This window comes from Ambystoma mexicanum, chromosome 13 (genome assembly GCF_040938575.1).
Source record: "Ambystoma mexicanum isolate Mex_15411 chromosome 13, UKY_AmexF1_1, whole genome shotgun sequence".
In the NCBI taxonomy this organism is placed as follows: domain Eukaryota; kingdom Metazoa; phylum Chordata; class Amphibia; order Caudata; family Ambystomatidae; genus Ambystoma; species Ambystoma mexicanum.
Genome location: NC_090938.1, coordinates 794,095,939 through 794,167,863, shown reverse-complemented (window position 1 = coordinate 794,167,863; position 71,925 = coordinate 794,095,939). Strand labels below are relative to the sequence as shown.

Sequence of the window (71,925 nt, the reverse complement as noted above, 5' to 3'; positions counted from 1 at the left end):
TCCCTGGCTCTCCCAGCTCCACCTACGACATCCCTGGCTCTCCCAGCTCCACCTACGACATCCCTGGCTCTTCCAGCTCCACCTACGACATCCCTGGCTCTTCCAGCTCCACCTACGACATCCCTGGCTCTGCCAGCTCCACCTAAGACATCACTGGCTCTCCCAGCTCCACCTTAGACATCTCTGGCTCTCCCAGCTTCACCTAAGACATCCCTGGCTCTCCCAGCTCCACCTACCACATCCCTGGCTCTTCCAGCTCCACCTAAGACATCCCTGGCTCTCCCAGCTCCACCTAAGACACCCCTGGCTCTCCCAGCTCCACCTAAGACATCACTGGCTCTCCCCGCTCCACCTAAGACATCAGTGGCTCTCCCAGCTCCACCGAAGACATCCGTGGCTCTCCCAGCTCCACCGAAGACACCCCTGGCTCTCCCAGCTCCACCTAAGACATCACTGGCTCTTTCAGCTCCACCTAAGACATATCTGGCTCTCTCAGCTCCACCTTAGACATTCCTGACTCTCCCAGCTTCACCTAAGACATCCCTGGTTCTCCCGGCTCCACCTAAGACATCCCTGGTTCTCCCGGCTCCACCTAAGACATCCCTGGCTCTCCCGGCTCCACCTAAGACATCCCTGGCTCTCCTAGCTCCACCTACCACATCCCTGGCTCTTCCAGCTCCACCTAAGACATCCCTGGCTCTCCCAGCTCCACCTAAGACACCCCTGGCTCTCCCAGCTCCACCTAAGACATCCCTGGCTCTGCCAGCTCCACCTTAGACATATCTGGCTCTCCCAGCTCCACCTTAGACATATCTGGCTCTCCCAGCTCCACCTTAGACATACATGGCTCTCCCAGCTTCACCTAAGACACCCCTGGCTCTCCCAGCTCCACCTAAGACACCCCTGGCTCTCCCAGCTCCACCTAAGACATCACTGGCTCTCCCAGATCCACCTTAGACATATCTGGCTCTCCCAGCTTCACCTAAGACATCCCTGGGTCTCCCAGCTCCACCTAAGACTTCCCTGGCTCTCCTAACTCCACCTACCACATCCCTGGCTCTTTCAGCTCCACCTAAGACACCCCTGGCTCTCCCAGCTCCACCTAAGACATCAATGGCTCTCCCAGCTCCGCCTAAGACATCACTGGCTCTCCCAGCTCCACCTAAGACACCCCTGGCTCTCCCAGCTCCACCTAAGATACCCCTGGCTCTCCCAGCTTCACCTAAGACATATTTGGCTCTCCCACCTCCACCTAAGACACCCCTGGCTCTCCCAGCTCCACCTAAGACACCCCTGGCTCTACCAGCTCCACCTAATACATCACTGGCTCTCCCAGCTCCACCTTAGACATATCTGGCTCTCCCAGCTTCACCTAAGACATACATGGCTCTCCCACCTCCAACTAAGACATCCCTGGCTCTCCCAGCTCCACCTAAGACATCCCTGGCTCTCCCAGCTCCACCTAAGACATCCCTGGCTCTCCCAGCTCCACCTTAGACATCCCTGGCTCTCCCAGCTCCACCTTAGACATATCTGGCTCTCCCAGCTTCACCGAAGACATACATGGCTCTCCCACCTCCACCTAAGACACCCCTGGCTCTCCCAGCTTCACCTAAGACACCCATGGCTCTTCCAGCTCCACCTAAGACATCACTGGCTCTCCCAGCTCCACCTAAGACATCCCTGGCTCTCCCAGCTCCACCTATGAGATCCCTGGCTCTCCCACCTCCACCTAAGACATCCCTGGCTCTCCCAGCTCCACCTACGACATCCCTGGCTCTCCCACCTCCACCTAAGACATCCCTGGCTCTTCCAGCTCTACCTAAGACATACATGGGTCTCCCAGCTCCACCTACGACATCCCTGGCTCTCCCAGCTCCACCTAAGACATCCCTGGCTCTTCCAGCTCTACCTAAGACATACATGGCTCTCCCACCTCCACCTAAAACATCTGTGGCTCTCCCAGCTCCACCTACGACATCCCTGGCTCTCCCAGCTCCACCTAAGACATCCCTGGCTCTCCCAGCTTCACCTACGACATCCCTGGCTCTCCCAGCTCCACCTTAGACATCACTGGCTCTCCCAGCTCCGCCTAAAACATCACTGGCTCTCCCAGCTCCACCTAAGACACCACTGGCTCACCCAGCTCCACCTGAGACACCCCTGGCTCTCCCAGCTCCACCTAAGACATCCATGGCTCTCCCAGCTCCACCTAAGACACCCCTGGCTCTCCCAGCTCCACCTAAAACATCACTGGCTCTCCCAGCTCCACCTTAGACATCACTGGCTCTCCCAGCTCCACCTAAGACATCCCTGGCTCTCCCAGCTCCACCTAAGACATCCCTGGCTCTCCCAGCTCCACCTTAGACATCCCTGGCTCTCCCAGCTCCACCTTAGACATATCTGGCTCTCCCAGCTCCACCTTAGACATACATGGCTCTCCCACCTTCACCTAAGACATCCCTGGCTCTTCCAGCTCTACCTAAGACATACATGGCTCTCCCACCTCCACCTAAGACATCTGTGGCTCTCCCAGCTCCACCTACGACATCCCTGGCTCTCCCAGCTCCACCTAAGACATCCCTGGCTCTCCCAGCTTCACCTACGACATCCCTGGCTCTCCCAGCTCCACCTAAGACATCCCTGGCTCGCCCAGCTCCACCTACGACATCCCTGGCTCTCCCAGCTCCACCCACGACATCCCTGGCTCTCCCAGCTCCACCTACGACATCCCTGGCTCTCCCACCTCCACCTAAGACATCCCTGGCTCTTCCAGCTCCACCTAAGACATCCCTGGCTCTCCCAGCTCCACCTACCACATCCCTGGCTCTTACAGCTCCACCTACGACACCCCTGGCTCTGCCAGCTCCACCTATGACATCCCTGGCTCTCCCAGCTCCACCTAAGACATCCCTGGCTCTCCCAGCTTCACCTAAGACATCCCTGGCTCTCCCAGCTCCACCTACGACATCCCTGGCTCTCCCAGCTCCACCTACGACATCCCTGGCTCTTCCAGCTCCACCTACGACATCCCTGGCTCTTCCAGCTCCACCTACGACATCCCTGGCTCTGCCAGCTCCACCTAAGACATCACTGGCTCTCCCAGCTCCACCTTAGACATCTCTGGCTCTCCCAGCTTCACCTAAGACATCCCTGGCTCTCCCAGCTCCACCTACCACATCCCTGGCTCTTCCAGCTCCACCTAAGACATCCCTGGCTCTCCCAGCTCCACCTAAGACACCCCTGGCTCTCCCAGCTCCACCTAAGACATCACTGGCTCTCCCCGCTCCACCTAAGACATCAGTGGCTCTCCCAGCTCCACCGAAGACATCCGTGGCTCTCCCAGCTCCACCGAAGACACCCCTGGCTCTCCCAGCTCCACCTAAGACATCACTGGCTCTTTCAGCTCCACCTAAGACATATCTGGCTCTCTCAGCTCCACCTTAGACATTCCTGACTCTCCCAGCTTCACCTAAGACATCCCTGGTTCTCCCGGCTCCACCTAAGACATCCCTGGTTCTCCCGGCTCCACCTAAGACATCCCTGGCTCTCCCGGCTCCACCTAAGACATCCCTGGCTCTCCTAGCTCCACCTACCACATCCCTGGCTCTTCCAGCTCCACCTAAGACATCCCTGGCTCTCCCAGCTCCACCTAAGACACCCCTGGCTCTCCCAGCTCCACCTAAGACACCCCTGGCTCTCCCAGCTCCACCTAAGACATCACTGGCTCTCCCAGCTCCACCTAAGACATCACTGGCTCTCCCAGCTCCACCTAAGACACCTCTGGCTCTCCCAGCTCCACCTAAGACATCCCTGGCTCTCCCAGCTCCACCTAAGACATCCCTGGCTCTCCCAGCTCGACCTAAGACATCCCTGGCTCTCCCAGCTCCACCTAAGACATCACTGGCTCTCCCAGCTCCACCTTAGACATATCTGGCTCTCCCAGCTTCACCTAAGACATACATGGCTCTCCCACCCCCACCTAAGACACCCCTGGCTCTCCCAGCTCCACCTAAGACACCCCTGGCTCTCCCAGCTTCACCTAAGACATACATGGCTCTCCCACCCCCACCTAAGACACCCCTGGCTCTCCTAGCTCCACCTAAGACATCCCTGGCTCTCCCACCTCCACCTAAGACATCCCTGGCTCTTCCAGCTCCACCTAAGACATCCCTGGCTCTCCCAGCTCCACCTAAGACACCCCTGGCTCTTCCAGCTCCACCTACGACACCCCTGGCTCTTACAGCTCCACCTAAGACACCCCTGGCTCTGCCAGCTCCACCTAAGACATCACTGGCTCTCCCAGATCCACCTTAGACATCTCTGGCTCTCCCAGCTTCACCTATGACATCCCTGGCTCTCCCAGCTCCACCTAAGACATCCCTGGCTCTCCCAGCTTCACCTAAGACATCCCTGGCTCTCCCAGCTCCACCTAAGACATCACTGGCTCTCCCAGCTCCTCCCCCTAAGACATCACTGGCTCTCCCAGATCCACCTTAGACATCTCTGGCTCTCCCAGCTTCACCTATGACATCCCTGGCTCTCCCAGCTCCACCTAAGACATCCTTGGCTCTCCCAGCTTCACCTAAGACATCCCTGGCTCTCCCAGCTCCACCTAAGACACCCCTGTCTCTCCCAGCTCCACCTAAGACATCCCTGGCTCTCCCAGCTCCACCTAAGACACCCCTGGCTCTCCCAGCTCCACCTAAGACATCACTGGCTCTCCCAGCTCCACCTTAGACATATCTGGCTCTCCCAGCTTCACCTAAGACATACATGGCTCTCCCACCTCCACCTAAGACACCCCTGGCTCTCTCAGCTCCACCTAAGAGACCTCTGGCTCTACCAGCTCCACCTAAGTCATCACTGGCTCTCCCAGCTCCACCTTAGACATATCTGGCTCTCCCAGCTTCACCTAAGACATACATGGCTCTCCCACCTCCACCTAAGACATCCCTGGCTCTCCCAGCTCCACCTAAGACATCCATGGCTCCCCCAGCTCCACCTAAGACATCCCTGGCTCTCCCAGCTCCACCTTAGACATCCCTGGCTCTCCCAGCTTCACCTAAGACATACATGGCTCTCCCACGTCCACCTAAGACACCCCTGGCTCTCCCAGCTCCACCTAAGACACCCCTGGCTCTTCCAGCTCCACCTAAGACATCACTGGCTCTCCCAGCTCCACCTAAGACATCCCTGGCTCTCCCAGATCCACCTACGAGATCCCTGGCTCTCCCACCTCCACCTAAGACATCCCTGGCTCTCCCAGCTCCACCTAAGACATCCCTGGCACTTCCAGCTCCAACTTAGACATCCCTGGCTCTCCCAGCTCCACCTACGACATCCCTGGCTCTCCCACCTCCACCTAAGACATCCCTGGCTCTTCCAGTTCTACCTAAGACATACATGGGTCTCCCAGCTCCACCTACGACATCCCTGGCTCTCCCACCTCCACCTAAGACATCCCTGGCTCTTCCAGCTCTACCTAAGACATACATGGGTCTCCCAGCTCCACCTACGACATCCCTGGCTCTCCCAGCTCCACCTAAGACATCCCTGGCTCTTCCAGCTCTACCTAAGACATACATGGCTCTCCCACCTCCACCTAAGACATCCGTGGCTCTCCCAGCTCCACCTACGACATCCCTGGCTCTCCCAGCTCCACCTAAGACATCCCTGGCTCTCCCAGCTTCACCTATGACATATATGGCTCTCCCACCTCCACCTAAGACATCCCTGGCTCTTCCAGCTCCACCTAAGACATCCCTGGCTCTCCCAGCTCCACCTAAGACACCCCTGGCTCTTCCAGCTCCACCTACGACACCCCTGGCTCTTACAGCTCCACCTAAGACACCCCTGGCTCTGCCAGCTCCACCTAAGACATCACTGGCTCTCCCAGATCCACCTTAGACATCTCTGGCTCTCCCAGCTTCACCTATGACATCCCTGGCTCTCCCAGCTCCACCTAAGACATCCCTGGCTCTCCCAGCTTCACCTAAGACATCCCTGGCTCTCCCAGCTCCACCTAAGACATCACTGGCTCTCCCAGCTCCTCCCCCTAAGACATCACTGGCTCTCCCAGATCCACCTTAGACATCTCTGGCTCTCCCAGCTTCACCTATGACATCCCTGGCTCTCCCAGCTCCACCTAAGACATCCTTGGCTCTCCCAGCTTCACCTAAGACATCCCTGGCTCTCCCAGCTCCACCTAAGACACCCCTGTCTCTCCCAGCTCCACCTAAGACATCCCTGGCTCTCCCAGCTCCACCTAAGACACCCCTGGCTCTCCCAGCTCCACCTAAGACATCACTGGCTCTCCCACCTCCACCTAAGACACCCCTGGCTCTCTCAGCTCCACCTAAGAGACCTCTGGCTCTACCAGCTCCACCTAAGACATCACTGGCTCTCCCAGCTCCACCTTAGACATATCTGGCTCTCCCAGCTTCACCTAAGACATACATGGCTCTCCCACCTCCACCTAAGACATACATGGCTCTCCCACCTCCACCTAAGACACCCCTGGCTCTCTCAGCTCCACCTAAGAGACCTCTGGCTCTACCAGCTCCACCTAAGACATCACTGGCTCTCCCAGCTCCACCTTAGACATATCTGGCTCTCCCAGCTTCACCTAAGACATACATGGCTCTCCCACCTCCACCTAAGACATCCCTGGCTCTCCCAGCTCCACCTAAGACATCCATGGCTCCCCCAGCTCCACCTAAGACATCCCTGGCTCTCCCAGCTCCACCTTAGACATCCCTGGCTCTCCCAGCTTCACCTAAGACATACATGGCTCTCCCACCTCCACCTAAGACACCCCTGGCTCTCCCAGCTCCACCTAAGACACCCCTGGCTCTTCCAGCTCCACCTAAGACATCACTGGCTCTGCAAGCTCCACCTAAGACATCCCTGGCTCTCCCAGATCCACCTACGAGATCTCTGGCTCTCCCACCTCCACCTAAGACATCCCTGGCTCTCCCAGCTCCACCTAAGACATCCCTGGCACTTCCAGCTCCAACTTAGACATCCCTGGCTCTCCCAGCTCCACCTACGACATCCCTGGCTCTCCCACCTCCACCTAAGACATCCCTGGCTCTTCCAGTTCTACCTAAGACATACATGGGTCTCCCAGCTCCACCTACGACTTCCCTGGCTCTCCCACCTCCACCTAAGACATCCCTGGCTCTTCCAGCTCTACCTAAGACATACATGGGTCTCCCAGCTCCACCTACGACATCCCTGGCTCTCCCAGCTCCACCTAAGACATCCCTGGCTCTTCCAGCTCTACCTAAGACATACATGGCTCTCCCACCTCCACCTAAGACATCCGTGGCTCTCCCAGCTCCACCTACGACATCCCTGGCTCTCCCAGCTCCACCTAAGACATCCCTGGCTCTCCCAGCTTCACCTATGACATCCCTGGCTCTCCCAGCTCCACCTAAGACATCCCTGGCTCTCCCAGCTCCACCTACGACATCCCTGGCTCTCCCAGGTCCACCTACGACATCCCTGGCTCTCCCAGCTCCACCTATGACATCCCTGGCTCTCCCAGCTCCACCTACGACATCCCTGGCTCTCCCACCTCCACCTAAGACATCCCTGGCTCTTCCCGCTCCACCTAAGACATCCCTGGCTCTCCCAGCTCCACCTACCACATCCCTGGCTCTTCCAGCTCCGCCTACGACACCCCTGGCTCTTACAGCTCCACCTAAGACACCCCTGGCTCTGCCAGCTCCACCTAAGACATCACTGGCTCTCCCAGATCCACCTTAGACATCTCTGGCTCTCCCAGCTTCACCTACGACATCCCTGGCTCTCCCAGCTCCACCTAAGACATCCCTGGCTCTCCCAGCTTCACCTAAAACATCCCTGGCTCTCCCAGCTCCACCTACGACATCCCTGGCTCTCCCAGCTCCACCTAAGACATCCCTGGCTCTTCCAGCTCCCCCTACGACATCCCTGGCTCTCGCAGCTCCACCTACGACATCCCTGGCTCTTCCAGCTTCACCTAAGACATCCCTGGCTCTGCCAGCTCCACCTAAGACATCACTGGCTCTCCCAGCTCCACCTTAGACATCTCTGGCTCTCCCAGCTTCACCTAAGACATCCCTGGCTCTCCCAGCTCCACCTACCACATCCCTGGCTCTTCCAGCTCCACCTTAGACATCCCTGGCTCTCCCAGCTCCACCTAAGACACCCCTGGCTCTCCCAGCTCCGCCTAAGACATCACTGGCTCTCCCAGCTCCACCTAAGACATCACTGGCTCTCCCAGCTCCGCCTAAGACATCACTGGCTCTCCCAGCTCCACCTAAGACACCTAAGACATCACTGGCTCTCCCAGCTCCGCCTAAGACATCACTGGCTCTCCCAGCTCCACCTAAGACACCACTGGCTCTCCCAGCTCCACCTAAGACACCCCTGGCTCTCCCAGCTCCACCTAAGACATCCCTGGCTCTCCCAGCTCCACCTAAGACACCCCTGGCTCTCCCAGCTCCACCTAAGACATCACTGGCTCTCCCAGCTCCACCTTAGACATCACTGGCTCTCCCAGCTCCACCTAAGACATATATGGCTCTCCCAGCTTCACCTAAGACATACATGGCTCTCCCAGCTCCACCTAAAACATCCCTGGCTCTCCCAGCTCCACCTAAGACATCCCTGGCTCTCCCAGCTCCACCTAAGACATCCCTGGCTCTGCCAGCTCCACCTTAGACATATCTGGCTCTCCCAGCTCCACCTTAGACATATCTGGCTCTCCCAGCTCCACCTTAGACATACATGGCTCTCCCAGCTTCACCTAAGACACCCCTGGCTCTCCCAGCTCCACCCAAGACACCCCTGGCTCTCCCAGCTCCACCTAAGACATCACTGGCTCTCCCAGATCCACCTTAGACATATCTGGCTCTCCCAGCTTCACCTAAGACATCCCTGGCTCTCCCAGCTCCACCTAAGACTTCCCTGGCTCTCCTAACTCCACCTACCAAATCCCTGGCTCTTTCAGCTCCACCTAAGACACCCCTGGCTCTCCCAGCTCCACCTAAGACATCAATGGCTCTCCCAGCTCCGCCTAAGACATCACTGGCTCTCCCAGCTCCACCTAAGACACCCCTGGCTCTCCCAGCTCCACCTAAAATACCCCTGGCTCTCCCAGCTTCACCTAAGACATATTTGGCTCTCCCACCTCCACCTAAGACACCCCTGGCTCTCCCAGCTCCACCTAAGACACCCCTGGCTCTACCAGCTCCACCTAATACATCACTGGCTCTCCCAGCTCCACCTTAGACATATCTGGCTCTCCCAGCTTCACCTAAGACATACATGGCTCTCCCACCTCCAACTAAGACATCCCTGGCTCTCCCAGCTCCACCTAAGACATCCCTGGCTCTCCCAGCTCCACCTAAGACATCCCTGGCTCTCCCAGCTCCACCTTAGACATCCCTGGCTCTCCCAGCTCCACCTTAGACATATCTGGCTCTCCCAGCTTCACCTAAGACATACATGGCTCTCCCACCTCCACCTAAGACACCCCTGGCTCTCCCAGCTTCACCTAAGACACCCCTGGCTCTTCCAGCTCCACCTAAGACATCACTGGCTCTCCCAGCTCCACCTAAGACATCCCTGGCTCTCCCAGCTCCACCTATGAGATCCCTGGCTCTCCCACCTCCACCTAAGACATCCCTGGCTCTCCCAGCTCCACCTACGACATCCCTGGCTCTCCCACCTCCACCTAAGACATCCCTGGCTCTTCCAGCTCTACCTAAGACATACATGGGTCTCCCAGCTCCACCTACGACATCCCTGGCTCTCCCAGCTCCACCTAAGACATCCCTGGCTCTTCCAGCTCTACCTAAGACATACATGGCTCTCCCACCTCCACCTAAAACATCTGTGGCTCTCCCAGCTCCACCTACGACATCCCTGGCTCTCCCAGCTCCACCTAAGACATCCCTGGCTCTCCCAGCTTCACCTACGACATCCCTGGCTCTCCCAGCTCCACCTTAGACATCACTGGCTCTCCCAGCTCCGCCTAAAACATCACTGGCTCTCCCAGCTCCACCTAAGACACCACTGGCTCACCCAGCTCCACCTGAGACACCCCTGGCTCTCCCAGCTCCACCTAAGACATCCATGGCTCTCCCAGCTCCACCTAAGACACCCCTGGCTCTCCCAGCTCCACCTAAAACATCACTGGCTCTCCCAGCTCCACCTTAGGCATCACTGGCTCTCCCAGCTCCACCTAAGACATCCCTGGCTCTCCCAGCTCCACCTAAGACATCCCTGGCTCTCCCAGCTCCACCTTAGACATCCCTGGCTCTCCCAGCTCCACCTTAGACATATCTGGCTCTCCCAGCTCCACCTTAGACATACATGGCTCTCACAGCTTCACCTAAGACACCCCTGGCTCTCCCAGCTCCACCTAAGACACCCCTGGCTCTCCCAGCTCCACCTAAGACATCACTGGCTCTCCCAGCTCCACCTTAGACATATCTGGCTCTCCCAGCTTCACCTAAGACATCCCTGGCTCTCCCAGCTCCACCTAAGACATCCCTGGCTCCCCTAACTCCACCTACCACATCCCTGGCTCTTTCAGCTCCACCTAAGACACCCCTGGCTCTCCCAGCTCCACCTAAGACATCAATGGCTCTCCCAGCTCCGCCTAAGACATCACTGGCTCTCCCAGCTCCACCTAAGACACCCCTGGCTCTCCCAGCTCCACCTAAGATACCCCTGGCTCTCCCAGCTTCACCTAAGACATACATGGCTCTCCCACCTCCACCTAAGACACCCCTGGCTCTCCCAGCTCCACCTAAGACACCCCTGGCTCTACCAGCTCCACCTAATACATCACTGGCTCTCCCAGCTCCACCTTAGACATATCTGGCTCTCCCAGCTTCACCTAAGACATACATGGCTCTCCCACCTCCAACTAAGACATCCCTGGCTCTCCCAGCTCCACCTAAGACATCCCTGGCTCTCCCAGCTCCACCTTAGACATCCCTGGCTCTCCCAGCTCCACCTTAGACATATCTGGCTCTCCCAGCTTCACCTAAGACATACATGGCTCTCCCAGCTCCACCTAAGACATCCCTGGCTCTCCCAGCTCCACCTAAGACACCCTTGGCTCTTCCAGCTCCACCTAAGACATCACTGGCTCTCCCAGCTCCACCTAAGACATCCCTGGCTCTCCCAGCTCCACCTACGAGATCCCTGGCTCTCCCACCTCCACCTAAGACATCCCTGGCTCTCCCAGCTCCACCTAAGACATCCCTGGCACTTCCAGCTCCAATTTAGACATCCCTGGCTCTCCCAGCTCCACCTACGACATCCCTGGCTCTCCCACCTCCACCTAAGACATCCCTGGCTCTTCCAGCTCTACCTAAGACATACATGGGTCTCCCAGCTCCACCTACGACATCCCTGGCTCTCCCAGCTCCACCTAAGACATCCCTGGCTCTTCCAGCTCCACCTACGACATCCCTGGCTCTCCCAGCTCCACCTAAGACATCCCTGGCTCTCCCAGCTCAACCTACGACATCCCTGGCTCTCCCAGCTCCACCTACGACATCCCTGGCTCTCCCAGCTCCACCTACGACATCCCTGGCTCTTCCAGCTCCACCTACGACATCCCTGGCTCTTCCAGCTCCACCTACGACATCCCTGGCTCTTCCAGCTTCACCTAAGACATCCCTGGCTCTGCCAGCTCCACCTAAGACATCACTGGCTCTCCCAGCTCCACCTTAGACATCTCTGGCTCTCCCAGCTTCACCTAAGACATCCCTGGCTCTCCCAGCTCCACCTACCACATCCCTGGCTCTTCCAGCTCCACCTAAGACATCCCTGGCTCTCCCAGCTCCACCTAAGACACCCCTGGCTCTCCCAGCTCCACCTAAGACATCACTGGCTCTCCCCGCTCCACCTAAGACATCAGTGGCTCTCCCAGCTCCACCGAAGACATCCGTGGCTCTCCCAGCTCCACCGAAGACACCCCTGGCTCTCCCAGCTCCACCTAAGACATCACTGGCTCTCTCAGCTCCACCTAAGACATATCTGGCTCTCTCAGCTCCACCTTAGACATTCCTGACTCTCCCAGCTTCACCTAAGACATCCCTGGTTCTCCCGGCTCCACCTAAGACATCCCTGGCTCTCCTGGCTCCACCTAAGACATCCCTGGCTCTCCTAGCTCCACCTACCACATCCCTGGCTCTTCCAGCTCCACCTAAGACATCCCTGGCTCTCCCAGCTCCACCTAAGACACCCCTGGCTCTCCCAGCTCCACCTAAGACACCCCTGGCTCTCCCAGCTCCACCTAAGACATCACTGGCTCTCCCAGCTCCACCTAAGACATCACTGGCTCTCCCAGCTCCACCTAAGACACCTCTGGCTCTCCCAGCTCCACCTAAGACATCTCTGGCTCTCCCAGCTCCACCTAAGACATCCCTGGCTCTCCCAGCTCGACCTAAGACACCCCTGGCTCTCCCAGCTCCACCTAAGACATCACTGGCTCTCCCAGCTCCACCTTAGACATATCTGGCTCTCCCAGCTTCACCTAAGACATACATGGCTCTCCCACCCCCACCTAAGACACCCCTGGCTCTCCCAGCTCCACCTAAAACACCCCTGGCTCTCCCAGCTCCACCTAAGACATCACTGGCTCTCCCAGCTCCACCTTAGACATATCTGGCTCTCCCAGCTTCACCTAAGACATACATGGCTCTCCCACCTCCACCTAAGACATCCCTGGCTCTCCCAGCTCCACCTAAGACATCCCTGGCTCTCCCAGCTCCACCTTAGACATCCCTGGCTCTCCCAGCTCCACCTTAGACATATCTGGCTCTCCCAGCTTCACCTAAGACATACATGGCTCTCCCACCTCCACCTAAGACATCCCTGGCTCTCCCAGCTCCACCTAAGACACCCCTGGCTCTCCCAGCTCCACCTAAGACACCCCTGGCTCTCCCAGCTCCACCTAAGACATCCCTGGCTCTCCTAGCTCCACCTACCACATCCCTGGCTCTTCCAGCTCCACCTAAGACATCCCTGGCTCTCCCAGCTCCACCTACGACATCCCTGGCTCTTCCAGCTCCACCTACGACATCCCTGGCTCTTCCAGCTCCACCTACGACATCCCTGGCTCTTCCAGCTTCACCTAAGACATCCCTGGCTCTGCCAGCTCCACCTAAGACATCACTGGCTCTCCCAGCTCCACCTTAGACATCTCTGGCTCTCCCAGCTTCACCTAAGACATCCCTGGCTCTCCCAGCTCCACCTACCACATCCCTGGCTCTTCCAGCTCCACCTAAGACATCCCTGGCTCTCCCAGCTCCACCTAAGACACCCCTGGCTCTCCCAGCTCCACCTAAGACATCACTGGCTCTCCCCGCTCCACCTAAGACATCAGTGGCTCTCCCAGCTCCACCGAAGACATCCGTGGCTCTCCCAGCTCCACCGAAGACACCCCTGGCTCTCCCAGCTCCACCTAAGACATCACTGGCTCTCTCAGCTCCACCTAAGACATATCTGGCTCTCTCAGCTCCACCTTAGACATTCCTGACTCTCCCAGCTTCACCTAAGACATCCCTGGTTCTCCCGGCTCCACCTAAGACATCCCTGGCTCTCCTGGCTCCACCTAAGACATCCCTGGCTCTCCTAGCTCCACCTACCACATCCCTGGCTCTTCCAGCTCCACCTAAGACATCCCTGGCTCTCCCAGCTCCACCTAAGACACCCCTGGCTCTCCCAGCTCCACCTAAGACACCCCTGGCTCTCCCAGCTCCACCTAAGACATCACTGGCTCTCCCAGCTCCACCTAAGACATCACTGGCTCTCCCAGCTCCACCTAAGACACCTCTGGCTCTCCCAGCTCCACCTAAGACATCTCTGGCTCTCCCAGCTCCACCTAAGACATCCCTGGCTCTCCCAGCTCGACCTAAGACACCCCTGGCTCTCCCAGCTCCACCTAAGACATCACTGGCTCTCCCAGCTCCACCTTAGACATATCTGGCTCTCCCAGCTTCACCTAAGACATACATGGCTCTCCCACCCCCACCTAAGACACCCCTGGCTCTCCCAGCTCCACCTAAAACACCCCTGGCTCTCCCAGCTCCACCTAAGACATCACTGGCTCTCCCAGCTCCACCTTAGACATATCTGGCTCTCCCAGCTTCACCTAAGACATACATGGCTCTCCCACCTCCACCTAAGACATCCCTGGCTCTCCCAGCTCCACCTAAGACATCCCTGGCTCTCCCAGCTCCACCTTAGACATCCCTGGCTCTCCCAGCTCCACCTTAGACATATCTGGCTCTCCCAGCTTCACCTAAGACATACATGGCTCTCCCACCTCCACCTAAGACATCCCTGGCTCTCCCAGCTCCACCTAAGACACCCCTGGCTCTCCCAGCTCCACCTAAGACACCCCTGGCTCTCCCAGCTCCACCTAAGACATCCCTGGCTCTCCTAGCTCCACCTACCACATCCCTGGCTCTTCCAGCTCCACCTAAGACATCCCTGGCTCTCCCAGCTCCACCTAAGACACCCCTGGCTCTCCCAGCTCCACCTAAGACACCCCTGGCTCTCCCAGCTCCACCTAAGACATCACTGGCTCTCCCAGCTCCACCTAACACATCACTGGCTCTCCCAGCTCCACCTAAGACACCTCTGGCTCTCCCAGCTCCACCTAAGACATCCCTGGCTCTCCCAGCTCCACCTAAGACATCCCTGGCTCTCCCAGCTCGACCTAAGACACCCCTGGCTCTCCCAGCTCCACCTAAGACATCACTGGCTCTCCCAGCTCCACCTTAGACATATCTGGCTCTCCCAGCTTCACCTAAGACATACATGGCTCTCCCACCCCCACCTAAGACACCCCTGGCTCTCCCAGCTCCACCTAAGACACCCCTGGCTCTCCCAGCTCCACCTAAGACATCACTGGCTCTCCCAGCTCCACCTTAGACATATCTGGCTCTCCCAGCTTCACCTAAGACATACATGGCTCTCCTACCTCCACCTAAGACATCCCTGGCTCTCCCAGCTCCACCTAAGACATCCCTGGCTCTCCCAGCTCCACCTTAGACATCCCTGGCTCTCCCAGCTCCACCTTAGACATATCTGACTCTCCCAGCTTCACCTAAGACATACATGGCTCTCCCACCTCCACCTAAGACATCCCTGGCTCTCCCAGCTCCACCTAAGACACCCCTGGCTCTCCCAGCTCCACCTAAGACACCCCTGGCTCTCCCAGCTCCACCTAAGACATCACTGGCTCTCCCAGCTCCACCTTAGACATATCTGGCTCTCCCAGCTTCACCTAAGACATCCCTGGCTCTCCCAGCTCCACCTAAGACATCCCTGGCTCTCCTAACTCCACCTACCACATCCCTGGCTCTCCCAGCTCCACCTAAGACACCCCTGGCTCTCCCAGCTCCACCTAAGACATCCCTGGCTCTTTCAGCTCCACCTAAGACACCCCTGGCTCTCCCAGCTCCACCTAAGACATCATTGGCTCTCCCAGCTCCACCTAAGACACCCCTGGCTCTCCCAGCTCCACCTAAGACACCTCTGGCTCTCCCAGCTCCGCCTAAGACATCCCTGGCTCTCTCAGCTCCACCTAAGACATCCCTGGCTCTCCCAGCTCCACCTAAGATACCCCTGGATCTCCCAGCTCCACCTAAGACATCACTGGCTCTCCCAGCTCTACCTTAGACATATCTGGCTCTCCCAGCTTCACCTAAGACATACATGGCTCTCTCATCTCCACCTAAGACATCCCTGGCTCTCCCAGCTCCACCTAAGACACCCCTGGCTCTACCAGCTCCACCTAAGACATCACTGGCTCTCCCAGCTCCACCTTAGACATATCTGGCTCTCCCAGCTTCACCTAAGACATACATGGCTCTCCCACCTCCACCTAAGACACCCCTGGCTCTCCCAGCTCCACCTAAGACACCCCTGGCTCTACCAGCTCCACCTAAGACATCACTGGCTCTCCCAGCTCCACCTTAGACATATCTGGCTCTCCCAGCTTCACCTAAGACATACATGGCTCTCCCACCTCCACCTAAGACATCCCTGGCTCCCCCAGCTGCACCTAAGACATCCCTGGCTCTCCCAGCTCCACCTAAGACATCCCTGGCTCTCCCAGCTCCATCTTAGACATATCTGGCTCTCCCAGCTTCACCTAAGACATACATGGCTCTCCCACCTCCACCTAAGACATCCCTGGCTCTCCCAGCTCCACCTAAGACACCCCTGGCTCTCCCAGCTCCACCTAAGACACCCCTGGCTCTCCCAGCTCCACCTAAGACATCACTGGCTCTCCCAGCTCCACCTTAGACATATCTGGCTCTCCCAGCTTCACCTAAGACATCCCTGGCTCTCCCAGCTCCACCTAAGACATCCCTGGCTCTCCTAACTCCACCTACCACATCCCTGGCTCTCCCAGCTCCACCTAAGACACCCCTGGCTCTCCCAGCTCCACCTAAGACATCCCTGGCTCTTTCAGCTCCACCTAAGACACCCCTGGCTCTCCCAGCTCCACCTAAGACATCATTGGCTCTCCCAGCTCCGCCTAAGACACCCCTGGCTCTCCCAGCTCCACCTAAGACACCTCTGGCTCTCCCAGCTCCGCCTAAGACATCCCTGGCTCTCTCAGCTCCACCTAAGACATCCCTGGCTCTCCCAGCTCCACCTAAGATACCCCTGGCTCTCCCAGCTCCACCTAAGACATCACTGGCTCTCCCAGCTCCACCTTAGACATATCTGGCTCTCCCAGCTTCACCTAAGACATTCATGGCTCTCTCATCTCCACCTAAGACACCCCTGGCTCTCCCAGCTCCACCTAAGACACCCCTGGCTCTACCAGCTTCACCTAAGACATCACTGGCTCTCCCAGCTCCACCTTAGACATATCTGGCTCTCCCAGCTTCACCTAAGACATACATGGCTCTCCCACCTTCACCTAAGACACTCCTGGCTCTCCCAGCTCCACCTAAGACATCACTGGCTCTCCCAGCTCCACCTTAGACATATCTGGCTCTCCCAGCTTCACCTAAGACATACATGGCTCTCCCACCTCCACCTAAGACATCCCTGGCTCCCCCAGCTGCACCTAAGACATCCCTGGCTCTCCCAGCTCCACCTAAGACATCCCTGGCTCTCCCAGCTCCACCTTAGACATATCTGGCTCTCCCAGCTTCACCTAAGACATACATGGCTCTCCCACCTCCACCTAAGACACCCCTGGCTCTCCCAGCTCCACCTAAGACATCCCTGGCTCTCCCAGCTCCACCTAAGACACCACTGGCTCTCCCAGCTCCACCTTAGACATATCTGGCTCTCCCAGCTTCACCTAAGACATACATGTCTCTCCCACCTCCACCTAAGACCCCCCTGGCTCTCCCAGCTCCACCTAAGACACCCCTGGCTCTCCCAGCTCCACCTAAGACATCCCCGGCTCTCCCAGCTCCACCTAAGTTGTGCTTGCGGGAAGTGCTTACAATTGATTCCTACGGACTCCACCTGTTTTTTAACAGGTTTTACGACATTATGAAAGTAGCATGCTGCCAGAAAACCAAGTGTTTTTGGAAGGCTGGGTGTAAAAGGCAGGTTTTAATGAGAGATCTCAGTCTCTGTTCAATGCTCTCGCTGCGCCTCCAGAAAAACATCAAAGAAGGTGCTAAGGAAGGCATAACACCTTTACGCCTGCCATTAGCACCCTTGTCGACACTATGGGGGGCGGGAAAATGTGGCTCTTTGTGTTAAATTGGGTTGGGCAATGATTGGTTGGTTCAGCGGGTTTTGTTTTTACTATAGCGCCTAGAGCGAATGCTTGTGTGTGTGCCTTGGTGGGGAGCCATCTGGGCGGGTGTCTCGGAGTTCACGTCGAATGCTAGAATGAAGACGTTCTCCCCTGCACCACCCACGGCTCTGGTTTGTGACGGCAGGGCTGGGGCTGGCACACGGAATCAGCAGTTTACGGAAGCAAGGACGCGCTTCTGGCAGCATACAGATTTTAACGGGAAGGGGTTATATTTTCTCGTTGGTTGCGAGAGACGGGTTGTAGCGCATTCCAGAAGACCCAGGGCCACATTTTGAAGAAAAGAGCACATTGCGTCCAGGGGACCCGCTATGTTTGAACTTGCTGGCTCTCCCAGCTCCACCTAAGACATCACTGGCTCTCCCAGCTCCACCTTAGACATATCTGGCTCTCCCAGCTTCACCTAAGACATCCCTGGCTCTCCCAGCTCCACCTAAGACATCCCTGGCTCTCCTAACTCCACCTACCACATCCCTGGCTCTCCCAGCTCCACCTAAGACACCCCTGGCTCTCCCAGCTCCACCTAAGACATCCCTGGCTCTTTCAGCTCCACCTAAGACACCCCTGGCTCTCCCAGCTCCACCTAAGACATCATTGGCTCTCCCAGCTCCACCTAAGACACCCCTGGCTCTCCCAGCTCCACCTAAGACACCTCTGGCTCTCCCAGCTCCGCCTAAGACATCCCTGGCTCTCTCAGCTCCACCTAAGACATCCCTGGCTCTCCCAGCTCCACCTAAGATACCCCTGGCTCTCCCAGCTCCACCTAAGACATCACTGGCTCTCCCAGCTCCACCTTAGACATATCTGGCTCTCCCAGCTTCACCTAAGACATTCATGGCTCTCTCATCTCCACCTAAGACACCCCTGGCTCTCCCAGCTCCACCTAAGACACCCCTGGCTCTACCAGCTTCACCTAAGACATCACTGGCTCTCCCAGCTCCACCTTAGACATATCTGGCTCTCCCAGCTTCACCTAAGACATACATGGCTCTCCCACCTCCACCTAAGACACCCCTGGCTCTCCCAGCTCCACCTAAGACACCCCTGGCTCTACCAGCTCCACCTAAGACATCACTGGCTCTCCCAGCTCCACCTTAGACATATCTGGCTCTCCCAGCTTCACCTAAGACATACATGGCTCTCCCACCTCCACCTAAGACATCCCTGGCTCCCCCAGCTGCACCTAAGACATCCCTGGCTCTCCCAGCTCCACCTAAGACATCCCTGGCTCTCCCAGCTCCACCTTAGACATATCTGGCTCTCCCAGCTTCACCTAAGACATACATGGCTCTCCCACCTCCACCTAAGACACCCCTGGCTCTCCCAGCTCCACCTAAGACACCCCTGGCTCTCCCAGCTCCACCTAAGACATCCCTGGCTCTCCCAGCTCCACCTAAGACATCCCTGGCTCTCCCAGCTCCACCTAAGACACCACTGGCTCTCCCAGCTCCACCTTAGACATATCTGGCTCTCCCAGCTTCACCTAAGACATACATGTCTCTCCCACCTCCACCTAAGACACCCCTGGCTCTCCCAGCTCCACCTAAGACACCCCTGGCTCTCCCAGCTCCACCTAAGACATCCCCGGCTCTCCCAGCTCCACCTAAGTTGTGCTTGCGGGAAGTGCTTACAATTGATTCCTACGGACTCCACCTGTTTTTTAACAGGTTTTACGACATTATGAAAGTAGCATGCTGCCAGAAAACCAAGTGTTTTTGGAAGGCTGGGTGTAAAAGGCAGGTTTTAATGAGAGATCTCAGTCTCTGTTCAATGCTCTCGCTGCGCCTCCAGAAAAACATCAAAGAAGGTGCTAAGGAAGGCATAACACCTTTACGCCTGCCATTAGCACCCTTGTCGACACTATGGGGGGCGGGAAAATGTGGCTCTTTGTGTTAAATTGGGTTGGGCAATGATTGGTTGGTTCAGCGGGTTTTGTTTTTTACTATAGCGCCTAGAGCGAATGCTTGTGTGTGTGCCTTGGTGGGGAGCCATCTGGGCGGGTGTCTCGGAGTTCACGTCGAATGCTAGAATGAAGACGTTCTCCCCTGCACCACCCACGGCTCTGGTTTGTGACGGCAGGGCTGGGGCTGGCACACGGAATCAGCAGTTTACGGAAGCAAGGACGCGCTTCTGGCAGCATACAGATTTTAACGGGAAGGGGTTATATTTTCTCGTTGGTTGCGAGAGACGGGTTGTAGCGCATTCCAGAAGACCCAGGGCCACATTTTGAAGAAAAGAGCACATTGCGTCCAGGGGACCCGCTATGTTTGAACTTGAATGCACAAAGGTGCACGCCTAGACACGGAGTTGTGGTTGCGGCCCGGGAGTTGGGCTGGAGTGCGCCTTGTGTAGCCGGGAGAAGTGTGGCTAGCAGACCGCCTGCTAGACAAGCTAGTCCATTTCAGCGGCGTGTGTCCATTTTAGGAGGGCCGGGGGTCGTTATCAGTGACCTTTAGGCTGGCAGCTTTTCAGGGAGTGTAACACCAAAGCGTAGTTATTATAAGCTATAGACCTTTAAATGAGGACCGCGATATAGTTCTGTGTCTTAAGGTTGGGGGGGGGGGGTAATGGAGAGAACCCCCCCTGGCACATGGGCTGACCGTCATGAAGCCAAACAGTTCCTCTTTTTCAGGGAGCTCACATTGTTCATCTCTTTGTCGGTATTCTTGGGGGCACTTGAATCCATGTCGATGAGCGTCGGGCTACATTCATTTCCTAACAGAAGGGTGTTGAGTACTGTGTGTATCGTCGTGGGGGGTGGGGGGCAGGGGGTTCACGTATTTCTCTTTCAGGGTGAGAGGGTGGTATCGGTGTGGGCAGCGTGAACCCAAGAGGCCCCCGGGAGACTTGGACTATAACAATAGACCTGTGGGGTCTCACACCGCCGTCTGTGGAATGGTACCGCCCAAATGCCTTCATAAAGCAGCCGTGCCCACCTACTCCAGAGCTAGAGGTGGGGTGGACTACAGCTCCCAGAGGCGCCTGCGCAGTGACGTCCGTCCGCCAGCTGCCGGAGCCGGCCAATGGGCGCCCTGGGCCCCTCCCCCCGCGGCCGGGCTGGTATTTCAGCGCCCGGCCCCGCTCCCTCGTCGGCTCTTCCCCTGCTGTTGCGTCAGCCGCCCGAACCTGCCGAATAATCCACTGTCCGCGAACCTTTCACCGGCTCCAGCACCAGCAGTCAGCAAGCAAGCAAGCAAGCAAGCAAGCAAGCATGCGGGAGATCGTGCACATCCAGGCCGGCCAGTGCGGCAACCAGATCGGGGCCAAGGTGACTGGCGGGGGGGCAGGGGCTTCTGAGCTTTCTTTCTTAGCATTCCCCTTGCCTTGTCCAATGTACTGTCAGTGTTTCCTAGTGTAAAATAATGTCAGCTTTGGGACCCGGTCCAGGTCTGCAGCAGGCTGCTGCTTGCTTTATCTTCTCCATTGTCCCGGTCTTCCCTGGAAATGCTGCTGCCTTCCTTTGTTTCCCAGTGACACGGGCCATCCTGCGGGATTCCCGGTAAACCGTCCTGACAGTATACATCCGGGCCGAGGTGTCCTGCTGTGCGTGCATCTCTTCTAGCCTGCACGGGCTAGGTGTTCGCAGAATGCACTCCGGGCCCCCCAGATGCAGCCTCCCCCCATCCCATCAGATGGCGCTATCATTCCCCACCCTCTCTTGGTGGGAACCGATGCATTCTAGTCTCTGCTCTTGGAATGCAGGGGGGGGGGCTTCCCTGGAACTGTTGGATCTCTTTCCAGGGAACCCGAGCGCACCTGTATCTTCTGCCACTTGGGAAGGGGGGGTTCACACGCTTTGTGCCACAGTGCATGTTTATAAGCCACTGAGAGCACTAACGCATTCCGAGGAAAGCCGGGTGTCTCTGATCATCTTTCGATATTTTGGTATTCGATGTTAATTCCAGTCCCGGAGCCCGCATATATAAGTGCCCGTTTAAAAAAAGCCCCGATTGGCAGAAAGCTGTAGAAAATCGACCCCTTGAAACCTCCCCGATTTTTGTGCATTCGGGTATTTTGGGGGTGTCCAGGGTGACATGCAAATAAAGAAAGAAAGGCTGTGCCTGCTTCTTGGAAACGGGGGGGGGGGTAATCCGTGTGTGCACTTCTGCTGCCCTTCTGTCAGCGATTAAGGCCCGCAGCACATGCCCGGGGGAGGGGTGGAAACGTGGTCCGTTATCTGGGCACAAAGGCCTCCTGGCGCCATTTTTTGGGAGGAAACCCGCTCGGCTCCTCCCGTTTTTGAATCGCTTCAAAATATGGCTGAGCTCAGCCGTTGCTTTGCATCTGGCCCCCGCTTGTTCATAGGTCTTTCTTCTCCAACTCTGCCCCCCCCCCGCCCCTTTACTCTGCTCCCAATGAATGGATCTGTTGTGCGCCTCCTTAGGGGAGGGGGGGGCGACCATTCTGCTCGATGAACGTGGGGGTACCGACTAGTGACGAGACCCTCGGGGTGCTTCCTGCCAGATGGGCGGCGCCCCCTGCCCACCCCCCTCCCCGCATAGGAAACAAAGAAGTCATGACATTGATTGTATCAAGAAAGAACAGGGGCGACAATACATTAAAGAATGGAAGTGTGTGGGGGGGGGTGCAGATTACGCTCATTTCGAAGACAGGGGCGCGACATTTCTAGAATACTTTTGTGATGAGTGGCTTTTAGGGGGTAACGTTATGGGCGCTCTAGGAAATTTCATCGTGCGTCCCTGCCCCCCCCCCCCCCCGCCCTTCTTTGTCTGTAGCTTCGTGGACCCCCCCTATCTTTGGAATGTTAGGTTTATGGTGGATGCATGCACCCCCAGACACCAGCCCTGAAGGAAAGGGCGGTGGTCCCTTTGTGGCAGAATGAAGGAGACCCGCCCCGATGCATTCACGGCATAGCTGAGCCGACCCCTCAGATGTCAGGGGTGCCCCTCCCCCACTTTCTCACCCGCATGGCAAGAGAGCCAGGCACCTGCCGCCCCGTCCCTGGGGTCGCCGGCTATTTCTGGCACCGCTGCCCCTCCCCAGCAACTGCAAGGAAACCCAAGCGCTATGTGTGGCTGCGACCCCTGCCCAATAACGCTGCCCCCCCCATTCTATCGCATAGTAACACTTCATCTGCTAACGTATGGAGATTCATTACATCCTGTGCTTGCCAGCTGGGGGAATCGTGGGGAGGGGAGGAGGAGCACGGTAAGAGGAGTAACCCCCCCTCCCCCCCAAAAAAAAACATGCGCGCAAATGTGATATTAATGTAGACCCAAATAATTGTATCTAAGTATGGCAAATTTACACTCAAAGCAGCTCTTCTGTTTTGGAATCAAAATGTTGTCCCAACTATTCTTTATGGCATGGAAACGCAAATTTTACCAACTGCATTTCTTAACCGCTTAGAATCCAAATTTTGGCGAGCCATCTTGCATCTACCGCAATGTATTCCTGGGGCAATGATGCGTTATGAATTGGGCTTAACCTCATTAAGTGCCCATCATAATTGGCGCCTATGCGCTTTATTGCGTAAATGTTTGCTTTCAACACAGGACAATTCTGCCTTGTCGGCCATCTCCAGTTACATACTAAACTCAGCAGAAAAATTCCCGAAACAGTGGTCTTCAAATGTTCTCTCTATTATGGTAAAGGCCGATATTTCTTTGAGCCTTTTATTAGATCATCCAGAGAGAGCAAAGAAGAAAGTCCACATGATGGACTGGATTGAAACCCGAGTAAAGTGTTTAACCTATAGAGACTTTGATCCTGCAATATTTGGTCCTAAATCTTATAAAGACATTGCCTCGTACCTGTGCCTGTCGCCTTCTTCTGCTATTAGATCTGAGATCCTGAGGCTGCGGTTTAACATCTGGCCCACTAGGGAAGTCAAAGTAAGAAGGAGACAAATCACATCAGACTTTAATTGGTGCAGGTTTTGTCGAAACACAACAATTGTTGAAACCTTGCAACATTTACTATTGGAGTGCACAGCCCCTAAACTTCTGAGTTTAAGAAACATGCACTTTGCTAAATATTTTGTGTATTTTTCACAAATAGACCCAAGTAATAGATGGGTCGCTCTGGCTGCAACTGAATGTATGGGTATAAGGATTGCTACTATCAATTTTTTAAAATCTCTAAACCTGGAATGATTGATATACACCATGTTAACCAACACTTTTAAATTGTGAAAACTTGATGTGGAAGATGGTTGTAATTGTAAACGTTTGTTTTATTGATTTAATGTTTTTACTTAAGCAAGAATGGATTTTTGTAACATGTATAAAATTGAAAAAGTTGTTGTAATACAACTATATTCAATAATAAAAAAAAAAAAAAAAAAAAAAATGTAGACATTTCTCGGGAATCTGTTGTGTTTCGGCGCACCTCTTCCTCGGGAGCAAAACGGTGTATATCATGATTCATAAGCTGTAGGATGGGGGGCGGGGGGCGTTTTCTGGCCCCTGCTACACTAAACCTGCTCATATATCTTACATATTGAGAGCATTTAAAGTGCCCGCAAGATACTATCACATCGTAGCATATAGTATAGCCCCCCCCTCTTATGTCTGGCGCATTGTAGCAATGCCCCGTGTGTGCACAGAAGACCTGGCATAGGTGCATGATAGCAACGCCACGTGTATCGCTGAGGGCACGTATAGAATCCGCCGCCATGCCCTGCACAGGGTACAGTATAGAGATGACCCGCCCCCCCCCCTATCTGCTGCCCTGGTGCCCCCCTCTTCTGTTCAGTGCATCCTTCCACGCCTGCCACGTCACGATGCTTCCCAAGCCCTGGCCTTCCTTGGACCCCGCCCCACTCCCTCCCACCCTCTGACAGCTGTGCAGCTGGTGTTATCTGGCATCGGCAGTGCAGGTTTGGTGAGGGGGCGGAGGGCTCCATAGGGACCTCCGCCCCCCACACCCAGTGTAATATCAATGGGGGCTGGGGCCTGGGGGTGTTGGCATACACCCACAGACGTGGGGACTGAAATAATGCCACTCTTTGGCAAAGGGAGCCACAGTGTGGCTTGGACATGGAACGGGCTGCTTCTTGACGTTAAAAGGTCAAATGTACTAGAAGAGCACAGCTGCGTGAGTGGCGCCCGGGGCTTTTGCCATCTGGTGCCCCCTGTCCCCGCACTTGCCCCCAGGCGTAACTTTAGTGCAGTCTCCATGGGTTGGGGCTCGCTCAGCAGATCCAGGAGTTTCCCGGCCAATATCACTGGCACCCGAAAAACTGGGGCGGTCCACGGCAGCTCCTCGAGTGCCTCGATACAAGGTGATGATGCCATGGTGCCCCCCGCCTAGTCAAGGCCTGCGTGCGGGGGAAAATCAGGTCCTGGGACAGAGGTGGGCTGCATGATGGAGATGAACTCGAGGTGGTGTTTTGCCTGAGCTTCCTCCAAGTCTAGCCGTGAGGTGTGACCTGCCTCATTGGGGTGGGGTGTGACCTGCCACATTGGCCTTGGGGTGAGGTGGGACCTTCCACATTGGCTGCTTTCCTTTTGCCCCCTGGTCGCACTTCTCTTAACCTTTGCATCCTCTGTCTCTGGTGGGCCCAATGGTGGCTGTGTGTTGGGGTTCCAGTAACACGCATCCTCTGTCTCTGGTGGGCCCATGGTGGCTGTGTGTTGGGGTTCCAGTAACACGCATCCTCTGTCTCTGGTGGGCCCAATGGTGGCTGTGTGTTGGGGTTCCAGTAACACGCATCCTCTGTCTCTGGTGGGCCCATGGTGGCTGTGTGTTGGATATCCACTAATATGGTCACCGAAAAATGGCAGTTTCTGCAAAAACGACGTGGTGTGACTTGGTAAGTGTTTCCATTATACCACACAAGGGGAGAGGGGGTGTCGCATACCGCCCCCGCCCTCTTGTGCAGTATAATGGTTCCGGGGGTTGCAGGGGTGCCCTCCTCATCCATTTAAATGGATTGTGGGGGCCATACTACAGTCTTTTTGCTGCATTTTCTTTTTAAACACCCATTTTTGCAGCAACTTTATTGCATGGAACCGTATGCTGGCCTTGGGTGAGATGGAGTGCACATCATGTGTACCAGAAACTCCTGAGGCGATCAGGCGCGGTAGTGCGAGTGGGCCCTTGTGCACATCCGCTCTCTAACTTTCTCTCTCTCTCTCCCTCCCTCAGTTCTGGGAAGTCATCAGTGATGAGCACGGCATCGACCCGACGGGGACATACCATGGGGACAGTGACTTGCAGCTGGACCGCATCAGCGTCTACTACAACGAAGCAACAGGTGCGTCCCCTGGGGCGTATCTTCCTTCAAGACCCCCTTTCTTCTGGGAAGCTTGGGCAATCCACTGCTCTAGACCCCACTTGTGCTGGAGTTCTTGGGCAAATAGTGGCAGCTACAGTCTTGGGTTGACAACACAGAGTAGTCAGTCAAGGGACAATCACAAAACTGTTGATGCAAACCCTCCCAGCACTGTCTTACTTTATGTTTCACACTGTTATCCAGGAGTGGTGTGCTGCCAATGACCTCTGCCTCAATTCCAGTAAGACTGAGATTCTCCTCATTGGCACACCCGCTCCCTCCTTTCCTATTGCACTCTGGCCGGCCTCTCTTGGTCCTCTTCCTGCTCCCACCTGCGAGGCCAAAAACCTTGGTGTCATCTTCGACTCCACACTCTCCTTCTCTCCTCACATCTCTGACTTCTCCAAAAAGTCACACTACCAGCTGCACCTCCTCAGAGGTATTCTGCCTTTCCTGTCCTTCCCCCCAGAAGCTCACTGTCTCCAGAGCTCTGGTTCTGTCTAGGCTGGACTATTGCAACAGCCTCTTTCTAAATCTGCCTGCTTCTACTCTCCGCTCTCTGCAACTCATCCAGAACTGGACTGCAAGACTTGTCCTTGGCCTCAAGCCCAGGGACCGTAACTCTCCAGGACTGAAATCTCTACACTGGCTCCCAGAGGATTAAGTTCAAAACCCTCTGTATCATCCACAAGGCCTTCTGGGGCCTCAAAACCTTCAACTAGCTCTTCCTAAATATCTTCCTTCTCGAGCTCTTCGCTCATCCGCCTCCAACTCCCTCAGGGTCAGTCGCTTCTCCAAGAAACAAGTTGGTGGTAGATCTCTTTCCTCGGCGGGCGCCTCCCTCTGGAACAGTCTCCCTTAAACTTTAGGAGAACCATCTCCGGTTCCGGAAGCACCTCAAAACCTTTCTCTTTGCTTTTGCTTTCCCCACCTCTCTCCTCTGCTGACCTCCTGGCTGAAACTAGTACTGCACGGGCTACCTGGACACGCTCTGATCACGGGCCCAGGTCACACACCCGCAATGCCCACCTGGCAACCCCCGCACTTGAGGACTGTTCTGTATCCCTACAGTCCCCTTACCAGACCTTGATAGCTGATGTCCGCACTTACCTATGCACTTGCCACATGCTGGCCGTAATTTATATATATTTTTCACTATTGTTGTTATCTATTCCCATGTACTGCACTTCTCCTCCCTCCCCTTGCACTTGTGTGATCTGAATGACAGCTGGCCTAGTAGGGTTGTTGTCTGTCCCCCTTTGTTCCCCTCCCCTCCCTTGCCTTGTCACGCCTTGAAACACTTGTGTATAGGCGTGTTACAAATGCCATATCATATCATACATGTCAAACGCAACCTGTTCTATACACCCTGTGATGAGTCCAGTCTATCAGGTTTACAAGAGAAGTGAATTTGCTTTAGGGTGATTTGCCCGAAGGAGAATTCACCAGAACTTTTTTTTTTTTTACATCTTGATTTTGCCATATATATGGGGAGCTGGGGCCCCCCTCCCCTCCCCCTTAAACACTGTACATTATTTTTATATTAAAAACAGCCATCTGATAAATTTTTTAACTGGCCAGTTTCTCCTCCCCCCCCCCCCCCCCTCCACACACTCCCCCCTGTTTGAAGAGCACTGGATTAAACAAAGAAAACCACATAGGGAAAAATAAAATCAGGAAGGGGACAGTATAATTAAAAAAAGGAGTGCTCTGGGTACCCCATCGTCAGTAGCTTTCAAAGTTAGGATAGATGCTAATGCTGCTTCCCGAACAAACAATTAAGTATAATGCGGAAAGGCAGATGAACTATAAGACGACTGAGCTGAAAAGCCCCGTTATGTGCCAAGCATACTTCTCAAACATGCACACTGAGAAGAGACGGAAGAACATGGGGGCACACTCTCCTAGTAAAGGGCGCAACAGAAACTTGATGAAAAATTGCCGCTTAGTATCAGTACATAACAAAAGCATTTAAAAGATTTCCAATAATAATCCAGTAAGCCTTGAAAAGGCGCCAAAGAAGGCTTGAAACACGTTCTGCTCGGTGCAAGACCGTGTATTGTGAATAACATGATGAGCACTGAGATAATGGGGAATTGGACTAAGCATGAGGAGAGGGGTGCATGGAATGTCGGCCATCTTGAAGCATGCTGAACATTGTCCTGTTGCCATTTTCTGCACAGGTGGGAAGTATGTGCCTCGAGCCATCCTGGTGGACTTGGAGCCTGGCACCATGGATTCTGTGCGGTCGGGCCCCTTCGGCCAGATCTTCAGACCAGACAACTTCGTCTTCGGTAAGAAAGGGCACAGGGGCAGGTGGAGGGCGGATGCAGCAGCGAGGCGATGGTTCATGGTGTTGGGCATGCTCTGGGATGCTTGTGGCAGTGCTGCAGGTGTGTGTGTGTGTGTGTGTGTGTTCTAAAGAGCCTGCATACTTTTCTGTCTGCTTCTAACTCTGGAATCCCATTATTTCTTTTAAAGGGACATTTAAGTCTGTGGCAAATAATGCTTTTATTTATTGCAGCATGAACTATACATTACAGACATCAAAATAAAGATATGATGGGTGGGAGCTAAAAGCGGCTCCTGTAATCTGGCATCGCCCACTAAGCCGGAGCCGATACAAAGCAAGGTGAACCTCCAGCTTCCACAAAGTTATAACTTTGACCCATTATGGGGAAAGCTTTTTGCTTCAAATGTCTTCTATACATGGCCTGAAGCTCCTGTTATACACAGTTAATGTCACGTAGGCAGGTTACTTCAGGGCCAGGTACAAAGGGGCGCTTCTTTTCTGAACCCGGTCCTTAGCATGCCAATCAAAATACCCTCCTGATAGTAGGTGGTGTCCACTAGTAGCTCTCTTCCAGGCTGCCAGCAATATCTGTTCCAGCACCGGATTAGTTTCCGCATGCATGACCCCATTGCCGGAAGTTGGCCCGTACAGGTGTAGCCCATGGGAGGGTATTTCTACTCTGCTACCAGGCTGGAGAGGCCCCACTTTACACAAGATTCCCTCCCCAGACCAGTTGTAGAAGAAAGAACATGCTAGGAAAGAAAGCGACATGGGTCACGCCCCGATTTGCAAATCAGTGCCACATGACACTGGCATGATGTTATCCATTGTCTATCAGCACATCTGCAATATCAAGCATCCTGCAACGATATAATAAGATTTAGTGGGCATCGCCTCCCCGACAGGTCTGTCGAAGACTTCACGACAGCAGTCCAGGAGGCAATCGGGAGCAGCGTTCCGAAGCAGAAGACAACCCGATGTTCCATCTACGACCTACCGAGAGGCATCCAACAGTCAATCGCCGACAAGAACCGGGCCCGACTCCAGTGGCAGAAGTCCTACACGCCTGATCTGCAGAAGTACAACACGCTCACAAGACTGCTGTGGGAACAGATCCGACAGCACTGTGGAGAGAAGTGGGAGGCCGCAACAGCCAAGCTGAAGGAGGCGGACAACTGTGTGGAAAATGACTCGTTGCCTGACTGGGAAGAAGGAGCCAAGCCCACCAATCCAGGGACGAACCCACCTTGCATGCAGCAACAAGGACAAGGCAGAGGTCCTTGCCGAGACACTTGAGGCTTTGTTCACCCCGAACAAGGTAAGTAGGCTCTCAGACGGAGTGGAGGAAGCAGTTGAGAAGTATCTTGCGGAAGACCGAACCGGGTTGGGAGCAGAAGACATCAAGGAGTGCACAAGCTCGGAGGTAGCAGGACTTGCAGAAAAGCTGCCGTACAGCAAGGCACCAGGGAGCGACGGAATAACCAACCTGGCATCAAGAACCTCCCACCAGCATCAATGGAACACCTCACAGAGATCTTCAATGCATGCATGAGGCTCTAGCACTTCCCGAGTTCCTGGAAAGAAGCAAGGGTCATTGTTTTCCCAAAGGCCGGCAAACCACTGAGGGATCCTGCAAACTACCACCCCATCAGCCTGCTCTCTGGATTATCAAAACTCCTGGAGAAGGTCCTCCTCGCTCGAGTGACTTCGCCTCTGAAAGAAATCTACTAGCAAAGGAACAGTTTGGGTTTTGAAAGGAGCATGCAACAACCCATCAGCTACTGAGAGTGTTGGACACCATCAGCCACGGATTCAACATCAGGAAGTCCCCAGGAATCGTCTTCCTGGATGTTGCCAAAGCATTCAACCGACTCTGGCACAAGGGACTTCTGCACAAGATGATTGGCCTGGGATTTCCGAACTACCTGGTGAAGACGATTGCAAGCTACCTGGGAGGCCGCACCTTCCATGTCGCCATGCGGCCTGAGATGTCCTCATGACATCCCATCCGAGCAGGCGTGCCACAGGGATCGAACCTCAGACCCTTCCTATTCAACCTCTTCACCAACGACATCCCGACAGATCTCCACAAGACGGACCTTGCGCTGTATGCAGACGATGTTCAGTCATCTCCCAGTCATCCAGCGAAAAGGAAGTGGTGAAGAACCTGCAAGCTTCATTGGATACCATCGCAAAGTGGTACAGCGACTGGCAGATAGAATTTAACACCAGCAAGACAACTGCAACGCTGTTCACCAGAAAGAAGATCAAGGAACACCCACACATCAGCCTCAACAGGGAGACCATCAAATGGGAGAGCAGCAGCCGCTACCTCGGTGTGACCCTGGACAGCAAACTCAACTGGGAAAGCCACATCGAGAATACTCAGCAAAAGGCAACAGGAAAAATGGCAGCGCTGTACCCACTCCTGAAGACCAAGTCCATGCCCCTCCGGACAAAGATCAACGTCTACAAGGCGATCATCAGACCAACCCTGACGTATGCCTCCCCAGCACGGATGACCTGCCATGTGCGACACCGGAAGAGTCTTGAGATAGTCCAGAACAAGGCCCTGCGGATATCGTCTGGAGCTCCAATCTTCACAAGGATAGCAGACCTTCACAGAGACCTGGACATCGAGATGTTGAACGAACATTTAGCAAAGCTGAGTAAGAACTTCTGCCAAGGACTGTATCAGAACCTGAACCCTGTGATCAGAAGACTCACTGCCGCCACTGCAAATCCCTTCGACTGCTACCTGCGGCCCATCACTGCGAAGACCCTGTGAAACCAGCCCTACTGTGACAGGACCGCGCAGACCAAGAAGAATACTAACCCACGACTACATACTCAACCCGAGAAGATGGAGTAATGAGGCTCAAGCTGCGGTATCCAAAAATCACAGCTGATGGTTTTATCCATCAGTAAGAAGAAGAAGCGCTCGCCTTCCCGGGGCACGGCTTGAAGAGGGGTCAGGGGGAGATATTCGGGGCTGGAGAGTGTCTATGCCATGCATTGCAGCCCCCCTCGCTCTCACACCAGCGTGGATGCTGCTACATGCTTCAGGCCATCTGCTGGAAGAGAGCTCCTAGAGGACCGGCTGGGATGAGAGCTCCCCGTATGACAGACAGTAATACCTACAGATGCAGCCGGCAGCGGAGGACTGCCCCAGGTTTCTCCTCTCACCCCCACATTCTTGTCCCAGGTCTGCTTTCTCTGATTTGGCACCCTCTCACTCTCCTGCCAGCCATGGACCTCCCTGTGGCGCCGCACTTTGTGACCCACGCCTTGGATGGTGGTCATGGGCAGGAGTCACCCAGCACCCACCCACCCCTGCCAGGCGAGGCTTGCCTCTCTCCAACACGTGGCACCCGTGATGCGCTTTTCTGGTCAGTCCCCCTCTTCAACCGGCCTATCTGCAGGGACCTGCATATGCCCATTGGAGCCTGGCGCTCCACCGTCCCACCTGCCAGCATGGACACATGCTAAATACCCCTCTGGTGTGGCAGAGGCAATCCTCGACACGTGATACCTATGCCCACTGTCACATCGAGCTGGGTGTCCCTCATGCTGCCACCTCAGTCCTTCAGTGCTCGAGATATCAAGCCTTCGCCCCAATTTCTTCTGCCACCTGGGCCCCCTCTTCCCACCACACCGCATCTTATCCCTGGCCTGCCTTGTTGACCAGGTGGCCCCAGGACTGCCTCCCACATACAGTCTGTGAACAATGGGCTGCAAGACTGCCCCACATCCTGTTTGCGGGGCACGGCCTGGTAGGACCTGCCACTGCCAGGATTAGTGGGCCGTGGCAGCCCAAGAGGAACTTCACTCCACTATCTCCCTTTCCCCCAACAGGGACTTGCCCCGGGGGAGTGTGGATGTGCCCACGGCAGTGGTCCTCCAGCAGTAAAATTGGTCTCCCTCCCCCCCACACCCCTACTCTCCTTTGCAATACAAAGCATCCGGAGAGCCACAATACAGACCATGCCAGTCGCTAACCATGGCCTTGTGGTCGCCACCTAAGAATGAGTTTTCTTAAACTTAATTGGGAAACCTGTATGAAGTGCTAGTAGGCCTAGCGATTCCCCAAGGCTATGGGGTAAGAGATGACGCTCGCATGTGTCCCCTCAACAGTCTACCTTGGCAAGCGTGCCCCATGGATAGGTGGCCTGGAAAAATATCTGCCCAGAGAATAGGATGCTCGAGTGAATGTGTGTTTTGCGAGGCGTGAAACGCACTTAGAATGGTGCCCCCTTGCCCCATAGCACTCCATGGTAAATCTATCCCCTGTGTGGTATCTAGATATATGTGCTGCAGAACGTTCATGACTGTTGGCAGAAGTTGATCCTAGCCCTACCGCTGCCCCAGAGTCAATTGAGGGTAGTGGGCATGTGTTGCCTCCCGCGACTCTCTATGGCCATGCGGCACAACTATGTCTGGTGGTGGTGGAATGAAAGTAAGGGTGCTGAGTGTGGTGGCAGTATGTGATGACACGTTGAACTGGTGAGGTGGACTATCAAGTATGGCGACGTTTTTAAATATCTGTGGCACTCTGAAGTGACCCCCTGTTTTTTCTTTGCAGGTCAGAGTGGCGCAGGTAACAACTGGGCGAAGGGTCACTACACGGAGGGGGCAGAACTTGTAGACTCTGTGCTTGATGTGGTACGTAAGGAGGCCGAGAGCTGCGACTGCCTCCAGGGCTTCCAGCTCACCCACTCACTGGGTGGTGGCACCGGCTCTGGCATGGGCACCCTTCTCATCAGCAAGATCCGTGAGGAGTATCCTGATCGCATCATGAACACCTTCAGCGTGGTGCCCTCGCCTAAGGTCTCAGACACTGTGGTGGAACCCTACAATGCCACCCTTTCTGTCCACCAGCTGGTGGAGAACACCGACGAGACCTACTGCATTGACAACGAGGCCCTCTATGACATCTGCTTCCGCACCCTGAAGCTGACCACACCCACCTATGGTGACTTAAACCACCTGGTGTCGGCCACCATGAGTGGCGTCACCACCTGTCTGCGCTTTCCTGGCCAGCTCAACGCTGACCTTCGCAAGCTGGCAGTCAACATGGTGCCCTTCCCCCGCCTGCACTTCTTCATGCCAGGATTTGCCCCTCTCACCAGCCGGGGCAGCCAGCAGTACCGCGCCCTGACTGTGCCCGAGCTGACCCAGCAGGTCTTCGATGCCAAGAACATGATGGCGGCTTGCGACCCCCGACACGGCCGCTATCTCACTGTTGCCGCTGTCTTCCGTGGCCGCATGTCCATGAAAGAGGTGGACGAGCAGATGCTCAATGTCCAGAACAAGAACAGCAGCTACTTCGTGGAGTGGATCCCGAACAACGTCAAGACGGCGGTGTGCGACATCCCGCCGCGCGGCCTCAAGATGGCGGTCACCTTCATCGGCAACAGCACGGCCATCCAGGAGCTCTTCAAGCGCATCTCCGAGCAGTTCACCGCCATGTTCCGCCGCAAGGCCTTCCTCCACTGGTACACCGGCGAGGGCATGGACGAGATGGAGTTCACAGAGGCCGAGAGCAACATGAACGACCTGGTCTCCGAGTACCAACAGTACCAGGACGCCACGGCCGAAGAGGAGGAGGATTTTGGGGAAGAGGTCGAAGAGGAGGCTTGAAATGCCCATCATTGTTAGGTCCGCGTGCGGGGGACACCATAACTTTATGCTTTATTTGCATTTCATTTTAGTTTCTCTCATTCCTCTCCAGTGTCAAATCCAGGCCCTCTTTCATGGTTGAGCTTTCTTGGACGGTGGAAGTGACGCAGACCACAGGGTTGGAAACAGGAAGTGATGACAGATAAGCCCCCTCCTCCGCTCCCTGCTCATTCTATGCCAGTCATGGGCTCCTTATTTTCTGGTCTTCTTCTCTCCCTAGCCTGTGCACTTGATCCAGTTCCAGACTGTTCTTGACACTGAGCCTTCCTTATAGGGTAGATGGCTCGCAGTTAAGCGCTCACCCCTGACATGGAGCAATCCTGCACTTAACAAGTTTTAATCTCTGCAGGGCCGACTCAGCCCTTCATTGTTCTCAGGTCGATAAATTGAGTACCATAACATTGGGTAATAATAACCACTCTTATTAAAGCACTTAAAAGCAGAGGAATGCAGCAAGAAGCGCTACAGAAGAAGCCTGATCTATAAGTACCGTTGTCCGCTTGTGTCTTTCTTGACCATATTCAGCTGAACCGTTCTTGACAAACCCCCAGATAGATGGCTTCCATCTTTGTTGTTGCTTTCTCAGTATTATTGTTGCACTGTTTCTCATTGGCTCGTCTAGTCTGTTAATTTCTCTAGCTGCTCCTGAGACAGATTGTATTTGGTCTTCAGGTTTACCGTTGCTTTATCTGTGCTGCTGCTGTCTGCCCTTTTGCTGTCTCAGAAACAGTCTGCTACTGACATAGATCATAAACGGTCTCCAGATTTTCCTGGTTAGTTTCCTAGGGTGCACTATGATGACAAACAACCTGGGCTTCTGCTTACACAGCAGGACCAACCAGGTTGCATGAACGACGTTTCCGGCTGAGAACATCAGCAGGCAATGCAAACCCAGAATGACTCCTACCTAACGACTCCATGGCGAATAGAAAGTGCCCTGGGGTGAACTGGGGTAGTCTCGTGCTCATAGGAAGCAATAGATATGTTCAGGGATGGGCAGCGTGTTGATGGGAGCAGCACCAAACACGGCCTAAGCCAAACTGGGATATGCAAAAGGTATCCTGGTGCTGCCAGCGTGGCAACATGTAGCTATAGCGTACACGCGCATGCGCTTAGCCCAGGCATGGCCATGTGTGCTGTTTTTTAAACCAGAAGGCTCCAGTTATGCAATGCCAGCTGCTGCTACCACATGTGTTGGACAGCGTCGGAGAGGATTTGTGACCGGCAGCATCATATGCTCCTGACATATGACAGCTTCCACCTCTAATTTGCCTCGGGATGGTGAAAATTAAAGCAGTATTAAAAATGAAGCTCCTTTCGGGTAAGGGTCTCAGGAGGATAGCTCAGCTGCAACGTGCTCGCCTTGGAAGCAAGACAACGCAGAGCAACACAGGTTCCATCCCCGGGTCCACGCTTAGAAACCTCAGGGTATTTAGCATGTTATAAATAACTTATCATATCACCCATTCCACTCAAGAATGTTCTAGGCTTGCTAAGATTGGCAGTCGTCTTCCAGCGTTCCCTACAACAGTCTGCCCCTGTTGGGTGGACCGCTGGTGCCACCACAAGAAGCCTACTTATACCAAGGTCTGATGAGGGAGATGCTTGCAACTTGTTTTAACTCTCCGGCCCATTAAAGGCAGGGGGTCTCCGATTTCTTCTCCAAAAGCTCTGCTGTGGGACTGAGTATGCATAGAGCCAGGAAGTGAGGCACATGAAGGACATGGTAGGGGGTATTGCCAGAATGTCTGCAATCCAGAGCCGCCATGGCCCACACTCTCCAGAGGGAGCCAAAGAGATGCCGGCTTTAGAAGTGAACCCCCGCCCCACAACCTTACCCTTTGCAGAGATGAAAACCTTTCTCCTGCAAAAAAAGCAATCCCTGACTGCTCGCCAGGAAGAGAAAAGGGACCCCTCGAGAGATCACTGATGGAGAGTACGTTATTTATTTTGGGGCCCTCACAGGAGAATGGGATCTTCTCAAGACGATACAGCACTGAAGCACAATGGACACCCTTGCATGGGAGTGCAGGGGTGGCAAGAGGGGGCAAATGAGCCAGAAGAAGATGGCTTCCTCCACCTATGAGTGGGGCAGCAGGCCTTTATAGAGCGATCCCGTAGTTGTTTTTGATAGCTAAACGGAAGAGGTCAATGTTTTGTTGACAGGTGCGCACTTGAAACCTTCCCCGGAAAGATTCACCCAGAAAGAGGGTTCCTGGTGCCATGGAAATGCTCAGTGGTAGTTGTCTTGCGCCAGATCCTCTCCTCAGGGGTGGCGCGACCACATCTTAGATTTCTGGCTTTTCTCCTTTGTTTACAGTCTCCTGTTGCTTTCTGTCTCTACCGCCCATTTCCCTTTTTTAAAAAAGTTCCTTCCATTTTGTTTTACGGCTGCTTTTTCATATTGAAAAGATAACAAACCTATGATGGAATAAAGAATTTTTTTTTTGTCCACGTGTCTCCTTGTGCTTTGTTCAGGGTATTACCAGGGTGTCGGGAGAGCCTGCGTGTGCCAGAAGCCTGTAGCACTCAACTGCCCTCCACCAACACTTGAGCAGTCACCCCCATGGCGGGGCATTAATGGGCTGGGACCCAAGTTACAGACCCAAGTAAAGCGAGGAAAGAATGCTCATGGGTCAGAGGAGTTTGGGAGCGGGGAGGTTTGGGGTAATGTGTGTGCTAGAGACCTGGGAGGGGAAAATAGCAGGCTTCCACAGCACAATGGGCTCGGAATACAGGCAGTTGCCTGCATTCCGAGCTCTCTGATTGGCAGGGAGGCACCATGACATCACCTTCTGGGTTCTAATGCTATCTAAAGACTGTTATGGTGGGAATGCCTAGAGCTTGAAACCAGGCACAATATCCATCCCTCCTTTACAGCTTCTAACATGAGAAATGGATGTTAGAGGGGCACTGTACTCCCCTGACCCCCCCCCCCCCCTGGCGCTTCTCTTCCCCCTCGCACTTGCACGATCTGAATGACACAAGGCCTAGTAAGCTTGTTTGTCTTGTCCTCTCTCGGTCTTCCCTCCCTTGTCTTGTCGCACCTAGACAACACTTGTGTACAGGCGCACCAGTTGGGGAATGCACGAGGGTGGAGAGGAATGGGGGCGCTAGAGTCCTGTGAGAGAACATGAATTTTTATAACACAGGAATGTAGAGAGAACATTCGGCTCTCCTACACAAGCAGTGCGAGCATAATAGGAATCCATCTCTGCAGCATAGTCCTGGAAGGCTCCGCCATTCGGTCCTACATGTCCATTGCTATAAGACTGGTTATAAGGGGAATGCGCTTCTCTGCCCTCCCTTGCTACGTGTCCTGTGCTATAAGACTGGTTGCTAGGGGGATGCACGGCCCTCCCTTGCTACGTGTCCCCTGCTATACGACTGGTTGTTAGGGGGGGATACACAGCCCTCCCTTGCTACGTGTCCCCTGCTATAAGACTGGTTATAAGGGAAATGCGCTTCTCTGCCCTCCCTTGCTACGTGTCCCGTGCTATAAGACTGGTTGCTAGGGGGATACACAGCCCTCCCTTGCTACGTGCCCCCTGCTATAAGACTGGTTATAAGGGGAATGCGCTTCTCTGCCCTCCCTTGCTACGTGTCCTGTGCTATAAGACTGATTGCGAGGGGGATACTCTGCCCTCCCATGTTACGTGTCCCCTGCTATAAGACTGGTTATAAGGGGAATGCGCTTCTCTGCCCTCCCTTGCTACGTGTCCTGTGCTATAAGACTGGTTGCTAGGGGGATGCACGGCCCTCCCTTGCTACGTGTCCCCTGCTATAAGACTGGTTGCTAGGGGGATACACGGCCTTCCCTTGCTATGTGTCCCCTGCTATAAGACTGGTTGCTAGGGGATACACGGCCCTCCCTTGCTACGTGTCCCCTGCTATAAGATTGGTTGGGAGGGGTATACAGAGCCCTCCCTTGCTATGTGTCCCCTGCTATAAGACTGGTTGCGAGGGGGATACACAGCCCTCCCTTGCTACGTGTCCCTTGCTATAAAATTGGTTGGGAGCAGTGGTCGAAGTGGGCGTGAGCGGTTGGGAGCGGTGCTCCTGTACTTTTTTAAATTAATTTTTACTGTTCCTATACTTTTATTTTAAAAAGTCACTGTTCCGGAATGGTTTCGTTTTGAAATAAAAGTTTAGGAAGAAGTTGAAACTTGCGCTTTCAGTGCACTGCACTGAATGTTCCCTTTAACAGCAAGCACATGTGTTTGGCGGCTTGTATTGTGCGTAGCGATGGGGTTTGTGGGGAGCGGAGGCAGGCTAGAAGGGAACATAGTTCCACTACTTTCTTTCGTACACTTCGACCACTGGTTGGGAGGGGGAATACAGAGCCCTCCCTTGCTATGTGTCCCCTGCTATAAGACTGTTTGCGAGGGGGATACTCCGCCCTCCCATTCTATGTATTCCCTGCTAAAAGACTGGTTGGGAGGGGGATACACGTCCCTCCCTTGCTACATGTCCCCCGCTATAAGACTGGTTGGGAGGGGGGATACAGAGCCCTCCCTTGCTACATGCGTGTCCCCTGCTCTAAGACTGGCTGGGAGGGGGGATACACAGCCCTCCCTTGATACGTGCGTGTCCCCTGCTATAAGACTGGTTGGGAGGGGGATACACAGCCCTCCCTTGCTACATGTCCCCTGCTATAAGACTGGTTATGAGGGGGATACACGGCTCTCCCTTGCAACGTGTCCCCTGCTATAAGACTGGTTGCTAGGGGATACTCCGCCCTCCCATGCTACGTGTTCCCTGCTATAAGACTGGTTGGGAGGGGGATACACAGCCCTCCCTTGCTACATGTCCCCTGCTATAAGACTGGTTGCGAGGGGGATACACGGCTCTCCATTGCTACGTGTCCCCTGCTATAAGACTGGTTATAAGGGGAATGCGCTTCTCTGCCCTCCCTTGCTTTGTGTCCCCTGCTATAAGACTGGTTGTTGGGGGGATACACAGCCCTCCCTTGCTCCGTGTCCCTTACTATAAAACTGGTTGCGAGGGAGATACTCTTCACTCCCTTGCTGCGTGTCCCCTACTATAAAACTGGTTGCTAGGGGGATACACAGCCTTCCCTTGCTATGTGTCCTCTGCTATGAGACTGGTTATAAGGGGAATGCGTGTCTCTGCCCTCCCTTGCTACGTGTCCTGTGCTGTAAGACTGGTTGCTAGGGGGGATACACGGCCCTCCCTTGCTACGTGTCCCCTGCTATAAGACTGGTTGCTAGGGGGATACACGGCCTTGCCTTGCTATGTGTTCCCTGCTATAAGACTGGTTGGGAGGGGGATACACAGCCCTCCCTTGCTATATGTCCCCTGCTATAAGACTGGTTGCGAGGGGGATACACGGCTCTCCCTTGCTACGTGTCCCCTGCTATAAGACTGGTTGGGAGGGGGATACACAGCCCTCCCTTGCTACATGTCCCCTGCTATAAGACTGGTTGGGAGGGGGAGACACAGCCCTCCATTGCTACATGTCCCCTGCTAGAAGACTGGTTGGGAGGGGGATACACAGCCCTCCCTTGCTGCGTGTCCCCTGCTATAAGACTGGTTATAAGGGGAATGTGCTTCTCTGCCCTCCCTTGCTACGTGTCCCCTGCTATAAGACTGGTTGCTAGGGGGATACACGGCCCTCACTTGCTACGTATCCCCTGCTATAAGACTGGTTGTTAGGGGGATACACAGCCCTCCCTTGCTCCGTGTCCCTTACTATAAGACTGGTTGCGAGGGAGATACTCTTCACTCCCTTGCTACGTGTCCCCTGCTATAAGACTGGTTGCTAGGGGGATACACAGCCCTCCCTTGCTATATGTCCCCTGCTATAAGACTGGTTGCGAGGGGGATACACTGCTCTCCCACAAGGGGAACCAAGTCCAAGGGTGTAGCACACAGAGATAAGGCAGTCCAAAAACAGGCCAAGATCCGGTACACGGGAAGTCACAGGGGAAAGTATCCGGACAGTAGAATCAGCAATCCAAGTAAACAGGCCGAGGTCTGGTACACAAGGAGGCAGGCAGAAGGAAAACAGGAAGGGGAAATGAGGTAAAAGAACGGGAAACAGAGATGAGCCGGGTGAAAGAAGGGTAGCGAGAGGGGTGGAAGGAAAGTAGCAAAGAAGGAGGGCAGAAGGCAAACAAGGAGTAAGAGGACCGGAACCCGATAGAGATCGGAAAACTGCTACAAGGGCGAGCGAGGGAAAGGCAGGCAAAAGGCAGACAGCACTAACGGAGGGAACCGGAAGCGTTGCAACGCGTACGCAACGCGTACGCAACGCGTACGCAAAGCGTACGCAACCCGGAAGCTGTGTACCCCCCTCCCACCAAGTCTTATAGCAGGGGACACGTAGCAAGGGAGGGCAAGGAAGCGCATTCCCTTATAACCAGTCTTATAGCAGGGGACACGTAGCATGGGAGGGCAGAGTATCTGTCATGCCGCGTGGCACTTGGCGCCTGTGGAACCGCTGGCGGCGCGGACATTATTCCGCCGCACACGCTGGTAGCCCGTCACGCCCACCTGCAGCACTGCCCGTGCGTATGCGCGCTAACGCGGCCCAGAGTTTAAATACAGCAGCTTCCGGGTTGCGTACGCGTTGCAACGCTTCCGGTTCCCTCCGTTACTGCTGTCTGCCTTTTGCCTGCCTTTCCCTCGCTCGCTCTTGTAGCAGTTTTCCGATCTCTATCGGGCCCCGGTCCTCTTACTCCTTGTTTGCCTTCTGCCCTCCTTCTTTGCTACTTTCCTTCCTCCCCTCTCGCTACCCTTCTTCACCCGGCTCTTCTCTGTTTCCGTTCTTTTACCTCTTTTCCCCTTCCTGTTTTCCTTCTGCCTGCCTCCTTGTGTACCAGACCTCGGCCTGTTTTCTTGGGTTGCTGATTTCTACTGTTCGGATACTTTCCCCTGTGACTTCCCATGTACCGGATCTTGGCCTGTTTTTGGACTGCCTAATCTCTGTGTGCTACACCCTTGGACTTGGTTCCCCTTGCGGGATTCCTTACTACGTACTGACTACCTTCCTCCGGAGCACCTACCTATCTACCACAGAGTTCAGCTTCAGCCGACTGCATTCTCCCAGCATACCAGCTCATTCGTTAGGAGAGTCACGCAGGTCGCTCAGGGTTTTTTTGTGCCACTTGGCTTTTTCCCCTTCCCGGCGTTCCCGGGAGGAGGCACCGGGTACCCTTCTTGGGTGTCACGGCGGCTTCCTTCCGTGGGCGCCCTTACCTACACAAAAAAAAGGAGCGACCAAGAAGTCAAGGAAAGAACAGTACAGGAAGAAGAGATGAAGGTGAGGAGTTAGGGGAGGGTGGAGAATCGGATTCTATGTTCTCTGACGAGGATATCACCGATCCCAGTGACAGTTTGCAACGCCCAATTCAAGTTGAAATGGCTACTCCACAGCAAGTACAGGAACTTGTAGCAGCAGTTCAGAGCTTAAATGTGGAAATGCAGAATCTCAAGGCTGCCAATGCCACCCTACAGCAACGGATGGCGGAGAGAGAACGACCTTCCACCGATCTACCACCGCTCCCCCTTGTGTCGGGCAAGTTTGATGGCACTCCAAAGAGGGTAAAAGAGTTTTTGGATGCATGCCATTTACACTTCTCATTCCGCCCTCAGACCTTTTCCTCGGACCATGCCAAGGTGGGGTTTATGATAACACACATGTCAGGTAATGCCCTGGCATGGGCCACCTTTTGGTGAACCTGCCGGATCCAGTTTTACAGGATTATGATGCTTTCAAGGTTTTGATGCAGCAAACCTTTCTACATACCGAAAGCACCTTCTTGACTTCAGAAGATCTGCTTGACATCCGTCAAGGGAATTCGGATCTGCTAACCTACATTACAACATTCAAACAGGTGGCAGCTGAAGTTGGGTGGCAGGAGCAGCCTCAATATGCAATATTTCGGCAGGGTCTGAGAGAAGACTTAAAGGATGAGCTAGCCAGGATAGAAAGACCTGTATCCTTTGCTGAACTCCTTACGGCTAACCTCAGGATATATTTCCGCCTGACCGAACGACGCATTGAAAGAAGAAAGACCAAGACAAATGCTCCCCCTCTCTTGGAAACACCCCCGTCTCCTTCAGTACCCTTCTCACGCTCCTCCAAAGAGGAGCCTATGCAAATTGGGACAGCTCGTGCCCCGCTCACCCCTGAGGAACGCAAATGGCGCAGGGACGGCTGCCTGTGCATGTACTGCGGGGCTTCCACTCATATGTTACGAGACTGTCCGGAGGTACCACCCAGAAGGTCGGGAAACGCTTGCCCTCGGTAAGTGTTGGGACTCACTACCGGGGGGCTGGTCCAAGTCCTTACGCTCCTCTATCTGTGTCATCTCCCGAAATCCCTGAGGACTCTCGTCTTATGGTGCTCACAGTTACCCTCAAATTAGAGTCTATCGAGGTGACCACATTAGCTCTACTGGATTGTGGTGCTGCCGGCAATTTCATTGACACTCATTGGGCCAAACAAAAAGGTCTTAAAAGAATTGCCAAACAGGAAGACCAGAAGGTTGAAGGAGTGGATGGAGAGCCTTTGAGCTCAGGCATGATCACCCACACCACCGAGGAACTCACCTTCTCGATACAACAGCACACAGAAAGGATTATGTTTGACATCATCAGTGCCGCTCACTTCCCCATCATTCTGGGAATCTGCTGGCTACGCAAGCACAACCCCAGCATTGACTGGTCTAAAAATCTATTACATTTTCAGTCTTCATTCTGTAGATCTGAGTGTTTACCCGAGCCAAGATTCGAAACTGTCAAGACTTCTAATAGTTGTGAGACCAAGTCTGTCCATTGCTTGCCCCATTACCTAAGGGAGTTCACAGAAGTTGTGACAGAAAAGATACCTATTGAACTACCTCCACACCGGCCCGAGGGCTGTTGCATCAAACTAACTCCGGGAGCTCTGGTACCATTTGGCAGAATGTTTCCTCTGTCACTGGAGGAAAAGCAATTTCTCAGAGGTTATCTGGACGGTAACATGGCCAATGGGCTGATCCGACCTTCAAAGTCTCCTGCTGGAGCTTCCTTGTTTTTCGTTTCCAAAAAAGATTCGAAGGACTTAAGACCTTGCATTGATTATCGAGGCTTAAATAAAGTCACTGTTAAGTATCGTTATCTGATGCTCTTGATAACTGAGATCTTACAAGCAGTCCACGGTGCAACAATTTTTACCAAGCTTGATTTAAGGAACGCCTACCACCTTCTCCGAGTACAGAAAGGAGATGAATGGAAGACTGCCTTCAGGACTCCGTTCGGGCTCTTTGAGTATCAGGTCATGCCATTTGGGTTGGTGAATGCCCCTTCTGTTTTTCAACGGTTTTGTAACGCTAACGCGCTGGTCTGGTCTGGGTTGCTGTGGAAGCGTGATGCGCAGAATTCGGACCACCGATTGAACAGGACCCCCAAATCTTGCTTGTCTGGCCCGTAGGAATATCCTTCTGCAGATGAGAAAGGGGATTAACTGTCTGCTGAATAGTGTGCTCGCTCCCCCTTTTCCCCCTTCGTTCTTCTCTGACTTCCTCCAAAACCCCCGGTTTAAGCTCACCTTATGGTTTGGAAGGATGAACTCGCCATCCTGCTTCTGGTGCAGGGGCGCGCGTTCGTCCAGTTACTTCACTGGTTTTCAGAATGGCGCTGGCACATCCACTTGAATTTTCTGAGCGATACGCCGTAAGTATGAAGATGCAAAAGTTCAAGTGTGAGCCTCCTTTTATGTTGTTTTTTCTGTCCTTTATTTCAGGTGCAGAACAAAGGCGATGCGTTGAGGGGTTAAATTGCCGGTGGTAATATCAGGTGAGTTAGTGATGAGGGCGACCCCTCTAAATGTCTTTATAATTCCCCAGTAATGTCTTTTGTCCTTTCCCATAGGGGCCGGGGTGCGGTGCCTGCCAAAGATGCGGCGCCGACCCGAGATGTGGAATGGTTCACCAAGAAAAGCCGGTAAGTAATATGGCTGAAAATTCAGCTTTCCTCTTGTGTTCCCTTGCTCACCTTTTGTCTCTTCTTCTCTCCCCTAGGTGCAGAGATGTGGCGACCGGTGCTGAGAGCCGCGATGGAGCCGGGCGGCATCTCGGGAACAGGTGAGTGAAGCGCGGCGCTGCAGCGAGCAACGCGGTGCTTTTAAATGGAAGTCTTCCTTCAGGAATGCTGGCGTGACGATTCCGGATGCAGGTAAGAAGGTTGAATAAGTTCTTGGTTTTCACCTTTCTCTTCTCTTATTCCCTTACAGGTGTTCCAGGTTCGAGGCGGGCGTGGCTGGAGTCCAGGTGCAGGAGCAGACACGGTGAGCGTTCAGCTGCTGGGATGCAGAACAACACGAAGCACGTGTGGCTGTCCGGGCGTGGCTTAAATAGCTTTGGAAGAAGTTCCAGGTGAGTATTCTTCCACAGCCCCACCCAAGTAACAAAATAGTTCCTTCAGAAAAATAGTCCCTCCTAAACCTCATTTGGCTTGGTTCTTCATGCAGCATGGTCTGCATCAGGTGAGTGTGCAGCATGGTCTGCTTCAGGTAAGTGCACCAAACACTTCCCCTTATGAGCCTGGCGCCTATGGCGCCAGCACTGATGTCCAACATGAGCCTGGCGCCAACGGCGCCAGGACAGAGTCCAAAGAGCCCCTATAAAGGGCTGCTGGGCTTTTACCCGGGGGCGTGATGCCTGCTCCCGGGGGTGCTGGGCCTGGCGCTCCGGGGGTAGGCATCATGACAGGTTTATGGACAGACTGTTCTCTGATTTGTTGTGCCAAACCACTGTAGTGTATCTTGATGATATACTAGTATTTTCCAACAATCCCAAAGAACACGAGGAACATGTCAAGGAAGTTTTCCGTAGGCTTAAGAACAACCACTTATCCGTCAAACTTGCTAAATGTGTGTTCTCCGCTTCATCCATACCTTATCTGGGTTATATCTTGTCCAGGAAAAAAACAACAGGGTAAATTAAAGCTCTAAGAGCCAGAGTGGCAAATGCCTTCCCAAACCGTAGGGAGATACTGATACACAGGGAACGGTTCTCTGGGGAAAAAGTTAATCAACTTGCCGGTGAGGGCAAGATCAAACAACTAATGATATTAGTATTAACCGTGGTCCTGTTCACTTGGACACAGGTGAAAAAGCTGGTCTGATGCAGGGAAGAAGTGGGGGCAACCAGCACGATAATGTGGGAGAGTCCGAGAGGGGAATTAAATCTCGTATTCTTAAATCTAGGCAGCTAGCAGTCACGAGTGCAAAGGTGGAGGCATCGGAATAGTCATGTAATTTTTATTTTAACATTGATGACTAGAAAGTTCCTTGCAAGAGGGTGGTTGCCCAGAGGGTGGGTGAGGTGATACCAAATTATCACTAGAAAAAAGCACTGTCCCACTTGTTATGGGATGGGAAAGCCCATGTTTTTTGGGTTTTCTCTCAATTTCATGCAGTAACCCCTGTTGATCTTGGGGGTATCGTAGAATGTTGTGGTGAGTCTTGTCCAGTCTTGGTATCTCAATGGACCCCCACAAGGTGTCTTCTATCCTAGAATGGCCTTCACCATCTTCAAAGAAAGAAATTCAAAGATTCCTGGGTTTTGCGAACTTTTATCGTAGGTTCATACCCAATTTCTCCCAGAAGATCCTGCCCATCACTTCCCTTCTCAAAAAATCTTCTGAGCCGTTCAGATGGCCGGCTGAGGCCGAGGAAAGCTTTGGGGATCTTAAGAACGCCTTTTGTGCTGCACCCATACTACAACAGCCTGACCAGGAGTTGCCCTTCATCCTGGAGACCGATGCCTCTGCAGCTGCCATAGGAGCTGTCCTTCTCCGAGAGGTTCGGGGAGTAGAGCATCCAGTCTCATACTTCTCGAAGACTCTTAACGCCAGTCAAAGAAACTACTCTGTAATTGAACGAGAATTACTAGCAATGAAATCGGCTTGTGTGGAATGGCGGCATCTCCTTCAGGGAGGCAGGTATCCATTCACTATCCGGACAGATCACAAGAACCTGCAAGTCCTGAGGCAATTCGAGTGCTACAACACCCGACAGGCCCGATGGGCTCACTTCTTCGCCCAATTCGATTTTAACATCACTTATATCCCAGGAAAGCTGAATGTGTTGGCTGATTCCCTATCTCGTCGTCGTGATTACTTACCCGATTCTGAGTCTCCTCCTGAACACATGTTCCCCCGACCCAGGAGTATCGGAATGGTTTCTATGTTCCTCAGTCAGGTAAAAGAAGAATCGGGAGAGTGCTTTGAAATTGAGAGACATCCCAAAGACTTGGCGTACGAGATTAGAGATGGTCTATACCTGGTCAAGGGTAGACTCTACCTACCCACGCCTGACTTTCGCAAGATGGCTTTGAACTGGTGTCACGACTCAAAACTTGCTGGCCATCGGGGCGGAACAGGTACTCTGGAATTCCTTCGTCATCACTTCTACTGGCCTAGAATGAGGGAAAACGTGGATCGTTACGTTCAATCTTGTATTATCTGCATCCGAAGTAAATCCCCTCGTCAACGACCTATTGGATTACTCGAACCATGGGCTATGCCTGACGGCCCCTGGAGCACAAACTCTACTGATTTCATTGTGGATCTACCCATCTCACAGGGGTGCACATGTATAATGGTGGTGGTTGATTCGTTTACTAAGATGGCTCACTTTTCCCCTTTGCCCGGAGTTCCCACTGCAGCTAACATGGCAGAAGTATTTCTCCAAGATGTCTTTAGATACCACGGTATGCCCTCTAAGATCATCTCTGACAGGGGAAGTCAGTACACCTCTCATTTTTGGAAGGCTCTCTGCGAGCGGCTGGGGATTGAAAGAGCTCTCACATCGGGTTTTCACCCCCCAGTCCAACGGACAAACTGAACGGCTAAATGGAACTCTTGAACAATACTTAAGGTATTTTACTAACTCCCAACAAGACAACTGGCACTCGTTATTGGCTCTGGTCGAATTCTCCTACAACAATTCTGTGCACTCAGCTCTAGGGGTCAGTCCATTTTTCTGTAATTATGGCTACCATCCTCGGTCTATTCTTCCTGTCTCCTGTCTTTCTACCGATTTACCATCTGTAGACTCCTCACTCACCCTCCTTAGAGAGATACACAAGAAGGCTAGGGAAAGCCTTCAGTCAGCGCAGGAAAGCTATAGGTCCCAAGCCAACAAACATCGTCAACCCGTACCAGGTTGGGAGGTTGGTTCTAGAGTAATGCTTTCTACGAGATACTTACCTCGTTGGGCCCATCCATCCAAGCTATCCCCGAAGTTTTTAGGGCCTTTTAAGATTGTACAAAGGATCAACCTTGTGGCCTTCCGTCTTAAACTCCCTGCCAGCCTGAACAGAGTTCATCCTGTCTTCCATGCTTCTCAGCTTAAGCCCTTTCATGTTGATACCTGGAGGCGTCAAGCAGAGAGAATCACTGTTCCTCAGGATTCCAATCCGGAAGAATACGAGGTAGCTCAAATATGCGACTCCAGGTATCATAGAGGCAAACTAGAATATCTTGTACAATGGAAAGGCTTCCCCTCCTCTGAGAATTCCTGGGAACCCATCTCCCATATTTCTGCCCCTACCCTGTTGCGCAAGTTTCACTTTTACCATCCAGGCAAACCAGGGGAAGGGAGGGGGCATACTGTCATGCCGCGCGGAACTTGGCACCTGTGGAACCGCTGGCGGCGCGGACATTATTCCGCCGCACATGCTGGTAGCCCGTCACGCCCACCTGCAGCACTGCCCGTGCGTATGCGCGCTGACGCAGCCCGGAGTTTAAATACAGCAGCTTCCGGGTTGCGTACGCGTTGCAGCGCTTCCGGTTCCCTCTGTTAGTGCTGTCTGCCTTTTGCCTGCCTTTCCCTCGCTCACTCTTGTAGCAGTTTTCCGATCTCTATCGGGTCCCGGTCCTCTTACTCCTTGTTTGCCTTCTGCCCTCCTTCTTTGCTACTTTCCTTCCTCCCCTCTCGCTACCCTTCTTCACCCGGCTCTTCTCTGTTTCTGTTCTTTTACCTCTTTTCCCCTTCCTGTTTTCCTTCTGCCTGCCTCCTTGTGTACCAGACCTCGGCCTGTTTTCTTGGATTGCTGATTTCTACTGTTTGGATACTTTCCCCTGTGACTTCCCATGTACCGGATCTTGACCTGTTTTTGGACTGCCTAATCTCTGTGTGCTACACCCTTGGACTTGGTTCCCCTTGCGGAATTCCTTACTACGTACTGACTACCTTCCTCCGGAGCACCTACCTATCTACCACGGAGTTCAGCTTCAGCCGACTGCATTCTCCCAGCATACCAGCTCATTCGTTAGGAGAGTCACGCAGGTCGCTCAGGGGTTTTTTGTGCCACTTGGCTTTTTCCCCTTCCCGGTGTTCCCGGGAGGAGGCACCGGGTACCCTTCTTGGGTGTCACGGTGGCTTCCTTCCGTGGGCGCCCTTACCTACACAAAAAAAGGAGCGACCAAGAAGTCAAGGAAAGAAGGGTACAGGAAGAAGAGATGAAGGTGAGGAGTTAGGGGAGGGTGGAGAATCGGATTCTATGTTCTCTGACGAGGATATCACCGATCCCGGTGACAATAAGACTGGTTGCTAGGGGGATACATGGCCCTCCCTTGCTAAATGTCCCCTGCTATAAAACTGGTTGCTAGGGGGATACATGGCCCTCCCTTGCTACGTGTCCCCTGCTATAAAACTGGTTGCTAGGGGATACACGGCCTTCCCTTGCTACATGCCCCCTGCTATAAGACTGGTTGGGAGGGGGATACACAGCCCTCCCTTGCTACGTGTCCCCTGCTATAAGACTGGTTATAAGGGGAATGCGCTTCTCTGCCCTCCCTTGCTACGTGTCGCGTGCTATAAGACTGGTTGCGAGGGGGTTACTCTGCCCTCCCATGCTACGTGCCCCCTGCTATAAGACTGGTTATAAGGGGAATGTGCTTCTCTGCCCTCCCTTGCTACGTGTCCTGTGCTATAAGACTGGTTGCTAGGGGGGTACACGGCCCTCCCTTGCTACATGCCCCCTGCTATAAGACTGGTTGGGAGGGGGATACACAGCCCTCCCTTGCTACGTGTCCCCTGCTATAAGACTGGTTATAAGGGGAATGCGCTTCTCTGCCCTCCCTTGCTACGTGTCCCGTGCTATAAGACTGGTTGCGAGGGGGTTACTCTGCCCTCCCATGTTACGTGTCCCCTGCTATAAGACTGGTTATAAGGGGAATGCGCTTCTCTGCCCTCCCTTGCTACGTATCCTGTGCTATAAGACTGGTTGCTAGGGGGATACACTGCCCTCCCTTGCTAACTGTCCCCTGCTATAAAACTGGTTGCTAGGGGGATACATGGCCCTCCCTTGCTACGTGTCCCCTGCTATAAAACTGGTTGCTAGGGGATACACGGCCCTCCCTTGCTACGTGTCCCCTGCTATAAGACTGGTTGGGAGGCGGATACACAGCCCTCCCTTGCTACGTGTCCCCTGCTATAAGACTGGTTATAAGGGGAATGCGCTTCTCTGCCCTCCCTTGCTACGTGTCCCCTGCTATAAGACTGGTTGCTAGGGGGATACACGACCCTCCCTTTCTACGTGTCCCCCGCTATAAGACTGGTTGCAAGGGGGATACACAGCCCTCCCTTGCTACGTGTCCCCTGCTATAAGACTGGTTATAAGGGGAATGCGCTTCTTTGCACTCCCTTGCTATGTGTCCCCTGCTATAAGACTGGTTGGGAGGGGGAAACATGACCCTCCCTTGCTACGTGTCCCCTGCTATAAGACTGGTTGTTAGGGGGATACATGGCCTTTCCTTGCTACGTGTCCCCTGCTATAAGACTGGTTGCTAGGGGGATACACTGCCCTCCCTTGCTAACTGTCCCCTGCTATAAAACTGGTTGCTAGGGGGATACATGGCCCTCCGTTGCTATGTGTCCCCTGCTATAAAACTGGTTGCTAGGGGATACACGGCCTTCCCTTGCTACATGCACAGCCCTCCCTTGCTATGTGTCCCCTGCTATAAGACTGGTTATAAGGGGAATGCGCTTCTCTGCCCTCCCTTGCTACGTGTCCCGTGCTATAAGACTGGTTGCGAGGGGGATACTCTGCCCTCCCATGTTACGTGTCCCCTGCTATAAGACTGGTTATAAGGGGAATGCGCTTCTCTGCCCTCCCTTGCTACGTATCCTGTGCTATAAGACTGGTTGCTAGGGGGATACACTGCCCTCCCTTGCTAACTGTCCCCTGCTATAAAACTGGTTGCTAGGGGGATACATGGCCCTCCCTTGCTACGTGTCCCCTGCTATAAAACTGGTTGCTAGGGGATACACGGCCCTCCCTTGCTACGTGTCCCCTGCTATAAGACTGGTTGGGAGGCGGATACACAGCCCTCCCTTGCTACGTGTCCCCTGCTATAAGACTGGTTATAAGGGGAATGCGCTTCTCTGCCCTCCCTTGCTACGTGTCCCCTGCTATAAGACTGGTTGCTAGGGGGATACACGGCCCTCCCTTGCTACGTGTCCCCTGCTATAAGACTGGTTGCTAGGGGGATACACGGCCTTCCCTTGCTATGTGTCCCCTGCTATAAGACTGGTTGCTAGGGGGATACACGGCCCTCCCTTGCTACGTGTCCACTGCTATAAGATTGGTTGGGAGGAGTATACAGAGCCCTCCCTTGCTATGTGTCCCCTGCTATAAGACTGGTTGCGAGGGGAATACACAGCCCTCCCTTGCTACGTGTCCCTTGCTATAAGATTGGTTGGGAGCAGTGGTCGAAGTGGGCGTGAGCGGTTGGGAGCGGTGCTCCTGTACTTTTTGAAATTAAGTTTTACTGTTCCTATACTTTTATTTTAAAAAGTCACTGTTCTGGAATGGTTTAGTTTTGAAATAAAAGTTTAGGAAGAAGTTGAAACTTGAGCTTTCAGTGCACTGCACTGAGCGTTCCCTTTAACAGCAAGCACATGTGTTTGGCGGCTTGTATTGTGCGTAGCGATGGGGTTTGTGGGGAGCGGAGGCAGGCTAGAAGGGAACATAGTTCCACTACTTTTTTTCGTACACTTTGACCACTGGTTGGGAGGGGGGTTACAGAGGCCTCCCTTGCTACGTGTCCCCTGCTATAAGACTGTTTGCGAGGGGGATACTCCGCCCTCCCATTCTACGGCCCTCATTACGACCCTGGCGGAAAGTGACTGACCGGACCGCCACAGCGTAAATAGCGTTTCCGCCATTGCACGATGGAGCAAAGTGCGGCCCATTCCGACCCATCGGGCACGAGCACCACGGCATGGCGGAAGTGCAAAGTCCGCGATGGCGGAAATGACCCCAAAACGGCCCACACCGCCGCCGTACGGCGCCCTAGGTGCAATACCGCCACCCATCATAGCGGACACCGCAGTGAGCGCCAACCGGAAAGTACGGTGACCGTAAATATACGGAAACGGAAGTAAAAACATGGGCCCGGAACGGGAAACAACACACCGTACACCTATAAATCCACAAAATCCACACAACCACTAAAAACACTACCCTGAGACACATCCCAACCCGTCATCCACCCTAGTGAAACCAAGAAAAATGGGAAAAGTAGCGAAGAAAGCGTGCGACCGCAAGCGGCAGGTCCACTTCTCCCGTGAGGAACTCACCGTGCTTACAGAGACCCTCCAGGAGAATGCCGCCGCCGCCGTCTTCTCCACGCAAATGACCAGGACGGCACTTGCGAACAAGAAGGCCATATGGGCCCTGGTGGCACAGCGGGTAAGTGCGGTAGGGACCGCACCCCGCAACCCACAGCAATGCATAAAGCGATGGGACGACCTGCGGATACGCGTCCGTAGCATACTTTCTGCCAACCGCAACATTACCACAGCCACCGGGGGAGGATCGGAATCACCCATCAAGTTGACCCCCTGGGAAGAAATCTGTGCCTCCACCATTGGAATGGAGAGCATAGAGGGAGTCGGAGGGATGGAGAAAGGAGTGCAGACATCCGGAGAATCAGGTAGGTGGCCCAAATAAAACCATGCCAAATCCACAATGTCCAATCATGTGAATCACATGTGTCCACATAGCGCAACAGCAACACATGGCCAGGAGAACGTCCACACACATTGGCCTGATAGCGCACTTTAAAACTCACAATAAATACATAAATAATTAAAAACCCCAAAAACACCCACTACACGTGCAGCAGGCACACCCTAACTGCAGGGTGCCAAACAACTGCACCCTCACTCCACACACAAATGAAAGCACCTCCAAGGCCCCGACCCAAATCACCCTCAGGTACCACCCCAATGCATGTGATACATTGCCATTCCAATTCCCACAGACCCATTAATAACGCTCGCCCTCCTTTACTCCACCACAGGGTCCGATCCAAACGACGAGCTTCAGGACACCCCTACCAGCACACCTGCAAAGAGGGCCAAGACCGACGGCCAAAGACCCTCCACCTCAGCTGCACGCATCAAGACACGGCAGCAGCACAAATCAAGTGGCAGCACAGAGGAGGGAACATCAACAGGCACCCCAGCAGCCAGCATGCCCACAACAGCAGCACCACAGGTCCCCCCAATGGATGCCACAGAAGGCACTGCCTCTGGTGGCAGCAGCACCATAGGTGACACCCCATTAATGGCAGCATGCTCCGACACAGAAGACGGGGATGTCGAAGTCAGATCCATCCATGACCTGTCCCAATCCCCCTGTCTGTTCCATCCCGTACACCATGAGGATACCACGCAGGGGCACCCACAAGACGACGACTGGCCATCCCCCACAAGCCCTGTGGCAGGGCAACATGAGGCGAACAGCCACTCTGTGACACCACCGCAAATGGCCATGGCCCAGCAGAGGCAACAGTCCCTCGACCAGTTAATCGTGCAACAGCAGCAACTGGCCACGCTCCTCAAGGACCATGCCGATGAATGTGGGGGCACTAAGGCAGACATAGAAACATCAACTGAGACACTTAGGGCAGAAATGGAGAGAAGTACATAGACACTAAGGGCACAAATGGAGAGTAGCACCGAGTGCCTGAGAGTACAAATGGAGAGTAGCACCGAGAGCCTGAGAGTCCAAATGGAGAGAAGCACCGAGAGCCTGAGGGGGGAACTGCATGCGACGTCCAAAGACGTATGTGCCGAACTTGCCGCAGTGCGCCGTGTGCTCACTGAGCTCTCACAAACCCTTATGGACATGCATGGACGTGAGCAGGCAGAGACATCATCCGTTGCAAGTTCCGTCCAGGGCAGCCCCCAACGTAGATCTGGGAGGAACCTGCGCTCCACAGGCAGGGGTGCCCCTGATACCCGCAGAGGGGGCTTGCAATAGCGACTGCCCACTGACAATGAGCATCTTTGGACACTGGTGTTCGGGGGGGAGGTAGGAGGGTGGAGGGGGTGTGTTGGGCTCACTTGGGTGGCGGGTCGATAGGGTGTTCAACATGATATCACATATGCCATAAACAATGCACGATCAACCAATGAGATGTGTGGACAATGATCTTTGTGTACTAGGCCATCATAGGCGTACAGTCCATATTGTGCATGTACCAGACACACACAGTGCCACGAGTCCCGTGTCCATGTATCAGCCACCAGGCGTGAGTGCTAGAAGCATGCATCAATGAGATGCTGACGAATGTCACGGCCCTCCTGTGCCTCGCGGACTCCTTGAGGTGCTGCCACATCCCCACCCTCATCATGACCATCTTCAGGTGCTTGCAGTTCTGCGTCAGGGGGCATGGGCACATTTCTACGTACGCACATGTTGTGTAGCATGACACATGCCATCACCATCTTTGCAACCTTCTCATGGCGGTACAGGAGTGCCCCGCCAGACCTGCTGAGGCACCGGAAACGTGTCTTCAGTAGGCCGAATGCCTGTTCAATGACTACACGGGTACGTGAGTGGGCATGGTTGTAGTCCTCCTCATGCTGGTCCCGTGGGTTCCGGACTGGTGTGAGGAGCCATCTCTTCAGTGGATATCCGGCATCACCTGTATGTGGACGATAAACGAATTATGTGGAATGCCATTGCTACGTACGCACCCCCCCCCCTTCCTGCCAGGTCATTGCCGCATCACATACCCCACATCATCATGCATGAAATGAGACTCACCGAGTAGCCAGGATCTGTACCCTGCGTGTCGCTCCATGTAGCGTGGTATTGTTGAGTTCCTCAAGACCATAGAATCATGGGTTGATCCAGGTAATCGGGCACAACAATGTGTAATGATCCTGTTGGAGTCACACACCATTTGTACATTCAGAGAATGAAATTGTTTTCGGTTGCGGTACTGGGCCTCCATGGCATGTGGGACGACCAATTCCACATGGGTGCAGTCGATGGCACCAAGGCAACCCGGTATGCCGGCAAGTGCATGGAATCCCACTTTTGTGTTGGTAATTTCCTGCTCCGAGCGTGGTAGAGAGATGTAGTCGTCTGCGTGCTGCAGGAGGGCATCGAGCACTTGCAATAGTGTCCGTGAGAACAGTGGCTGAGAAATGCCATGCAACTGTCCGACTGTGTGCTGGTAGGTGCCTGTGGCCAGGAAGTGGAGTACAGACACCACCTTCAGTAGGGGTGGGATGGCGGTTGGGCATCTATCATGCTGACAAGGTCAGCCTGTGTCATGTCCACAATGGCGGCTATGGTGTCCCGGTCCAAACGGTAGAGGGTGTGGATCTGCTCATCAGTGAGGTTGAACGGATGTGCTCGGAGGCGTGGGATTGCGGGCTGCCTGCGTGGTGGTAGTGGCTGTGCTGGCGGCCCTTGCTGGCCCTGCCTTGCCCTCCTCCTCCTCCTGCGTCTCCTCCGTGCGGCCGGTTGTAGTTGGTGTTCGTCTTCTTCTTGGAGTTGGAGTACTTGCAGTGCTATCAGGTCCCCCAGGGCCAACATCGCGAGTCCTGCCGGTAGCATTTCGGAGTGGGTGTGGTTGTGGGAGGAGACTGGGTGTGCAATTTATGTGTTTTCAGGCTGTATGGCCTCCACCTGTGGTGATTCATTCCACCTGTGCAAGCTGCTCTCCCCTTTGGCCGAGCACGTCCCGCACACAACGCTGCAATTCGAGGAACCGCATCTTGCTATTACAATCATGTATTTGTACCCGATGGCCGTGTAACATTGGTTGATATGTTCATTCGGCTATGGTCCCATTGTTTCACATACAATCTTTGCAGTCGCGAACAGACTTGTGAAGGGTCAGTGGAACGTAGTACTCGAGTAACGGTGGACCCTCATGCATCACTGTACCGAGTTTCAACGACGGGCGGGGCGTCCCATTTGTGAGTGAAGGCAGTTGCCATTTTCACACACAGCCGCACTAGATGGATTAATTTGTGATTTCAAGCGGCCACAGATGCCTTTTCGACGTGATGTTGCAAATGAGGAATTCGAAGGGCGGCACTTTCGGTCTTCAGCTAGCGGCGAGGAGATGCCCACAGGTCTGACTGCAAATATAACGTTCTATTGTTCAATGTCCTTGGGACAGGGGCCATGGCGAGGATGCAATGATTGATATGAATAGTTTGGGATGCGCAATAGCGAAGTGGACGATGAGGCCGGACGTTCCCAAATACATGTTACTTCACAACACTGGAATTACGGGCTGGGGCACAGTGGATTTTGCAGGCTGCATAACGCACAGACTCAATGGAATTCTCACATGTTATGTGAGTATGGAAACAGGCGTTATCATTACGGGATGAGGGAATGATGAATGGATGCATGGACAGATGATTTGATACAGTGTTTGCCATGTACAGGGCTTCTTGGAATCTGTCCGCCTCCCCTGCGCTATGTGATGCAGGGCTGCCATAGTGGGACCATCGTCTATCTGGCCTTGTTGAGCCCTCCCTGTCTCGACGCGCCTTCAGACACTTGTGTCCATGCACGTTACCAATCCCATCTGATGGATTCTGTTTTCACAGACGCATGCACAGGTACACTCGTTTGTGATGGTGTTTTCACCTCGATATGGATAGTTATGAGTCGCAAGTGGTTTTGGGGTGGTGATGATCCTTTGGAGTGGGCTAGCATGCATATGGCTGTGGATTTAGTGTGATCATTGAAGTGAGTTGTTCGAATGTAGTTCTGATGGCCATTCTATTCTTTTTCTTTTCTTTTGGTTGACAGGTATCTCCTCCCCTTTTGCCACTGCCATCTGTATGCCACTCCTGCAGATGGCTTTTACTCCCGACACCTGCTGCTTCGTGTTAATCAGTGGAGCAGCATTAAGATCTTATGGAACGATCGCCAATGGGCCACATGCCCTTACGCAGTACTAGTGGCTCGGAGCAACATTTCGGCCTTTCAGCTGGACTAGTGCCTCCCTATTGGGACGGCCCTGCGGTTCTAGGCGCTTCCATGTTGCCTTTTCGTACGAGAATGTAGCCCCTGTGTACCATGAAGGAACAGGGTGTCACACAAGAAGTAGCTGGTTATTTCTTGCGGATGCAGCCCACAATGGTGAAATGTGTTTTGGAGTTCATGGCCTAATGGCTGTATGGGCTTGGTGAATTTGTTGTGCATTAAATTTCTATTCTGATATGGGCCGTGTAGCGTTCTTCTTTGCAAGTGATGTGGCATATTCCTATTTGGGGTGCGATGTATTGTGAGGAGATCTGCATTGGGTTCCAGCTTCGGAGTATAGTTGCGTGGTACTGTGCTGGGCGCGTTTGCCTACGAAGCCCAGTGAGGTCAGGGATGAGGGCTGCCAATATGACTGTTTGAATGATGTCATGCTCAGGGGCGGGGGATTAGGTTTTGTGTAACAGATGCCGGTCAGCCAGGTGGACTGGTGGAATGATGTGATTTTCGGAATATTGCTGGTCACAGGTGCCTGTGTTTGCGTGCGTTTCTTGGTGGGGGACTGAGGTCATGTCCATTGGAATGGCTTCTGTATTCGTGCCATCTGTGCCCTGCAGCTCCCATTGGCCCCTCTTGAGATTCTTTTGTTCGGTGGCATGCATGGGTGACTTGTACATTTCACTGGTTGCATTGTGACTTCGTTGCACCTACGGGGAGTTGTACTATGTGGCCAGGGAGCGGTGTACAGGCACTCAGTGGGGCCGTTTACGGTTGATTCGCGATGCCGTACTTCTCACCATGGCGGAATGGTACTTTCCGCCGTGCTTGATGGCGTTAGGTACATGTCCGCTAGGGTCGGAATTCGCGTACCCTTGCGCCATGGTGGAATTTACGGTTTGGCATGGCGCGCGCGCGCGTACTTGGTGCAGTTAGCGTTGGCGTTCACTACGGTGTCGCTAATGGCATCGTACTTTGCGGTGACGGGTCATAGTCGCACCGAGCGCTATTCGATGGCGGTATTGCATTTCCGCCATCGTTTTTCGATTTCCGCCAGGGTCGTAATGAGGCCCAACGTGTTCGCTACTAAAAGACTAGTTGGGAGGGGGATATACGGCCCTCCCTTGCTACATGTCCCCCGCTATAAGACTGGTTGGGAGGGGGGATACAGAGCCCTCCCTTGCTACATGCGTGTCCCCTGCTCTAAGACTGGCTGGGAGGGGGATACACAGCCCTCCCTTGCTACGTACGTGTCCCCTGCTATAAGACTGGTTAGGAGGGGGATACACAGCCCTCCCTTGCTACGTGCGTGTCCCCTGCTATAAGACTGGTTGTGAGGGGGATACACGGCTCTCCCTTGCAACGTGTCCCCTGCTATAAGACTGGTTGCTAGGGGATACTCCGCCCCTCCCATGGTACGTGTTCCCTGCTATAAGACTATTTGGGAGGGGGATACACAGCCCTCCCTTGCTACATGTCCCCTGCTATAAGACTGGTTGCGAGGGGGATACACGGCTCTCCCTTGCTACGTGTCCCTTGCTATAAGACTGGTTGCTAGGGGATACTCCGCCCTCCCATGCTACGTGTTCCCTGCTATAAGACTGGTTGGGAGGGGGATACACAGCCCTCCCTTGCTACATGTCCCCTGCTATAAGACTGTTTGCGAGGGGGATACACGGCTCTCTCTTGCTACGTGTCCCCTGCTATAAGACTGGTTGCTAGGGGATACTCTGCCCTCCCATGCTACGTGTTCCCTGCTATAAGACTGGTTGGGAGGGGGATACACAGCCCCCCCTTGCTACATGTCCCCTGCTATAAGATTGGTTGGGAGGGGGATACACAGCCCTCCCTTGCTACGTGTCCCCTGCTATAAGACTTGTTATAAGGGGAATGCGCTTCTCTGCCCTCCCTTGATACGTGTCCCCTGCTATAAGACTGGTTGCTAGGGGGATGCACGGCCCTCACTTGCTACATGTCCCCTGCTATAAGACTGGTTGTTAGGGGGATACACAGCCCTCCCTTGCTCCGTGTCCCTTACTATAAGACTGGTTGCGAGGGAGATACTCTTCACCCCCTTGCTACGTGTCCCCTGCTATAAGACTGGTTGCTAGGGGGATACACAGCCTTCCCTTGCTATGTGTCCCCTGCTATAAGACTGGTTATAAGGGGAATGTGCTTCTTTTCCCTCCCTTGCTACGTGTCCCCTGCTATAAGACTGGTTGGGAGGGAGATAAACGACCCTCCCTTGCTACATGTCCCATGCTATAAGACTGATTGCTAGGGGGATATATGGCCTTCCCTTGCTATGTGTCCCCTGCTATAAGACTGGTTGGGAGGGGGATACACAGCCCTCCCTTGCTACGTGTCCCCTGCTATAAAACTGGTTATAAGGGGAATGTGCTTCTCTGCACTCCCTTGCTACGTGTCCCGTGCTATAAGACTGGTTGTGAGGGGGATACTCTGCCCTCCCATGCTACGTGTCCCCTGCTATGAGACTGATTATAAGGGGAATGCGATTCTCTGCCCTCCCTTGCTACGTGCCCTGTACTATAAGACTGGTTGCTAGGGGGATACACGGCCCTCCCTTGCTACGTGTCCCCTGCTATAAGAGTGGTTGCTAGGGGGATACACGGCCTTGCCTTGCTACCTGTCCCCTGCTATAAGACTGGTTGCTAGGGGGATACATGGCCTTCCCTTGCTACGTGTCCCCTGCTAGAAGACTGGTTGCTAGGGGATACTCCGCCCTCCCATGCTACGTGTTCCCTGCTATAAGACTGGTTGGGAGGGGGATACACAGCCCTCCCTTGCTACATGTCCCCTGCTATAAGACTGGTTGGGAGGGGGATACACAGCCCTCCCTTGCTACATGTCCCCTGCTATAAGACTGGTTGGGAGGGGGATACACAGCCCTCCATTGCTACATGTCCCCTGCTAGAAGACTGGTTGGGAGGGGGATACACAGCCCTCCCTTGCTACGTGTCCCCTGCTATAAGACTGGTTGGGAGGCGGATACACAGCCCTCCCTTGCTACGTATCCTGTGCTATAAGACTGGTTGCTAGGGCGATACACTGCCCTCCCTTGCTAACTGTCCCCTGCTATAAAACTGGTTGCTAGCGGGATACATGGCCTTCCCTTGCTACGTGTCCCCTAGTATAAAACTGGTTGCTAGGGGATACACGGCCCTCCCTTGCTACGTGTCCCCTGCTATAAGACTGGTTGCTAGGGGGATACACGGCCTTCCCTTGCTACGTGTCCCCTGCTATAAGATTGGTTGGGAGGAGTATACAGAGCCCTCCCTTGCTATGTGTCCCCCTGCTATAAGACTGGTTGCGAGGGGAATACACAGCACTCCCTTGCTACGTGTCCCTTGCTATAAGATTGGTTGGGAGCAGTGGTCGAAGTGGGCGTGAGCGGTTGGGAGCGGTGCTCCTGTACTTTTTTAAATTAAGTTTTACTGTTCCTATACTTTTATTTTAAAAAGTCACTGTTCCGGAATGGTTTAGTTTTGAAATAAAAGTTTAGGAAGAAGTTGAAACCTGCGCTTTCAGTGCACTGCACTGAACGTTCCCTTTAACAGCAAGCACATGTGTTTGGCGGCTTGTATTGTGCGTAGCGATGGGGTTTGTGGGGAGCGGAGGCAGGCTAGAAGGGAACATAGTTCCACTACTTTTTTTCGTACACTTCGACCACTGGTTGGGAGGGGGGTTACAGAGGCCTCCCTTGCTACGTGTCCCCTGCTATAAGACTGGTTGCTAGGGGGATACACGGCCTTCCCTTGCTACGTGTCCCCTGCTATAAGATTGGTTGGGAGGAGTATACAGAGCCCTCCCTTGCTATGTGTCCCCCTGCTATAAGACTGGCTGCGAGGGGAATACACAGCACTCCCTTGCTACGTGTCCCTTGCTATAAGATTGGTTGGGAGCAGTGGTCGAAGTGGGCGTGAGCGGTTGGGAGCGGTGCTCCTGTACTTTTTTAAATTAAGTTTTACTGTTCCTATACTTTTATTTTAAAAAGTAACTGTTCCGGAATGGTTTAGTTTTGAAATAAAAGTTTAGGAAGAAGTTGAAACCTGCGCTTTCAGTGCACTGCACTGAACGTTCCCTTTAACAGCAAGCAAATGTGTTTGGCGGCTTGTATTGTGCGTAGCGATGGGGTTTGTGGGGAGCGGAGGCAGGCTAGAAGGGAACATAGTTCCACTACTTTTTTTCGTACACTTCGACCACTGGTTGGGAGGGGGGATACAGAGCCCTCCCTTGCTACGTGTCCCCTGCTATAAGACTGTTTGGAAGGGGGATACTCCGCCCTCCCATTCTACGTGTTCCCTGCTAAAAGACTGGTTGGGAGGGGGATACACGGCCCTCCCTTGCTACATGTCCCCCGCTATAAGACTGGTTGGGAGGGGGGATACAGAGCCCTCCCTTGCTACATGCGTGTCCCCTGCTCTAAGACTGGCTGGGAGGGGGATACACAGCCCTCCCTTGCTACGTGCGTGTCCCCTGCTATAAGACTGGTTAGGAGGGGGATACACAGCCCTCCCTTGCTAAATGTCCCCTGCTATAAAACTGGTTGTGAGGGGGATACACGGCTCTCCCTTGCAACGTGTCCCCTGCTATAAGACTGGTTGCTAGGGGATACTCCGCCCCTCCCATGCTACGTGTTCCCTGCTATAAGACTGGTTGGGAGGGGATACACAGCCCTCCCTTGCTACATGTCCCCTGCTATAAGACTGGTTGCGAGGGGGATACACGGCTCTCTCTTGCTACGTGTCCCCTGCTATAAGACTGGTTGCTAGGGGATACTCCGCCCTCCCATGCTACGTGTTCCCTGCTATAAGACTGGTTGGGAGGGGGATACACAGCCCCCCCTTGCTACATGTCCCCTGCTATAAGACTGGTTGGGAGGGGGATACACAGCCCTCCCTTGCTACGTGTCCCCTGCTATAAGACTTGTTATAAGGGGAATGTGCTTCTCTGCCCTCCCTTGCTACGTGTCCCCTGCTATAAGGCTGGTTGCTAGGGGGATGCACGGCCCTCACTTGCTACATGTCCCCTGCTATAAGACTGGTTGTTAGGGGGATACACAGCCCTCCCTTGCTCCGTGTCCCTTACTATAAGACTGGTTGCGAGGGAGATACTCTTCATTCCCTTGCTACGTGTCCCCTGCTATAAGACTGGTTGCTAGGGGGATACACAGCCTTCCCTTGCTATGTGTCCCCTGCTATAAGACTGGTTATAAGGGGAATGAGCTTCTTTGCCCTCCCTTGCTACGTGTCCCCTACTATAAGACTGGTTGGGAGGGGGATAAACGACCCTCCATTGCTACATGTCCCATGCTATAAGACTGATTGCTAGGGGGATATATGGCCTTCCCTTGCTATGTGTCCCCTGCTATAAGACTGGTTGGGAGGGGGATACACAGCCCTCCCTTGCTACGTGTCCCCTGCTATAAGACTGGTTATAAGGGGAATGTGCTTCTCTGCCCTCCCTTGCTACGTGTCCCGTGCTATAAGACTGGTTGCAAGGGGGATACTCTGCCCTCCCATGCTAGGTGTCCCCTGCTATGAGACTGATTATAAGGGGAATGCGCTTATCTGCCCTCCCTTGCTACGTGTCCTGTGCTATAAGACTGGTTGCTAGGGGCATACACAGCCCTCCCTTGCTACGTGTCCCCTGCTATAAGAGTGGTTGCTAGGAGGATACACGGCCTTGCCTTGCTACCTGTCCTCTGCTATAAGACTGGTTGCTAGGGGGATACACGGCCCTCCCTTGCTACGTGTCCCCTGCTAGAAGACTGGTTGCTAGGGGATACTCCGCCCTCCCATGCTACGTGTTCCCTGCCATAAGACTGGTTGGGAGGGGGATACACAGCCCTCCCTTGCTATATGTCCCCTGCTATAAGACTGGTTGGGAGGGGGATACACGGCTCTCCCGTGCTACGTGTCCCCTGCTATAAGACTGGTTGGGAGGGGGATACACAGCCCTCCCTTGCTACATGTCCCCTCCTATAAGACTGGTTGGGAGGGGGATACACAGCCCTCCATTGCTACATGTCCCCTGCTAGAAGACTGGTTGGGAGGGGGTACACAGCCCTCCCTTGCTACGTGTCCCCTGCTATAAGACTGGTTATAAGGGGAATGTGCTTCTCTGCCCTCCCTTGCTACGTGTCCCCTGCTATAAGACTGGTTGCTAGGGGGATACACGGCCCTCACTTGCTACGTATCCCCTGCTATAAGACTGGTTGTTAGGGGGATACACAGCCCTCCCTTGCTACGTGTCCCTTACTATAAGACTGGTTGCGAGGGAGATGCTCTTCACTCCCTTGCTACGTGTCGCCTGCTATAAGACTGGTTGCTAGGGGGATGCACGGCCCTCACTTGCTACATGTCCCCTGCTATTAGACTGCTTGTTAGGGGGATACACAGCCCTCCCTTGCTCCGTGTCCCTTACTATAAGACTGGTTGTGAGGGAGATACTATTCACTCCCTTGCTACGTGTCCCCTGCTATAAGACTGGTTGCTAGGGGGATACACAGCCTTTCCTTGCTATGTGTCCCCTGCTATAAAACTGGTTATAAGTAGAATGCGCTTCTTTGCCCTCCCTTGCTACGTGTCCCCTGCTATAAGACTGGTTGGGAGAGGGATAAACGACCCTCCCTTGCTACATGTCCCATGCTATAAGACTGATTGGGAGGGGGATACACAGCCCTCCCTTGCTACGTGTCCCCTGCTATAAGACTGGTTATAAGGGGAATGTGCTTCTCTGCCCTCCCTTGCTACGTGTCCCGTGCTATAAGACTGGTTGCGAGGGGGATACTCTGCCCTCCCATGCTACGTGTCCCCTGCTATGAGACTGATTATAAGGGGAATGCGCTTCTCTGCCCTCCCTTGCTACGTGTCCTGTGCTATAAGACTGGTTGCTAGGGGGATACACAGCCCTCCCTTGCTCCGTGTCCCTTACTATAAGACTGGTTGCGAGGGAGATACTATTCACTCCCTTGCTACGTGTCACCTGCTATAAGACTGGTTGCTAGGGGGATACACATCCTTTCCTTGCTATGTGTCCCCTGGTATAAAACTGGTTATAAGGGGAATGCGCTTCTTTGCCCTCCCTTGCTACGTGTCCCCTGCTATAAGACTGGTTGGGAGAGGGATAAACGACCCTCCCTTGCTACATGTCCCATGCTATAAGACTGATTGTTAGGGGGATATATGGCCTTCCCTTGCTATGTGTCCCCTGCTATAAGACTGGTTGCTAGGGGGATACACGGCCTTGCCTTGCTACCTGTCCCCTGCTATAAGACTGATTGCTAGGGGATACACGGTCCTCCCTTGCTACGTGTCCCCTGCTAGAAGACTGGTTGCTAGGGGATACTCCGCCCTCCCATGCTACGTGTTCCCTGCTATAAGACTGGTTGGGAGGGGGATACACAGCCCTCCCTTGCTATATGTCCCCTGCTATAAGACTGGTTGGGAGGGGGATACACGGCTCTCCCGTGCTACGTGTCCCCTGCTATAAGACTGGTTGGGAGGAGGATACACAGCCCTCCCTTGCTACATGTCCCCTGCTATAAGACTGGTTGGGAGGGGGATACACAGCCCTCCATTGCTACATGTCCCCTGCTAGAAGACTGGTTGGGAGGGGGATACACAACCCTCCCTTGCTACGTGTCCCCTGCTATAAGACTGGTTATAAGGGGAATGTGCTTCTCTGCACTCCCTTGCTATGTGTCCCCTGCTATAAGACTGGTTGCTAGGGGGATACACGGCCCTCACTTGCTACGTTTCCCCTGCTATAAGACTGGTTGTTAGGGGGATACACAGCCCTCCCTTGCTCCGTGTCCCTTACTATAAGACTGGTTGCGAGGGAGATGCTCTTCACTCCCTTGCTACGTGTCGCCTGCTATAAGACTGGTTATAAGGAGAATGCGCTTCTTTGCCGTCCCTTGCTACGTGTCCCCTGCTATAAGACTGGTTGGGAGGGGGATACACAACCCTCCCTTGCTACGTGTCCCCTGCTATAAGACTGGTTATAAGGGAATGCGCTTCTTTGCCCTCCCTTGCTACGTGTCCCCTGTTCTAAGACTGGTTATAAGGGGAATGCGCTTCTCTGCCCTCCCTTGCTACGTGTCCCTCCTATAAGACTGGTTGCTAGGGGGATACACGGCCCTCCCTTGCTACGTGTCCCCTGCTATAAGACTGGTTTGGAGGGGGATACACAGCCCTCCCTTGCTACGTGTCCCCTGCTATAAGACTGGTTATAAGGGGAATGCGCTTCTCTGCCCTCCCTTTCTACGTGTCCCGTGCTATAAGACTGGTTGCGAGGGGGATACTCTGCCCTCCCATGCTATGTGTCCCCTGCTATAAGACTGGTTATAAGGGGAATGCGCTTCTTTGCCCTCCCTTGCTACGTGTCCCCTGCTATAAGACTGGTTGCTAGGGGGATACACGGCCCTCACTTGCTACATATCCCCTGCTATAAGACTGGTTGTTAGGGGGATACACAGCCCTCCCTTGCTACGTGTCCCCTGCTATAAGACTGGTTGCTAGGGGGATACATGGCCTTCCCTTGCTACGTGTCCCCTGCTATAAGACTGGTTGCTAGGGGGATACATGGCCCTCCCTTGCTAACTGTCCCCTGCTATAAAACTGGTTGCTAGGGGGATACATGGCCCTCCCTTGCTACGTGTCCCCTGCTATAAGACTGGTTGGGAGGGGGATACACAGCCCTCCCTTGCTACGTGTCCCCTGCTATAAGACTGGTTATAAGGGGAATGTGCTTCTCTGCCCTCCCTTGCTACGTGTCCCGTGCTATAAGACTGGTTGCAAGGGGGATACTCTGCCCTCCCATGCTACGTGTCCCCTGCTATGAGACTGATTATAAGGGGAATGCGCTTCTCTGCCCTCCCTTGCTACGTGTCCTGTGCTATAAGACTGGTTGCTAGGGGCATACACGGCCCTCCCTTGCTACGTGTCCCCTGCTATAAGAGTGGTTGCTAGGAGGATACACGGCCTTGCCTTGCTACCTGTCCCCTGCTATAAGACTGGTTGCTAGGGGGATACACGGCCCTCCCTTGCTACGTGTCCCCTGCTAGAAGACTGGTTGCTAGGGGATACTCCGCCCTCCCATGCTACATGTTCCCTGCTATAAGACTGGTTGGGAGGGGGATACACAGCCCTCCCTTGCTATATGTCCCCTGCTATAAGACTGGTTGGGAGGGGGATACACGGCTCTCCCGTGCTACGTGTCCCCTGCTATAAGACTGGTTGGGAGGGGGATACACAGCCCTCCCTTGCTACATGTCCCCTCCTATAAGACTGGTTGGGAGGGGGATACACAGCCCTCCATTGCTACATGTCCCCTGCTAGAAGACTGGTTGGGAGGGGGTACACAGCCCTCCCTTGCTACGTGTCCCCTGCTATAAGACTGGTTATAAGGGGAATGTGCTTCTCTGCCCTCCCTTGCTACGTGTCCCCTGCTATAAGACTGGTTGCTAGGGGGATACACGGCCCTCACTTGCTACGTATCCCCTGCTATAAGACTGGTTGTTAGGGGGATACACAGCCCTCCCTTGCTACGTGTCCCTTACTATAAGACTGGTTGCGAGGGAGATGCTCTTCACTCCCTTGCTACGTGTCGCCTGCTATAAGACTGGTTGCTAGGGGGATGCACGGCCCTCACTTGCTACATGTCCCCTGCTATTAGACTGGTTGTTAGGGGGATACACAGCCCTCCCTTGCTCCGTGTCCCTTACTATAAGACTGGTTGCGAGGGAGATACTATTCACTCCCTTGCTACGTGTCCCCTGCTATAAGACTGGTTGCTAGGGGGATACACAGCCTTTCCTTGCTATGTGTCCCCTGCTATAAAACTGGTTATAAGGGGAATGCGCTTCTTTGCCCTCCCTTGCTACGTGTCCCCTGCTATAAGACTGGTTGGGAGAGGGATAAACGACCCTCCCTTGCTACATGTCCCATGCTATAAGACTGATTGCTAGGGGGATATATGGCCTTCCCTTGCTATGTGTCCCCTGCTATAAGACTGGTTGGGAGGGGGATACACAGCCCTCCCTTGCTACGTGTCCCCTGCTATAAGACTGGTTATAAGGGGAATGTGCTTCTCTGCCCTCCCTTGCTACGTGTCCCGTGCTATAAGACTGGTTGCGAGGGGGATACTCTGCCCTCCCATGCTACGTGTCCCCTGCTATGAGACTGATTATAAGGGGAATGCGCTTCTCTGCCCTCCCTTGCTACGTGTCCTGTGCTATAAGACTGGTTGCTAGGGGGATACACAGCCCTCCCTTGCTCCGTGTCCCTTACTATAAGACTGGTTGCGAGGGAGATACTATTCACTCCCTTGCTACGTGTCCCCTGCTATAAGACTGGTTGCTAGGGGGATACACAGCCTTTCCTTGCTATGTGTCCCCTGCTATAAAACTGGTTATAAGGGGAATGCGCTTCTTTGCCCTCCCTTGCTACGTGTCCCCTGCTATAAGACTGGTTGGGAGAGGGATAAACGACCCTCCCTTGCTACATGTCCCATGCTATAAGACTGATTGCTAGGGGGATATATGGCCTTCCCTTGCTATGTGTCCCCTGCTATAAGACTGGTTGCTAGGGGGATACACGGCCTTGCCTTGCTACCTGTCCCCTGCTATAAGACTGGTTGCTAGGGGATACACGGTCCTCCCTTGCTACGTGTCCCCTGCTAGAAGACTGGTTGCTAGGGGATACTCCGCCTTCCCATGCTACGTGTTCCCTGCTATAAGACTGGTTGGGAGGGGGATACACAGCCCTCCCTTGCTATATGTCCCCTGCTATAAGACTGGTTGGGAGGGGGATACACGGCTCTCCCGTGCTACGTGTCCCCTGCTATAAGACTGGTTGGGAGGAGGATACACAGCCCTCCCTTGCTACATGTCCCCTGCTATAAGACTGGTTGGGAGGGGGATACACAGCCCTCCATTGCTACATGTCCCCTGCTAGAAGACTGGTTGGGAGGGGGATACACAACCCTCCCTTGCTACGTGTCCCCTGCTATAAGACTGGTTATAAGGGGAATGTGCTTCTCTGCCCTCCCTTGCTATGTGTCCCCTGCTATAAGACTGGTTGCTAGGGGGATACACGGCCCTCACTTGCTACGTATCCCCTGCTATAAGACTGGTTGTTAGGGGGATACACAGCCCTCCCTTGCTCCGTGTCCCTTACTATAAGACTGGTTGCGAGGGAGATGCTCTTCACTCCCTTGCTACGTGTCGCCTGCTATAAGACTGGTTATAAGGAGAATACGCTTCTTTGCCGTCCCTTGCTACGTGTCCCCTGCTATAAGACTGGTTGGGAGGGGGATACACAACCCTCCCTTGCTACGTGTCCCCTGCTATAAGACTGGTTATAAGGGAATGTGCTTCTTTGCCCTCCCTTGCTACGTGTCCCCTGTTCTAAGACTGGTTATAAGGGGAATGCGCTTCTCTGCCCACCCTTGCTACGTGTCCCTCCTATAAGACTGGTTGCTAGGGGGATACACGGCCCTCCCTTGCTACGTGTCCCCTGCTATAAGACTGGTTTGGAGGGGGATACACAGCCCTCCCTTGCTACGTGTCCCCTGCTATAAGACTGGTTATAAGGGGAATGCGCTTCTCTGCCCTCCCTTTCTACGTGTCCCGTGCTATAAGACTGGTTGCGAGGGGGATACTCTGCCCTCCCATGCTATGTGTCCCCTGCTATAAGACTGGTTATAAGGGGAATGCGCTTCTTTGCCCTCCCTTGCTACGTGTCCCCTGCTATAAGACTGGTTGCTAGGGGGATACACGGCCCTCACTTGCTACATATCCCCTGCTATAAGACTGGTTGTTATGGGGATACACAGCCCTCCCTTGCTACGTGTCCCCTGCTATAAGACTGGTTGCTAGGGGGATACATGGCCTTCCCTTGCTACGTGTCCCCTGCTATAAGACTGGTTGCTAGGGGGATACATGGCCCTCCCTTGCTACGTGTCCCCTGCTATAAGACTGGTTGGGAGGGGGATACACAGCCCTCCCTTGCTACGTGTCCCCTGCTATAAGACTGGTTATAAGGGGAATGCACATCTTTGCCCTCCCTTGCTACGTTTCCCGTGCTATAAGACTGGTTACGAGGGGGATATTCTGCCCTCCCATGCTACGTGTCCCCTGCTATGAGACTGGGTATAAGGGGAATGCGCTTCTCTGCCCTCCCTTGCTACATGTCCTGTGCTATAAGACTGGGTGCTAGGGGGATAGACGGCCCTCCCTTGCTACGTGTCCCCTGCTAGAAGACTGGTTGCTAGGGGATACTCCGCCCTCCCATGCTACGTGTTCCCTGCTATAAGACTGGTTGGGAGGGGGATACACAGCCCTCCCTTGCTTTATGTCCCGTGCTATAAGACTGGTTGCGAGGGGGATACACGGCTCTCCCTTGCTACGTGTCCCCTGCTATAAGACTGGTTGGGAGGGGGATACACAGCCCTCCCTTGCTACATGTCCCCTGCTATAAGACTGATTGGGAGGGGGATACACAGCCCGCCATTGCTACATGTCCCCTGCTAGAAGACTGGTTGGGAGGGGGATACACAGCCCTCCCTTGCTACGTGTCCCCTGCTATAAGACTGGTTGCTAGGACGATACACGGCCCTCACTTGCTACGTATCCCCTGCTATAAGACTGGTTGTTAGGGGGATACACAGCCCTCCCTTGCTCCGTGTCCCTTACTATAAGACTGGTTGCGAGGGAGATACTTTTCACTCCCTTGCTACGTATCCCCTGCTATAAGACTGGTTGCTAGGGGGATACACGCCTTTCCTTGCTACGTGTCCCCTGCTATAAGACTGGTTATAAGGGGAATGTGCTTCTTTGCACTCCCTTTCTACGTGTCCCCTGCTTTAAGACTGGTTGGGTGGGGGATACACGACCCTCCCTTGCTACGTGTCCCCTGCTATAAGACTAGTTGCTAGGGGGATACATGGCCTTCCCTTGCTACGTGTCCCCTGCTATAAGACTGGTTGCTAGGGGGATACATGGCCCTCCCTTGCTAACTGTCCCCTGCTATAAAACTGGTTGCTAGGGGGATACATGGCCCTCCCTTGCTACGTGTCCCCTGCTATAAAACTCGTTGCTAGGGGATACACGGCCTTCCCTTGCTACGTATCCCCTGCTATAAGACTGGTTGTTAGGGGGATACACAGCCCTCCCTTGCTCCGTGTCCCTTACTATAAGACTGGTTGCGAGGGAGATACTTTTCACTCCCTTGCTACGTATCCCCTGCTATAAGACTGGTTGCTAGGGGGATACACGCCTTTCCTTGCTACGTGTCCCCTGCTATAAGACTGGTTATAAGGGGAATGTGCTTCTTTGCACTCCCTTTCTACGTGTCCCCTGCTTTAAGACTGGTTGGGTGGGGGATACACGACCCTCCCTTGCTACGTGTCCCCTGCTATAAGACTAGTTGCTAGGGGGATACATGGCCTTCCCTTGCTACGTGTCCCCTGCTATAAGACTGGTTGCTAGGGGGATACATGGCCCTCCCTTGCTAACTGTCCCCTGCTATAAAACTGGTTGCTAGGGGGATACATGGCCCTCCCTTGCTACGTGTCCCCTGCTATAAAACTCGTTGCTAGGGGATACACGGCCTTCCCTTGCTACATGCCCCATGCTTTAAGACTGGTTGGGAGGGGGATACACAGCCCTCCCTTGCTACGTGTCCCCTGCTATAAGACTGGTTATAAGGGTAATGCGCTTCTCTGCCCTCCCTTGCTACGTGTCCCGTGCTATAAGACTGGTTGCGAGAGGGATACTCTGCCCTCCCATGCTACGTGTCCCCTGCTATAAGACTGGTTATAAGGGGAATGCGCTTCTCTGCCCTCCCTTGCTACGTGTCCTGTGCTATAAGACTGGTTGCTAGGGGGATACACGGCCCTCCCTTGCTACGTGTCCCCTGCTATAAGACTGGTTGCTAGGGGGATACACGGCCCTCCCTTGCTACGTGTCCCCTGCTATAAGACTGGTTGGGAGGGGGATACACAGCCCTCCCTTTCTACGTGTCCCCTGCTATAAGACTGGTTATAAGGGGAATGCGCTTCCCTGCCCTCCCTTGCTACGTGTCCCGTGCTATAAGACTGGTTGCGAGGGGGATACTCTGCCCTCCCATGCTATGTGTCCCCTGATATAAGACTGGTTATAAGGGGAATGTGCTTCTTTGCCCTCCCTTGCTACGTGTCCCCTGCTATAAGACTGGTTGGGAGGGGGATACATGACCTTCCCTTGCTACATGTCCCCTGCTATAAGACTGATTGCTAGGGGGATACATGGCCTTCCCTTGCTACGTGTCCCCTGCTATAAGACTGGTTGCTAGGGGCATACACGGCTCTCCCTTGCTACGTATCCCCTGCTATAAGCCTGGTTGGGAGGGGGATACACAGCCCTCCCTTGCTACGTGTCCCCTGCTATAAGACTGGTTATAAGGGGAATGCGCTTCTCTGCCCTCCCTTGCTACGTGTTCCCTGCTATAAGACTGGTTGGGAGGGGGATACACAGCCCTCCCTTGCTACATGTCCCGTGCTCTAAGACTGGTTGCGAGGGGGATACTCTGCCCTCCCATGCTACGTGTCCCCTGCTATAAGACTGGTTATAAGGGGAATGTGCTTCTCTGCCCTCCCTTGCTACGTGTCCTGTGCTATAAGACTGGTTGCTAGGGGGATACACAGCCCTCCCTTGCTACGTGTCCCCTGCTATAAGACTGGTTGCTAGGGGGATACACGGCCTTGCCTTGCTATGTGTCCCCTGCTATAAGACTGGTTGCTAGGGGGATACACGGCCTTCCCTTGCTACGTGTCCCCTCCTATAAGACTGGTTGCTAGGGGGATACACGGCCCTCCCATGCTACGTGTCCCCTGCTATAGGACTGGTTGCTAGGGGATACTCCGCCCTTGTAACGCTCACCTGATTCCCGTAGAGGCGCCGGTCTTTACTGGGCGTATACCGTATCTTCAAAGGTGATGTGTAACACACGGCTGGCTCTTTGGGCTGGACCTCTGTGCACTGTATGTCTGACTCGAAGGGTAAGATGTCTGCAGATAGAAAATATGGGATTAATGAACTGGGTTATTAAATGTCTCTCTCTTCTTCCCTTTCTCTTCTCCTGTAGAACCCCAAAGGTTAACGCTCTCACCTTAGGTAAGTGAACGCCGTGCTCTCCATCTGCCTCGGGGCAGGGTGCTGTAAGCAGTTTCTTCACTGGATAAGGGGAGCAGGCCTCTTGACTTCAGAGGACTGCTGTCTGTCGTTTACTGCACGAACGGTAAGTTTCGAGTAATTCTAATGTCTTTAAAAGTCTTTAGTAATGATGTCTCTTGTTTTGCAGGGTTCCGGCGATGGCGGATGACGGGCTGAAGTGAGTTGAAGATGGAGCCCGTGTGATGAATAGAAGCGCCTGGAAGCACGTAAGTAAGCGCTTGTTGCCTGCTTCACGATGCGCTCTAACTGTCTTTTTATTTTGCAGGTACAAGTTCGGAGCGGCTGCAGGGTGCCGGAATACCCACTGGGTTAGATGTGGAAAGGAGTAATGGCACGTGAGTATTAAAGTTCCCCAATGTCTTTAAACGCACCTTGTTTTGTCTTTCAGATGCC

The 71,925-nt window shown here is 53.9% G+C and overlaps 1 protein-coding gene across 1 annotated transcript; it reads left to right on the top strand.

Annotated features, from left to right (window-relative positions):
- The first annotated feature begins 20,879 nt into the window (after nucleotides 1-20,879).
- On the top strand, nucleotides 20,880-36,478 carry LOC138521998 (tubulin beta chain). Its single transcript, XM_069635190.1, has 4 exons — nucleotides 20,880-21,083; nucleotides 25,928-26,036; nucleotides 28,238-28,348; nucleotides 32,930-36,478. Exons 1-4 carry the CDS (start codon nucleotides 21,027-21,029, stop codon nucleotides 33,985-33,987), a joined length of 1,335 nt encoding a protein of 444 aa, XP_069491291.1. The 5' UTR covers nucleotides 20,880-21,026; the 3' UTR covers nucleotides 33,988-36,478.
- Nucleotides 36,479-71,925: the final 35,447 nt, after the last annotated feature.

Bases quoted from the DNA above. Each gene is read 5' to 3' on its own strand.
- LOC138521998 (XM_069635190.1), top strand. From the start codon at position 21,027: ATGCGGGAGATCGTGCACATCCAGGCCGGCCAGTGCGGCAACCAGATC. The intron at 21,084-25,927 runs GTGACTGGCGGG...TCCCTCCCTCAG, and splicing joins GCAACCAGATCGGGGCCAAG to TTCTGGGAAGTCATCAGTGA. The intron at 26,037-28,237 runs GTGCGTCCCCTG...TTTTCTGCACAG, and splicing joins CTACTACAACGAAGCAACAG to GTGGGAAGTATGTGCCTCGA.